General features: G+C 37.3%; 1 protein-coding gene and 1 long non-coding RNA gene across 10 annotated transcripts; one reads left to right on the forward strand and one right to left on the reverse strand.

Moving 5' to 3' along the window:
• Positions 1-23368: 23368 nt before the first annotated feature.
• On the reverse strand, positions 23369-40241 carry FAM204A (family with sequence similarity 204 member A). 3 transcript variants are annotated; one of them, XM_026067061.1, is made up of 8 exons: positions 40154-40240; positions 39238-39587; positions 38280-38370; positions 37736-37772; positions 37153-37252; positions 35297-35386; positions 24107-24213; positions 23369-23741 (listed from the first exon to the last, which is right to left on the reverse strand). In XM_026067061.1, exons 2-8 carry the CDS (start codon positions 39493-39495, stop codon positions 23690-23692), a joined length of 735 nt encoding a protein of 244 aa, XP_025922846.1. In that variant the 5' UTR covers positions 39496-39587; positions 40154-40240; the 3' UTR covers positions 23369-23689. The 3 variants fall into 3 exon arrangements, with proteins under 3 accessions (XP_025922846.1, XP_025922847.1, XP_025922848.1); XM_026067062.1 differs by lacking the exon at positions 40154-40240 and adding an exon at positions 39753-40098; XM_026067063.1 differs by lacking the exons at positions 23369-23741; positions 24107-24213 and adding an exon at positions 33014-35113 and having other exon boundaries at positions 40154-40241.
• Positions 40242-40361: 120 nt separating this feature from the next.
• Positions 40362-56003, forward strand: LOC112966700. 7 transcript variants are annotated; one of them, XR_003253707.1, is made up of 8 exons: positions 40362-41762; positions 47370-47453; positions 48312-48535; positions 50798-50924; positions 52736-52875; positions 54524-54753; positions 55395-55520; positions 55698-56003. It is a non-coding gene; the product is annotated as an uncharacterized LOC112966700 (long non-coding RNA). The 7 variants fall into 7 exon arrangements; XR_003253710.1 differs by having other exon boundaries at positions 54637-54753; XR_003253708.1 differs by lacking the exon at positions 52736-52875 and having other exon boundaries at positions 40362-41070; positions 41199-41762.
• The last annotated feature ends 16086 nt before the right edge of the window (positions 56004-72089 follow it).

Raw genomic sequence — 72089 nt, forward strand, 5'->3', positions numbered from 1 at the left:
TATTGCAGGTACTCAGGAGTCAGCCTGTTTGTAGAGGAGTCAGGCAATTACATGTGGAAAGTATTGCACTCACTTTCATGCCCAAATTCCAGGCATAGTAGGACTATAATTTGCAGCACAACAGTTTCATACATTAAGGATTTGTTTGCATAAAAGTCCTGCTAGATGCCAGAGTTATGCCTTGTGTACAAAACCACTGTAATTGTACCTGCAAGTCAGACCTACAGATGTACAAGCTTGACTTTCAAAAAACAGCTCTTAAACTATGAAAATCCGCTTTTAGAGGAAAATATGTTCTCACAAAATGTCTCTGAAGCTGATCATGAAAATGATTTACATCACATAAAACAACCCCCCACAAATTCCTCCTCTAAACCATGTATCATGAATAAAAAATGAGGTGCATTATCATTTTGCAGCACAATCTGTAAAGAAACGATACTTCAACATTCACCTGATCAATCATATTTAATCTTCATTAAGTCACAGGTTTTAGGGCACAGTTAAATTTGGACTACTGAGGCCTGGATCATCATAACTTATTTGCAAAGAAGCCATGCTGATAAAACACTCATAATCTAGAATAATCCCTTTTACCCATAATACACTGACTTTTTGGTATATAGATAAAACCTACAGGTTATTCCAGTTTCTATTTCATTCTTCAATAAAACAGCTAGTCAGCCTTTGACAACTTGGATCATCAGTTGTCTCCATATCAGAAGTTACTTTCAAATGCAAAAAGTCAACCTGATTTCCCTTTTACTAAGCTAGCCAAGTCCAAGGTGGACTTGGGGAAGGATGGGTGATTTTGAAGCAGAGATTCTGACAGAGCGCATCAGCAAGACAGTTTCAGTTTTATCTGAAGTGAGTCTTCCAAGTGGGAAGAAACACTGCAGTAGAAGCAGCAAATGTGAATACTATTCTTGTCTGAAAATCTTATTGCATCTCAAAATGTTTTGCTTTCACAGTTTAGTCCAAGCAATTAGCAGTAGTTCTGTGTCTGTCATAAAATAAACATAGGCAGGCCATCATGAAGCCACTTCTATGTATTTCTCTCCAACAAAGGAATGGTTTGAAATAAATTTAGCTCTGGTTTAATTCTAAGCAAAGGAAATGGAATAAATTGCACACTGCTCCAAACTCATCTTTATATATTTCCCCATACCATTCTCCTCAGTAGTTCAGTCCCCCATGCCTCAGTATATTTTTAATATCAGCAATGGCTTAGATTCTTCTGAGCAACACCTTCAAGAAAAAAGTGTTCAAGCAAAACAAAAGGGGCAAATTCTCCTCATTTCTCAAGGAAAGCTTCTTGCAGGTCTTAGGTCTATGCACTCACTAAAAGCAGTGGCCCATCAGATTTCAATGACTGGGGAATAAAGACTTAAGCTTAGGGCCCTAAGAAACATTTCAGGTAGCTGGAGAACACAGGGAGAAGTCTCAAGCTCTAACCAAAATAACAATCAAGCAAACAGCTGATGGATCAGATCTTTAATTAATATGTTTTATCTTGTTAGATAGAAAGAAATGACATTAATGAAAATAATTAAGTTGAGAGAAAATTTCTGTTAGCAATCTTACTTGCATTCATTTAATTTTCAGTCATACTAATATATTTTCTTCAAAGAATAAGTAATATATTTTCTTCAAAGAATAAGTTTGCCTCAAAAATATCAACAGGTTTGTCTAACAGCATTAAGCCAGATATTCTGTATTTTGTAAATTCATCAGGATATTTCTGTGGTGCCATTCAGAACACATAGCAGCTGTGCATTATATATGCAAGACTACTAGCACCAGGCAGTTCTTCTTCTAATTAATACAAGTCAGACTGAATTGTTAGGAGGAGGGAAACAGACCAAAAAGGAGAGAAAAGGAGATTTCCGCACAATTGCCTATTGCAACATGAATACTCAGCTCATCTGCATAATATTAATGATACCAAATATGCAAACAGATGTTTCTCTCATTAAATGCTGTATGCAAATAACACTAGGAGGAGTGGTAATGTTGTTTCAGGGTTGAGAGATCACTGGGGGTAATTAAAGGTTAATCCAGTTTTCAGTTCACAGACTGTAAGACATGAGTGGTTGTAAAGGAAAACTGTCACTTAACCTTCAATTCATTACCCACAGCACATGGATTTTTCTTCTAGAATAACAAAAACATATATCTATTTATCCACACTCCAGTGTTGAAGTACTGTGCATATCACTAGAGAAGAACAGAAATTATTTGTTGCTATGAATGCTATTAAGTAGGTGCTGGAATGCATTAATTAGGGAAACTGGAATTTGATCAGAAATTCCTAGACCACAATTTAAACACTGTAATCTTATTTTAAATGCTGAGATGTTGTCAAATGTTAACAGAAAATCATCTAAAGTACTTGTGGAACAAACCCCCTAAAATAATTAAAAGTCTAATGTTTTAGATACTGTGCGAGTTTTGCTGTAAACCTCCATGAGTTGGACTGTACCACCAGCAGCAGGCTGCCAACCATCACTTTTGCTCAGAGTATCCTGCTGGGCAGATTGAAAGCAGTAAACATTTTAGCACTTAGATCCAAGTTCGACACACCAGATGAGACATTCCCACTCCTTGCTCGTAGGATAAAATAAAGTGATAAGTGTCTGCACTGCACTCTAGCCAAATTCTTCAGCAGCAAGATTTTGTGTTGAGGGAAAGGCAAGACCAGTGTGAACTACAAGAGCCACAGGTGGGAAGAAGTAGAAGGAAAGAAATATCTTGATCTGTGCAACCCTCTCTATATAACATCTAGGTGAAAATTGATGGGGGCCTGGGATAGCAGGATTTCAGAAATCGAACAGGAGATGATGGTTGTTGGCCTTGTTTGACCTAAGATCCAGGAACCAGTGTTGTCAGCTTCTGTGACTGTATGGCAAGTTTGGATATTTTGGTGTTTCACTTAAAGCTCTGCTTCCAAGTCTTGCAATTTATTTCCTTTAGCATAGTTTCCTAAGAAGAATAGGGGCTTATGCAGTTATGCTATCTCCCATGTGTCTCTCACTATCTGGCTGTCTCCACCTTCTCTCTCACTCCTCCCTCAGTAATACACACTGCCAGACTTTCCAACTGTGCCTCATCCGTTCCTTGGTTTTGAAAATCAGTTTCCCTCCTCTGTGGCCTCTCAAGTTCTTGTTTGTGTAGTATATAGCTTTTGGGCCTCTCACTCAAAGAACCATGGCCACACCAACCTACCCTCAAAACTTAGGTTGGTTTCCAGGTCAAAATAGCTAAGATTTGGCCCAATAGCTTTCAAAGAACTCCAAACAGCATTGGAGTATGATATAATCTTAGCTTAGGCTATCATAGAACTGCTTGTTCTATGCTTTGCAAATCTTGTTGCTAGAAACACAGTCCTAACACTCCACGGCACTAACTATTCATTTCTTTTAAAATTTCATCTTCTGTGACACATTTTCCTTCTAGCCTGAACTGCTCTTTTCCTCTTTGTTCTTTCTGCTAGCTTTAAAACTGCATTGTGTAATTCAGTTGAAAAACTTCTTGTTAATTAAGGGTACTAAAAAACACATTTCAAGTGGTGTTTTGTGACACATAAAAAGCATCAAACATATATTCCTTTGTCTGAATTCATGTCGCATCCTGTGACGAACTCTGCTTCACAGAAATTCCCCTTCTCAATGATTTTCACAGCTATTTACAGCCTGGTTCTATTTGAAAAAGGTCTGATATCCAAGAAAAAAGCCTGTGAATATACCACTTTTTCCAAACTTGAACACTGCAGAGGGGTTTTACTGTACTTTATTTTGTCTTGAATGACTGCAGCAAAATTGAAGCATTATCTTCCCTACCTCGAGTGTGCAAGAGCCTAACTTTCCCTTGGAAAGTACATTTTGTAAAATTACTATATTTAGTTAGCCACAAATTTTAGAACACCACAGGGGTCATTTACAGCACCATGGAAAAGACTTTCAAACGCTGAAGACTTCAGTTACTTCATATATCTTGTCCAGAAACAGGAGCTTTGTGTAAGGCCCACAGCAGAGAGAGTGCACAGGGGGAAAATCCCCTTCCAACCCCACTCAGCTTGGGCCTGGCTGCCTACTGCTGTACATCCTTTTCCATGGCCACTACCCCACCTCCACAGCAGAGCAGCAGCTGCTGCCCCTCCTGAGCTAACTGAATAAACAGCTGAGGATTACCCTGCTGTGAGAGAATAGCCTGGGGCGCAGTTGGTTGTGTCACCCCAGGGTAAGGGGAGTATACGTCCAGGATGCGGCACAAGCATAAAGCAGTGACAGCCAGCAGGTGCAGGAGTCCTGTGGGGGCCTGTTACGGGCTGATATAATTTAGAGCAGCCTTAAGTCCCCTGCTTTGATCACTTTAGCACAAAGGTGGTTTCCACGCCTTTCCCAGTGTCCTCATTCCTAGGCCTGTACCAGAACCTGGAGAGCAATTCAGATTGGAAATCATCCAGTCACTTATCTCAAGATCCCATCAGAAAAGGAGCCTATAAAAAAATCTCATCTCCAGTTTATCACCCCAAGTATTGTCAAAGCTTTCCGACTAAAGCAAGCAGGTGAAGATTTAAAGTTGTACCTATGAAGTCTGAATGCATTCTAGTGAATGCCACCTGATCCCTATTAAGGCAGAATACAAGCATCCCCTTGAAACGTCATGATGCATTTGCAGGGAAAATTATATGAAAAAAATCGGCCATAAAATTTTCCCTTATCATGCTCAAAACGTACTTCCAAGACAAGCTAATATAGGTAACCATGCAAGCAAATCAGGCCATTGAGGATTGGGCCCAAAGCCCACAACAGTATAGAAAAAAAAAATCCAATGTATTTAGCGGGTAAATGAATGTATACAACCCTGAATGTATACTTCTCATGGATGTACTTATACACATACTTGTGTGTACACTCAGGTCCAGATGACTGAAAATACATCTCTAAATCTTTGCAATTGTCTGCAAGAAAGTTTGGCTGAGAAAGTAAGCTACCGGATTCTGGCATACACAAAGAAAATAAATATTTATTAAAATCTATTTATCACAAACAAGAGTTTTGAACGCCTAATTGCTGCAGTTCGTTAGAAGAACAAAAAGATCTTCCCTGGCTTCAGCCATATCCAAGGGGATTAATTTGTCACTCTTCAAAAACAACTCATTGGAGGAATACCCTCTTTGATTCTTTGTTCTCACATTAATTAGGAGTAATAAGTACACTAGCTACACTTGGTATTTAAAAATTAGTAGAAATAAATCTGCCACACACCTCAAGAGTGCAACGAAGATCCAGCTGTGCAGAGCAGGGAGCCTCGACGGGGCCTCTTGCCGGCACCGCAGGCTGCAGCTCTTGCCAGCTCCGCCTGCCAGGCGGGAGCACGGGGCGCGAGGCTGGGCGGATGCCGCCGGCCTGGGCTCCAGCCCTGCACGGAGCCTCGCCTGACCGCGCCGCCACCACCCTCTCGGCGGTCGAGAGGAGCGCGCCCCCTCCTGGGCCGCGGGGGAACCCCAACGGTCGGCCGCAACGGCGGGCTCCAAGGGCGGGCCCCAACGGCCGCGCTGCAATGGTGGGTCCCCACAGCCAGGCTCCAGCAGGCCCCAGGAAGCAGGCAGCTCACCAGGGACACGAGTACCTGCTTCGCGCCTTCCAACACAGTCCACATAAAACACCAGAAATGGCTTCCCAGAACAGTTTGTGGTGGTGTTGCTGCAGCAGGCATACACGGATATGAGTGGGGCTCGGTTGGTTTGCCGCACTTTAAGAAACGGTTTCAACATGTCCTGCCATAAGCCTGTGAGCACCACATCCTCCATTTCATACAGCACAGCGGGCTTCTCATTCCTAGGTCCCTGTGAGCTGCTGTGGCCTTGCTATTGCCAGCAAAGTTTCTCTGATTTACTGGGGCAGAGGAGCTGGCTCTAGGTGCACAGGCAAAAAAAGAGCGTTTTGTGCTGAAATATCAAGTAAAAGTCAAGCATTTATTTGAGCTTTGCCCTTACTCAAAAAGAAAAAAAGAAAAAAAAAAGGACAGAGGTGACTGTAAGTTTCTTCTCCTGAGACTAATTCTGCCAGGACTGAACCAAAACCCCATTTTGTCTGCCCTTGGGTTTCAAATGTGAAACCCCTTCGATGCTTTGGATATCCCTAAATCCCTCTTGTAAGCAATTTTCCTCACTTGAGGACCCCTTTTCCCTCAGTGGGACCGTTCCCTTGAACAAAGCCATCCTCTGGCTCCAGGGGTCCAGCTCTGCTCCCCAGCAGCTAAGCCCTGTAGCCAATACCGGTGTCCACCAGAGAAAGCCATAGCAGCGTGGGGATGCAGTATTTCAAGTTAGTTGTTATGGGCTATGAGTGCTGACACCTCCACCTTTCATCATGTCCTTAAACCGCATGGCTTGAGAGGCAGCCTTTATTGCCTGCTTGTTTAAGGTAATTACTACATGTATTTCCTCCCTGCTGGTTCTGCTGAAGCAGAAAAGGCTTTGGCCTTCCCTTCACTATACATAATAAAGAAAAAAATCTGGTATATAAACACCACTTTTTCTATACTTTCAAAGGCAGGTTGTAGGGTGAGAGTTAGGAGAATGTTCCCTACTTGGCAATCAAGCTAATAACTGCAAAGTTGCTGGAGGGAAATCTCTTGTGGAGTCTCCCTGAGCTGGAAAGGCGTTGAGCACTCTTTGTTCCCTTGTTAGTAAACAACAGTCCTTTAGAGACACACTGCTGTCCCCACCACTCACTGGCCTATAGGGTATTTTAAAAAAAAAAGAAAACAAACAAAACAGCCCGACTGAGTGGAGGGTGGAGACTTTGTGAATTTTTAAAGACATTTAGTGCTAATTAAAATCTATGCTACCCAAAGAAATACGTTAAAATCTATAGCACTGTTTTCCAAAGAAGGATAAAGTCAGTCTGGTTAGCAAATGATTTCGCATGTTGAAATACGCTTTTTCATTCTCAAAATTCAGTGTTTGGTATTGATGATAGAAAAAATTGTGCTCCTTATAACGATGAAAGTTCAAGGGACTTTAAGCTACAAAAGACATGATATACTCAAAAATACACATTTATAAGTTTTATAAAGAAACCTTAAAAATAAGACTTTTAAAAGGTACATTGTAGAGGAAAACATATAAGCAATATGGAAATTCTCCATTTAAAATCTACCTAGCAGTCAGCAGTGTGTTGATTTGAAATGCTTTGCCTTTCTCACTGTTCCCCTCCTCCTAATAAGCACTGCATCCAATTTTTATGTTATTCTGATGAAATGGTTTAAGCGAGAGAAAATGAGTAGTTTGAAAAATAAAGGAAAGTTCTACACAAGAAATGAAGTGCTATCATTGAAATCTTTATTTATGTGAAAAGAAAGGGCTAAAACATTACCTCAGAATTCAAGATTACAACATCAGTAGGATATAAAGTAAATCCATTCTAGTAGTGAAACATCAGAAACCATAATCCTTTTTCAAAGACCTTTTGTTATTTTAATGTCTGACAAATTATGCTTTTTCAAAAGAAGAAAAACACTTAGATTTAAGAGGTTTCTTTTACTTCAGTAAAAGTAGTTTCACTATTTAAAAGTTTTAATTTTCTGTAACCAATAGTATTTACTATGCTGGCGAAGTATTAACACAAGAGTAAGGTTATTTTAGCCTCAATAGGACTGAGTACAAAATTGCCACCGAAGACTTTTGCATCAAGTTGTTATGGCAACTTAATGTTCTAAAAAGTATTATGTTTTAGCAATGGTTTTTGTTTTGTTAATTTAATTACTTTTCCTACAAGTTTTTAAGTTGCTAAGTGTTATAAAAAATGTTAGGTCAGTATCAGGCTAACATTCAAATGATAGGGGGTCTCAGAATAAGCTTGTATACATCACAAGAAATTCCAGGGTGATGTCCAAGGACTCCCATTTCTGCCTGTGGGGGCAACCCGCTGACCTCAATATGAGCATAGGAGTCATTCCACACGATGTTCCTAGCAGTAAGAAACCAAGGACAAAAAGAAACAAACTACACAATTACCTCCAATGAATTAAAGAAGTGATAGGATGGATCAAGGGATGGAAGAAGGGACCTTTTTCTTCTACATCCACCATCTCTATTTCAGATTGTGTTGGTATTGAAAAGCAACAAGAATAAGATCATTATTGGTATTATGAACTCTTGATACCATGCAAAGAACGGGAAGAGTGAAACAAGATCCTGAGAGCTCTGTAACCAAAGGACTGGTTTCCTCTGATGCAGACATGGCAGGAAATTATTCTAAGAACCCCTTTCTAGATCCTGTGCTACAGGTAGGAAGGAGACAGGATTATGGGTTTAAAACAGCTGGAGAAGAGTTTAGGATCACAGATTGTCAAAAGCCATCTACAATATTCCTCCTGAGATGTCCCCAATGCTGCAAGTTCCCTCCCTGAAAGCCTTCAGTTTCCTAACCCAAACCCTGACATAACCCTGCTCTGTAACAAAGCTTCTCCTATTTCCAAATGGAGCTACAACTTTGTCCTGACTCCAGTACTTCTCCCAGCTTGCCAGTTTGGGCAGGAGAGCGCTGGATCTCAGCCCAAAATGACAATGAATAGTCATGCGAATGAGCAGAGTGTCCTGGACCGACTTCCATGTGCATTCTCACAGGTGTACGACCAGATATCTCTGCTGGCTTCAACGCAGTCATGAGTTTTAGTTCTTGAATATGATGTGGTAGGAGAATGGAAAATAAGGGAGTAAATTAATCATGCCTCTCATGAAAAGAAGCCTTTTTTCCCTACATTCACAATTTTTCAGAGTTTTTTAGTGAAACTGGAAGCTACAGGGGGATTGTGTTGTTTTCTATCAAAATCTTGGTTTATTGTTTTTCCTCACCAGGTCTTTTCTCAACTGTTTCCTCTCCTAGTTTTCCTACTGACCCCTTTTGCAGGAGAAAGATAGATGGAAATAAACTGGAGAAATTGAAAAGAGATATCTGGACACAGATATTTTTGAAAACAAATTTCAAAAATAAAAAATAATGACATGCATTTACCTGTAATAGATTTAGAAGAGAACAGAAATCATTCCTTTTTAAAACCTGTAATTAATTTTGACACTAAAACAATCTTTTCTTTCCTTTTTAGGATCAATTCCATACCTAAATTTTAGTAATTTTGCTAGAAGGCAAACAAAAGAAGGAGAACCTTTATCTTCCAAATTCTGCCACAGACTTTGCATGAACTTAGGCAAATCATTTAATTTGCCTGTTTCTCAGTGTTCTGTTTGTAAAATGAGAACAATAATACTTCCTTTTTCTCATCCTTTGTCTTGTTTATTGAGATAGTCACCACTCCAGGGAGTACACAATCTCTAATTATGAACAACTAGCATAATAGCACCCTGATCTCTAGGACCTACCGCAACACAAAGAAATAATAATCATCACGAGTCTTCTGTTCTGATGCATGATCTGTAAGAGCTATGAATACTAACATATGCTGGAAAGTTCTGTTTAATTTAAAGTCTTTGAAAGAAAATAAAAGCCCCTTTGTTGCCCTTTAGACGGGCTTATACTTTCCAGGAAGCTCCTGCCTTTATACTTCTTCCTCTCCCTCTTCGAAACAGAAATAAAAGTCTCACTAAATAAAATAAAAGATTATGAATGGCCAATCTTTTCCTTCCTACCAGTTATTGTCACCCAGGAACATGCAGCAAAAGATGTCTACATTATCATACAGTTTCATAGAGATCTGCAGAGATCTGCCAGCTGCTGGCCATATGCTTAATCCTAAAAGGAATTATCTATGTTCTGTGTTGCCTGTACATGTCTGATTCCCTATTTATGTATTTTTACTTGATGATTATGGCGTATTATAAATCCAGCTGGCTTAACTTTTATTATTAGAATCCAAATCCTCCGGTTTGGGGTATTTTTTAATACAATGGAATTCCACTGCCATTGTGGAAAATTCATGCAGCAACAAATGCGATAAAACAGTAAGATTTCATACAAATGTATCCAACAGAAAACAGTAAGTCTATGGAATTTAACTTATAATTAAATCCCATATTTAGATTTTGTTCTTTGATGATCTGATAGTATAGCAGACAGAATTTCTGATAATTTCTATGGCCCTGTCCAGAATCACTCACCACCAAGTTACTTGTATAGTTTCCACAACTGAAATCTCTGGCCACCACAGAGATCGCAAGGGTGGGAATGTATTCCTTCACTCCCCTCCCACCCATATGAGAGGGAGCTGTGAAGCAGAGAGTGATGAAGTGAATTGTCTACAGGCAGAGAAAATAGCTGACCTGGGAATTGAGTTCCTGTTGCCCAACTCTCTATAAGGAGCCAAACCACACACTATTGTTTGCTGTTGAAGCCTGTGAACATCTCCAGATATCTGAAGTCAGATTTTATGAGCAAACTCACTATGCACGTCCCCATGCTAAAATGATACAACACTGTAAGACACCAAGGCAGGCTTTTCTACTTTTAGGCCATGGTAAATCTCTACCACAAAGGCATTTTAAAGTGCCTTCTACACAGTAGGCTTATTTTTCAGAATGTCAGAACATATCTCTTGGGACTGCAGATTGTTTCCTTAGGACTCAGCTTAAACATTCCCATGTGGTACAATGAAGAAGGAGGATCCAGTGAAAGGCGCTCTCACTTCTCATTTAATTTACTACCTAATACTCAGCAGCCCAAGATTTATAAGACACTACAGAACTGTCTACGTGTTTCCCCTTGTGACAGATAGCAGATAATTGTTAAAAGACTTGCTTAGAAAGTTTATTTAAAGGAAGAACTTAGCTGTATTATTTTTTTATGGAGGTGTGAACATTGCTTAAGGAGCTTAAGTCGCCTTGTATAAATATTATCAGATAGGTTCCTGAGGATGCTAATATGTATTAATATGAAACTCAGAAACCAGCTTTCATTGGTATACATAGATAGGGCCATTTTGTAAATAATGCCCTTTCAGATATTGCAGAGTTCTGGGATTGCTGAATATATTATTATTTCCAAGTATACACCTTGTCTGTCCTCTTTCTGCAATTTCTGTAAAATCAACATCAAAACCACTGTACAAAATCCAGTCTTCTCTACAGCTGTATCTGGCACCTGCCACAGTCAGATTTTGTCAGCCATCCTAGTTGGGACCATGCAGACATTGTGGAAAGGTGAAGATGCTGGAGGAGCTCCAAAAAAAGTAGCTCCAAAACAATTCTCATTTTTCACTTGTCAGAATGTACCTAGACAAATTCAAACACTGATGTGGCCCTAATTTAAAACTTTACTGCTCCCTGTAAGGACAACAGCAAGGAACTCACTGAGTGGCACTGGGATCCTACATTTCTGCATACCACAGCTTATCTGCCTTACCTGTTTCCATGCTATAGAGTAACCTTAGCATCTTCTGCCTTCAGTAAGAGGAGAAGGTATTAAGGCCCACACAACACTGCTGAGCACTTTCCAGGATTTAACCCACATTGCACATGCTGTGTGGTGATAAAAACATGATTAAAAGAGCATATATTACATTATGTCCAGCTTTAGAGAAATGTTTTAATGGAATAAAGAAACAGCCATACATTTTCTCTTTTGGTTTAGATGTAAGCATTACATCCTGGTATTTACAACCTAAAGCCCTACAATATCAGATTATTTAATAGGATTCAGACAATGGCGCTGACTACAGGGAAAAGCAAGAGACTGTTTTAGTTTCACCAGCCAAAGAGAATAAAAGACCTGGCTTGATAAATGGTGAGAAGTATATTAGATGTTAAAAAATATTTCATTTTTAATAATCCTAGGTGTTACTGACAACCCAGGTAAAAAGCAAAGTTCATTTTTTCAAAATATATTTAATCTGATGGTATCCCTTTAATTAAGTAACAGTTTAGATTTTCCTCTCCTCCATATACAAAGCTTAAATGAATCATGAAAGCCACAAAAGAAATTTGTGTGTTTCATGGCAAGGCATGAGGCATGATTTTTTGTTTAAATTCACAGACAGTAGCTATCCAAATAACATTTAATATTTGTTGGAAGTATTATCTGCCTTTTTCCCTCACAGCATTACATTACTAAGGTAATAAGTACATGAGAATACATGATTTTCTGGCTACTGTATTGAATATGCACCTTTAAACAAAGTTAGACTTGGGAATTTACCCATATCTTAAAATGCTAATCTAACATTAATTAAAAGGCCGCTGAATAAGCTTTGATGAATTCTAGTTTGTAGATTATGACAAATGAATTCAGATGGCATGCATGACTGTAGCAGAATTACAATATCTGAGGCTCAGCGAGTTGGGGGAAGCCAGGCAACTCATCCTCTGCACTGGTACTGCTGAAGGCAGCAAGGAGGGAGGGCTGGAGTTCACCATGGCTTCTGTGGGTGCTGCCATCCTCTCAAGGTGTGGTCAGCCACAGCCTTTGTTTCTAATTTTGGAGCTGCTTTCAAGGCTATGCTGAAGCAAAAAATTGGCTTCATCCCTGTCCCACCCACCCTCGCTCTGAAATCTACAGCCTTCTTGCTATTCCCTGTACAATGTTTAGTTCTTCAATATGGACAACACCCACCTTGGGGCAGAAAAGCCAAACTGTAGCAATTTGCCTTTCTCCCACAAAGACAGGTCATTTCACAGGCTTCTTCAGCACCTTCAACCCCCCACATATCTTTTGTTACAGAAGCGTAAGGGATCAGATACTTGTTTCTGAATGAGATTTTATGTCACAGAATCACAGAATCACAGAATCTCTGAGGTTGGAAGGAAGCTATGTCCAATAGCTCCTGTAAATAACTCTGTCTTGTTGGTCTTTCTGTCTTAAAACCAGGACAAAATTGAAACTCAACCTTTAATACAATTTGGAAGTATGCCCTATGAGCTTTCATATGCATGCCTCTCTTAAACTGACTGCAGACCTTTTCAGAGGTACTTCTTGCATGATTATATGTTAACTGAATTAACAAGAGCAACCAACCTTTCACGAGGCACTAGATTTATCATTAAAATAGTAATCAGAGTAATGGAAGATTTACATTTGATTATTTCTCCATGACCTGGTTTGGGGTAGAGTCTAGAGTACACCTATCACACTGCTGAGGAAGCATCCCAGCCACTGAGCTACTGGGTATCCTGGGGTTGACTGATCCTCTATAATTATGTCATTTCACTTTGTATAAGTAATTAAATTTCCACTGGATCAAAAAGAGAGTGCCTGTAGTTAGGGGTTGACATACAAGTACATTCACAGCCTCCCTGTGAAGCAGTGTCAAAGTTTGAGTGTCTTTATAAATACCCCCTGGCAAAAAACAGAGATTGCAACTGAGCAGTGTCTTTTAAAAGATCAGTAACATTTTAACAGTGGGCTCTCAGATGGCTCTGCATGTTTAAAAAATCTACCTTGAAGCACATCTTTCAGGGTCTCACAGAGAAATGTTGCCAGTGCTGGATATTGAACCATGATCTTCTGAGAAACATCTACACAGATTTTTTGCAAACATGGTTTAGGGACTCTCAGAAGATTTAATAAAGTGGACATAGCACTGCACTAATAGAGCTGCACAGATTCTTGGATTGGAGCTGGCTGATTGCTAGCCAGCTTGGACTGTGGGCAGGATGATCTTAGACTGGCCTGCAAAAGACCATGGCAAAATATCTTGAGTCCCAATCCATACCTCAAAAACAAGATCAGAATGTCTTTTCAAGATGGGGGAGAAAAAGATTTTTTTTCCAGATTGTTCTTTTTCCTCTGTGAAGGTGGATCTTATTAGGAGCATAGCTGAATTTCTAGATGAAGAAAATTTTTCTTCTCACAGGTTTTGCTTGATCTTACTATCACAAACTATGTCTATACCTTTAATATGTTCCTTGACTGCCACTTCTATGTTCCCCTGCTCTTCAGTCAGAGATAAATTAACCAAATACAGCATGATGCCTGTTATCTAAAAAGATTCAGGTAGAACAAGTATCATATCACAATCAGGGTACTTGAAAATTGTATTTTCCTGGAAAGGACTTTTACTAGCATTCTTGGATCATACACAGAGGAAGTCCAAGGTCTAGGGGGAGAAAAAAACTCTCAGTAACAGAATGTTTGAACATTCATACAGGATTAATTACTTTGTTTTATTTTTTCTTTAATTTTAAATGATTGTACTGCTAGCAAAAGGGAAGAAATAAAGTCTCTGATCTATGCCAGGCACTTAGTGCATGCAAACACTCTGTAAGTTTTCCCTATCTTGAAGAATTCCAGTATAGACTACAAAGGCAAAGTGGGCTGAACTCACCCCTGGAGAAAACGTGTGCAACTCCACTTATATTAAAAGTCCATTTGCTTCAATAGAGCTGTACCCACTTTCCTCAGGATAAATGCACACATTTATTCTATTATTAGATGAACAACCTATTTCTAATGGTGTCTACGTGATCTAAGCACTTACACTCCTTATTTTTTCTAGAAGTGGAGTTCTATGTTTAATTGCACTGCTGAGCAGTGCTGTAAATATCAATTGAGTTACATCAACGTTTGCAATACAGTTGTGCTACATCTGAAATAGCAGGCCATATATAAAATTGCTTCTGTTCAAACTTGGTACACTGAAAATCTTTAGTCTAGGATATATCACAGTAGCAAATCAGCACTCTAAAAATAATACAGGTCTTGAAATGTCATTAGAACAGGTGACTTTCACAATCAATAAATAATACAGGAAGAATGGTGAATTTCTAACATTTATCCCCCAAAACCTGTTTGAACAAAAATTTGCATCCTAGATTTGATTATGGCACATAGATAAACTTCTAATTAATTTTTATTTACCACAGTGATTAAGTTGGATGAAATATTCCACCTGGGACAAAGGTAAAATATGTAAGAAAGTCAGACCTAAGGGTTGTGAGCAGTAGAAAAGAAGGACTTATAACAGATTATTTGCAAATCACAAAGATTGCTGCCAAGCGTTCACTGTATGAAAGTCAAATGTCAGACTGCCTGTGCTTCGTTACGACTAATATGAGATGGGCCTTTTTGTGGCCAGTGAGTCATTTTCTCCATGGTCTAGGCCAACTCTCCTTAATTGTCTGTCCTCTTATGGAAAAAAAAAAAAAATTCAGGTATTTACCCTAATACTTGGGGCTTTGTGAGTCAGCATTCCTAAGTATAGGCTGTGCACATCAGTCAGTGCAGTAGGGATGAACAGCATTTGACTAAGGGACAGGGAGAGTGAAATTGCCACTCAAGTCATATTTTCTTTCACATCTGTGCAAGCAGTACATGTTCTGTCTACACCAGAGGGAGCTCAGACACGACAAGTAGAGGTTATGCTATAGCTTTATTTTCCATATTGCATGACCACTGTAAGATATTTTCAAGACTTTTAGGATTACAGGAACACTCTCACTAGGTTATATGAATTGATGAGATGATCAGTTTGTATAATCCAAGAACTTCCTCCTTCTAAACCAAACAAATTAACTCTGTTGATGAAGGTGTATGTGCTTTCAAGTGGCACTGTAAATTTGTCTTGCATAGCCTATTTGTTTTTTATTCCAGCTCTTACCAGTCTATCTGCCGTGTTAGTGATAGTGATGTGGATACCATTGCCAAAGATTGATTCATCTCTGGTAGAAGTCATCTAGTATATCTTATGTGAGGGTAATTAAAAGGACATGCCAACTTTGATATGTTCTCACTGAATAAGACAAAAACATTTCCAGGAAGGTCTTATTTGTTGTTACAACAGTACTTGTGTTGAATTTTACAGAGCTCACATGCTGAAGTACAAACAACATCCAGGCAGCCTTGAGTGAGTTGTTTAGCACCTCTCTGTACCTAAATAACAACCAGTGATACACTCTCAAATCGTGTAAAGCAAGCAGCTGTTTTTTATTATACAGAAACTACCTCAACACCGCAGTGGAGCTGGAAGAGTTCCCACCAACCGAGCATTTGCTTTCCTCATCTCCATTCTTCCAGGTTTTTCTGCTGTCAGTTCCTTTTCTAAGTCCCCCCGTTTCATTATTCACTTTTCCTTACATCAAAGAAATCAGGTTCAAAGTCTGGAGACCCCTCAACATTCTCTTGTGGCTATTAGTTAAAAACTCCTCTACAACCAGTTCCACTTCTCCTTACTTAAAAGATTATGAGAAAGCCAAGTCCAGAAACTCTCTGAACTAAGGCCCAGATCTTTTGATGGAGCCCATTAAAACCAATGGGAATTACATGTTGAGGATCTGTAAATATCTGCCAAGATTCTGGCAGGTGCAAGGCCAATGAATATTAATGCTGAAGAATGGAGGTCAGGCAACTGCAAGACAACTAACATGTGGGAGAGCTGTTTCTATACAGACTGTGCCAGTGTTTAAGTGCTAAATTAGGTTCAGCAGCACCRAACATGGCAGTATCCACTTCATTTTCTTCACCTAAGTTTCCTTCAGAGCTTAAAGATTCATACATCCTGCTCCACTCAGCATTGAAATAGAAGCTAACAGCTATTCCCCTTAACAAACACAGTCCTCATCTCCAGTCTTGTTTGTTTTCATACAAATTTCGTCATTCCTGTTTGTTCCAACGCACCCAGTTTTGGAGTAAAGGCACTGCTCGTCTTGACTGAAGGCAGCAAAAAATGCTCCCTGGTGATTTTCCAGAGATTACTCTGTGGCTAAACTGTGACACTTTAATGATGAAAGATTCTTGCAACTTATTCCTAGACCATATGCTCTTTGAATGACTAAGAAAAAATATTTTTATATAGTAATTCTATTTTTCAGATCCATAATTATATGTAATAGTAATAATGCCAGCAGATTTTTAGATTTGTCTAGCATTACCTTCACCTATCAAAACCAGTGAGTTGATTCCAATGGAAGCAGACTAACACTGAGCATGTGGCTCTTGAGTACAGTATTTCCTGGGGTAATGTCTGTATAAGAGGTTTGTTCATGATTCATCCTATTTATGAACATAATCAACCTCCCTCTTTCCTCTTCTAGGAACCTTATCCTTCCCTTTGCTCCCACCACCCTGCCATGTTCTGCCACTCCCCCAGTTAGGCCCATATAACTACTTGTGGAATCATATTCTAAAATGGGTCAGTGAAATGAACTGCATTAAAGATAAGAGACTTTTTTTAAAGAGGGTAGGAAGAAAAGATTGGATAGCAAGCAGAACAGTTTAAACCCACCAGAGATGGATAACCCAAAGGCCTGACTCAAATGGTACGTAGTCCACTCCAGGGTGTGAGATGCGATGTAGAAGCAGGTGTGCCAACCCACAGGATGTGGCATTAAGAGGGGGAGGTGAGAACTTCTAAAAAGCCTGCTAAATATATGACATGAAACAGCAGCCCCGTGAAGCTTTGGAAAACATGACATTGTTTGACGAAGCACACCCAAATCCCTTCTACGAACTGTTCTATAAAAATTAAACAGTAACTTAAAGCAAAGCTTATTTTAAAATGACATTTGTTAGAAAAAACAAAAAGCATAGCAAGAAAAGAAAAGGAAATAATCCTTAACAAAAAGCATTCTGTGATGGCTACATTTCTACAGGAAAGGCTGTTAGCATTGCTATGGTAAGAGTACAGGATGTTTTATAAACATATTTCTATGAAGTGAGAAAAGTATTCAAGTTGAGAATGCCTGTTTGGCTGACTCTCCCGCTCTTCAGCTTCTGTACTCCTTCAGCAGATAACAGAGAGGACAGCACTTGCTAGCAGACTGCTCTCAACATTACCTTCATTAACTCAAGGAAAAATAAAAGCTCCATTCTAAATTCTTTGATGGTAATTAAAGCTGAATCATGCAATACACCAATACTCCAGTGTTCTTTGGATGTTTACAGTTTATACTGGGATGTTTTACGTACATTTATTTAGGGCTTGCTTGGAAACCTATACTATTACAGAGATAGCAGTTTGTGGAGCTACTAACATATTTAGAATATAATTGTAGAAAAGGTAATTTAATAAGTTCTCCAGAGAGGAATAAATATATAAAAAATTGAATTGCCCTGGTTATACTAGGAACACAGAGTTCACAGAATAATGCTAACACTGTAATTGATTGGTTCACTACAACTCTCTAAGGTTTATACCAGTAATCCAGTGTATTTAAAGTCAAACTCTCAAAATAAGCTTTTGTTTGCAATGACACAAAATAAAGCAAGAGGATCCATGCCAGCAGGTGACTTTTCCTTGTCTCACTGAGCATTTCTGGTAAATTCAGAGGGGACTAGTAGTTGGGAATCAATAGTCTCCACTGGTAGAGACTAATTAGCATTTCAGTATCAAGCAAACTCCCACAAGGTCAGCAACCAATTCTCTAGATAGAAAACCTAAAAAAAAGAAAAGAAAGAAAGAAAGAAAGAAAAAAAAAGAATAGCTTCCAGCTAAGAGATTCCACAGGCAGCATTTCTTTTTATTCAAAATATCCCAAACAGCAAATGTAGGTATGAATATGTTGGTTGTCTCATATAGGTTCCCAAAAAGGATGAATGAAAAACCTATTTTGCTGTCAAATAGAGGACAGTTGGTTCTCATTTGAGTAAGAATCCTTATTTCAACTTCTATCTTTTCTCTTACATCATGTGAATCTCACACAGCTACAGTAAAAGTTGTGAAAGAGTAGTTCGCATCCTATGAGGATTGTTGAAACTGGAACAGGTTGTCCAGAGAGTTGGAGTCTCCATCTGTGGAGATATTCAAAACCTGACTGGACATGGTCCTGGGCAAACTGCCATAGCTGACTCTGCTCGGGGTGGGGGGAGACCAGAGTTGGACCAGACGATCTCCAGAGGCCCCTTCTGACCTCAGTGATTCATATCACATGGGAGTGCAACTGGCCCTTTCAATTTACAGTTGCTTTATGTTGACCTGAAGTGACTTCAGCCCTATGAGCCAAGCAGTCAGTCTATCTGGAAAACCTCCAAGAAAAATGCATCTGGTGTTTAAGTTAGGATGACTCAATAACTGACATGCTTCTCCACAATTTGGGACTCAACCAACATCTTGGCATGATGCTGTATTTTCACTGTAAATAGCTTTTTCCTTACTCAGATAGTGCCCATCGTATTTATGAACATAACCAAGAAAATGAGCATGAAAAAAGCCCTCACATGCAAAATCTGCAGCTTTTTTTTTTTTTTTTTTTTAAGCTGGCTGCTTGCACTTGCTAAAAAAATATTTGAATTAAAAAAATATTATGTAGAAAATGTTATAATCATGGCCTGATTTTAAGCAAAGAACAAGAAAAAATTCTCAACCTAGTTCTCCATAGTTCCAAGGAAACTGGAAAGACAAGATTCAACAGTAAAATACACAGGACTAGAAATGGATACAAAGTAACATAGGCTTCTTTAGACAAGAAAAAATGACAACTTTTCTTGAATGAAATTCCACAAACTCCTCTGATGCTTGGAACATCAGTGCTCAATATCTCAATCTCTAATCATCTCAGTAGGACAGATGGCAATGAGGTGCCTAATTCCCAATGGCTTTCAATGAGATTTGGGCACCTGCCTCCCATTTGTTCTTTTGAGACTTCTTTCTTCGTTCTATTTACAGCTATGAAGAACAGCACACACAGAAACAGATTCTATTTGCCGCTTCGCTATCAGATTGCAGTTTATCCTTGCATAAGTTGCTCAACCTTTGTATTCTTTTTTTTTAGCCATCTCAGTTGTGAAGTAAAAAACCTTCACTATATTTAATGCCTTTTTAAATGTTTTGAACTTGCAGCAGGGTGCATTATAAATACACGAATATCTGAATTAACAATGTTCAGAAGCACCACTAAAAATATTTGCTGGCAAATTAGCTATATATGACCAATGCCAAATAAAAATCTATTCTGGTCTTGCTGAAGTAATTCAGTACTGTACAGTTCTCATGAAGTAAATATTTTTGAAGGTGGGGAAAGCTCTGAGATTAAGCAATACATTAAATTTTTTTGATCAAATGCCAAAACCCATAGGTGAATAGGAAACAGACATCAGTAATTACAGTTCGTACTTTAGCTATTTCAAAACCTCTTGCTTCAATGAACAAGTATTAACTGGACAGACACTCCTTCACAAATTAGAGGTTGCAAAGGCTTATTACACACCATATTTATCTTTGAAACTTGTCCAACAGAATTAAACTAAAAAATAATGATACAGATTATGGTTGCAGGCAAAAAACTATTAAAACTCTAACAACTATATATATGTTTTTATCTGTCAAACTGTCCCTGCAGCCACTCTTTGGTTTAGGAGCTCAGGAATGTGGTATTTTGAAATACTGGTAATTGTATTAGTATGCTGTTGTCAAACTTTAAACCGGGTGTATTTTATCATGGGAGTTTATAAACAATTTTTTTCTTAGATTTTTAGGCCCGAGAACACAATAGATTTGCAAGAACAGTCTGGACTATCTCCAGATGGGGTAGAAATGAAAGAGTATGACATCTATGTGGGTGAGAAGCTTATACCAAAGTAAAAGAACATCTATACTGCTCAGTGAAACAGCGTGGAGAGCTGTAAGTTGTCATCCACCAAGTCTACTGTAAAACCAAAAGCAATTTAACCATCTCACTAGGTTAAAGTGCCTAAGCTAATAAACTTAGCCAAGAGGCCTTGCTGGCAAAGTTACGCACGTAACTCAGCTATGATCAAGCCAGGTAGCTTAAGACACAACCCTAGTTCAAAGAACAATGGATAATTTGTGAGAGGACATTTCCATTTTCAAAATTAGATTTGTTCTTTACTCTGGACAACTGCACTTAGGAAGCTACCAACACTTTTTCAAACAGCTATTCAGGGTAGCTAAGAGAATATCATGACTGTAGTTTGAAGAAATATGAAACTGTGGTGGAGAAAAAAAAAATTGGGGCAAAACTAATGCACAGATTTAAGTTTCTCAAGGTTTCTGAGTGCAGGAAGGAACTTAGGCAAGGAAGAGCTGCCTTTGTAACTATTGGCCCAATCCAAGATACCAAATATATACCAATAAATATTTACCTTGTGTACACAAAAGAGTTGCACTGAAATTAATAACTATACTCCTCTAAATTCTTAACTTCAGCCAGACCAAGAGACAGGGTTGAAACTTCTCATTTACTAGAACAATTGCTTTTTACAATTCAAATTTAGTCAGGCTGATTAGAAAGAGGTTGTGCTCATTCAAAACAAGCATTTGGACAAGCATCAGCTAAAATAAATAAAATTAAAATAAAAAAAAATCTAAGTTTAACAGCTTACAAGGTAGTTCTGCTTGTTTGGCCAAAATTCAGAGCACAACTATGCTATAAAAATGGCAGCAATGTAAAACATGTACAAATCAAATCAGTAATTTAGGAGGATGTTTATAAATGCCAGCTGTGTGTAAGCTGTCTCTATATATTCAGATCACTATGTGGCTGTATTAAGCTTTTTGTATTTTCCCTGTTAATTAGATTTTAATAGTTTTTTGAACATGGTATAACTCTGGGAATTAACAGACATTTTAAGTGAAGACTTCAGGTACACCAAAATACTTAAAATGTGATAATTTTTAATTCATCACACAAGTAACCCAAAGCAAATGTTTTATGTATTTCCTAAATAATTACATTATTAATGGCCTAACATAAAACTAAGTAGTTATTTTAAGTGAAAGTGAGAAGTATTACATGTGGGTACGCACTGTTGAAGTGAATATAAAAAAGCAAGTTCTCAGACAGTGGCAGGTTTTTGAGGGTTTGGGTTACTTTTGTAACACACATTCTATATCAAACAGCACTGATCCTTATTAGATGAAAATTTTCATTTGACTAGTAACTGTTAAGAGAAAATCTGTAATACTTTTGTCAAATACAAGCTACCTGTAAGTAATGGAATATTGCTGACGTTTTCAGCACAAAATTATCAGCATCATTTTGCTTTTTTTGCTGTATATTACAAGCAGAAAGGTCAACTGCATCTAACATATACCATGTGCTTAAAAAAAAACAACCCCCCCCCCCAAAAAAAAACAACACACCCACCCAAAAAAACACATGGTACTGAGTGTCTGAGTTCCTGTAAAGTTTTGGACAAGAACATTTTGCACAAATCTACTGCCTTTGGAACTGTTTTATTGGTATCTTAAAGGAATTGCTTTCGCTAACCAATTAAACTAAAATGAGGCGCTACTGCACATAAGAAGGATCTAGATGAAGTTGCATAGTGCAATCCACTTTTTGTTTACAAGAAGTAAAAACGCAACCTACCTCTATAAACACATTTCAAAGAGATGCCATTTGCTTCCCTACACAAAGTTTCTAAAGCCAATCTATTTAAAAAAAAGATTTATGATGTTCTACTGCAGAAACCTGTTTAGCCACCGATTTACAGTCCTGGCAATTGTATTTAACTGTCATCCTGACTAATTACAGCTAACTGCAGATTACCATACTGCAAACTCTCATCTTTGTGAAAGAAATACGATGTTTTGCTAAAAAAGAAAAAGAATAAAACTTCCTGAGGGCTAATGAACAAAAATGCACTATTCCATGTTAGACTGCAAACCTAAACTCTCTGAATTGGTGCTGTAAAACTTCAAATTGCTATTTGTTGGCAAGTTGTTTTAGCCTCAAGTACTTAAATAGTAAATCACCATTACACTAATACCATACCTTTGGCCCGAAACATATTAATCTTGGTTAACAACAACTGACATTTACATTACCAATTCATTTCAGGCATTGTGGTGACTAAACATACATGCAAGACCTTCAGGGAAAAGAATTATTAGTTTTGAATGTGTCCTTACTTTTCACTGAAAAATTTTGAGGAAACATTGTAAGTAACAAGAATTGATGATAACAAACATTCAAATCATAATTGATCTGTAAAATATTTGACTTGGAATAGAAATATGCATTCTTTTTCTTGGGTGCAGTAAGTTAACTGCACAATATAACAGATTTTAGATATTGAGACATGCATTTCTACACTTTATCTGCTCAAAGACACTGGAACTTCAAAATTGGAGTTCTTGCAAAGAAAAGCAAAACAGAAGTTTAAAGCATTTTGAAGACCAAGGCACCAGGACATGATGAATAGTACCAGATCCTACCAAGAGAGGGAAGATGGACTTTTTCAACCTTTTTTTTTACCCTGTTTACTAAGCAATAAAGCCATACACAGAAATAATTGTAGTTTTAAACAGACAGGGTGGGTTTGCTGCCCCCTCCACTCCCTTAAAAAAAAAAGAAAAAAGAAAAAAAGAAACCCTGAGCACTGTTTTCAATGCAGAAAAAAAGTAATTACTGCAGTAAGTCTGTACAACTTAATACAAAACACATAAAGGGACAACTTATCCCTCTCCCTATACCCACATACCACAATTATAATTACACCCCGACACAGAAGAACACATTTGGATCAAATATTTTATTACAGCTTTACAGAATTCTCTATCAGACTCCAAACTGGTATTACCTACAATGCTTTATCCTAGATTTTCATATTTTGGAGAACAAGGCTATCTAAATGTCAAGACTGTTATATATATTATTTTTGCTACTTTGCAATAGAGACTTGAAACAAAATAGTCTAACAGCATTAAAAGAAACAATGAATTTCATGCTTTTTTAATAGTAGCATTGTTTTTTGGTTTGGATTTAAGAAAAAGTCACCCACAAAGATTCTTCAGATAAAAACAGGCATATGACTCCTGAGGAAAACAACATGAGTTACATGTATCCCATGTTGCTTTTTGTTTCCCACCTTTTCTTAGCTTCAAATCTGAAATGGAGAACAAAAACAGATTAGGAATCATGAACATATATGCTTCAAGTATTCAAGCATACCATACTTAGCAGTAATGACAATAAATAAATAAATAAATAAATAAATCAAAGCTTCTTTTTAACAGAGATTGTCTTTTTAAAAGACAAGGCAGATGTAAACATGACCAACACATTAATTCTGGTAAAGCCTTCCTATTTAGTCTCAACAAAACAAATCACAACAAGAAATCCATGGTTAAACTAGCAAATAAGATTAGTACAAGCCTATTTCAACTAAGGAAACAGCAACTGAAATTGCATCGTATACATTTAGTGCCAATGAAACCACAAATGTTTAATTCCATACTCAAAATGACTTACCCCCAAGCAAGCCTCTTTTTCTTTCGAGCTTCTTGGGCAGCCTCTGCTTCTTGCTTAGCTTTTACAAAGTTGCGGCAAGCAGCAGCTCTGGCAATTTTCACTCCAAGCTAAGAGGTAAAAAGAAGGAAAAAAAAATCAAATTGAAGTAAACTGCTCATATGAAACATAAGCCCCACAAATGAATTGGTCTAATATTGATTCTCAAAAGCCATCAGATATTTTAGCATCTTTCAACTATTAGGTTGATGCTATACTATAAGACTGGATGGGCAAGAATGTCTCAAGAGATATACCAAGGAGTGGGATTCTGAGCAGGCAATCTTTTTCACACCAATTCTTTCCATTTAAAAGAACAGCTAAAAGCAAATGACAATAGCTGTGCCTCTCCACTTCCTTCCTTTACATCTATTATTAGAAACAGTCTGCAACCTCAGTTGTTTTAAAATGATAGTGTCAGGCTACTACCACAAATTTTCCAATAGTTCCTGTAGTCATGTTTTAACGAAGCAGTGTCCTTAGAGTCCATTTGGTGTTTAGTCTTCACATTACCAGATTTTAGATTATTAGTTTGAAAAGCACGCATATTATCACACAAGACCTTAATAGACTTTAGGTGAATACCACTTTACTTTCATAAACTTATTCACACCATGAGAATTAAATTCACATTAGTGTATGTCAAGAGGAAGAAAAGCAAGAGGGAAGATGGTACTGTGAACTATGACCAAATTATTTTCTTCAGTTAACATTTGTAACTTATTGTTCATTTTAGTTACACACTATGATTGCTGTCATTACTTAACATTATTTGCAACTAAATTATGAATTATTGAAGAATTTGATCTCAAAAGTTACTGCCTTCCTCCAAGACCAAAAAAAAGCAATTCATTTCAGCAAAACTGCTATGAGCTGTTATGCTGGCAAAAAAGGTTTTCTTTCCACCTAGTTCAAAGCCTACTGAAGTCAGCTACCATATTTCTAAGTTTCCTAAACAGTCTTTAGAGAATCAACAGAGGCATGGAAGACCAAATGATAGAAGACTCTTCAAAATTTTGGTAAAAATTCTATGCTTCATAGTAATCCATTTCAATCTGCTGCATCTATACATCTATATTTACTCTGAAAGATGTTTCATCCAAATAAGATGAGACTCAACTCAAGAATGCATTTTGAGGTATAGATGTACTGGCATACATTCAACAACTATACTTAGAACTCTCCTCCTAGAGAAGCTGTAGGTTGAAACCCTGATTACTAGTTTAAGATGAAGGACAGGGGAAGCAGCTGTCTTGCTGATCACTCCAAGCTCTTCTCCCTTCGATGCTTTCATTCACTTACGATTCAAGGAAGTAACCATTTTGCAGAAGGCTTTGTGAGTCTGCTTGCATGTAGAGCATTAAGCACAATATCAGTTTGTGCTTTGAGGCCCTAAGCACTGTGGCAACAAACAGTTAAAAAGTACACATAATATTTTTAAAGGAATTGTGTAAAATGACTAAAGCTAAACAATTATTTCATCTAGCTTTTGCATGTATTTGGGGGTCATAAATATGTATCTATGGAATTATCTTGATGTACAAACTAGATCATGTGATCAGACATTTCAAAACTTTGATATCATTAGTTATATATTTTTCCTGAATGGGAACAACATTTTATGTAATTAGTAATTCACAACTGATGTCTGAACTGCCAAATCCTAAATATTAAGTGACAATGTAAATAAGAGAATGCTATACTCTGGTACTCTTTGACTAACTTAAGTGCAGCTACTAGTTGTGATATGCTTGCACTATAAAAATGCTTCAGAAAGCTCAACTAAAATATTAAAAAATAATTACTTATTAAGAGTGGATTACTTATTAGTCAAAAATAGAGCAATTTGATGACTGGACAGTGTACTCAATCAGCAGAGCTATGCCTTTAAACATTATTTCCGAATTGCATTTTATCTCCTAATATACTCAAAAATTTACTCTTACCATGTGAGGAATAACTTTATCTCCTTAAAATATATTCTAGTGGTCCTATTAAACATTTATACACATACAATTACATACAACTGAGGTCTATACAAGCACTGAGGAAAAAAAACCTTTTGATTTGTATTTCTTGGAAGGCAGAATGAATTCTTCCATCTTTGAAAGGTATGGAAAAAATGGGATAATAAGATCCTCTGTAGTAAATGTGGAAGGAAAAGGAGACACATTCTGCAGCACTAATGTTATCATTTCTAGGTTACATAGAGACACATTTGCAAGACATGAAAACAAATATGTCACATATAAACACACAAAAAAATTTTAGTCAGATTAAACATCTTCCACTCCCACACCAAGACATACATCTTCACTTCCCCTCCCAAAAGAAATCCCTAAAAGCTTGGTCAATGGGTTTTTCATTAAAAAAAAAAATTTCAGGTCATCAGATAACTCAATAAAATACAATGTTAAAAGAAGTAAGAGCACATGAATAAAAATATATACAACAATTTCTTGTGTAGTCAAAGTATCAGCATTTTCCACATAGAACAGCCAATATTTTGCTGCATTTTAATTAAGGTGTCTAAACATTATCACAAAGAACTGCAAATTGGTCAGAGCACGCAGTAAGGAAAATTAAGCTCTAAAGGCTTTTTATCACCATATTTCAGGAACCAAGGGTGTAAAATGTTCTAATTTGGGATATATTAAAAGCCATAAAAGGTCTTTCAAAAAGATTAATGGTACTTTGCTTGGATTTAAGATAAGGGCTTTAGCTGGTTGGAAAAGCAGGGCCCTGGCTAGACCCTTGAGGCATTCATCTTTACAGCCACTTGGAAGATTTGTAAAAGCGTCTGCATAACCTCAAGCAAACGCACTGCGACATTTTTTTTTTTTAATTCCTTTCAATTTTACAGGTTTAAGGTGTGTAAACCATATTGGGCAGTAAAACTGATATAATGGTTCATCCTTGTAACACAGCACATATATTTTTTAAGACAAACTTAAAAAAAAAGTTTCTACAGGGCAAAAACCTTTCTATTTTGAAATTCACCAATAATCATGTCAAATATCCTACTATAGATGTTAATGTAACATAAATGAAAATTTCTTATCCATTATTTTTCATAAAATTTCTCATCTGAAATTGTTACCATGTAACAAATTTCCAAATGCTTTTTTTCTTTATGAACAGTCAAGGCATTTAATTTAAAAATACCAATTATCATACTTTAACTTTTTATGGAATAACAGGTCTCTATGAAAAATACTTATGCCACTCTTTTGTTCTTTAATTAAATGAAAACAGATGTTTTCTGAAGTAAAGCGGAACCATTACTGGAATACTTAAAGTGTTAAGGTCTTTAATTTTTATATCAGTTTGGTCTACAATTCCTGATTGTCTTTACTCAAGCTCAACATTAATGTCAAGCAAGTTACCTAGGAGACGAAAGAGATCAAAGAGACAAAAAACCCTCAAATGTCTGATTAATCAAGCCTGCAAACAGCTTATTTCTTTTAGCCTGCATGCAAGTATGAAAATGAGATTCTGGGAGCCGTACATTGTGCAGATTTGTTCATTCTTATCAGAACAAAGCCAGCGGCAGCTTATTTCATGGATCATTGGCACTGTCATCAGCGCTACACAGAACGGGTGACAGCTCCTCATTTTGAGGCTTGAACAAAATTAGCAAAAAGTCGGCACAAATTAGCCTCTCATCTTTTTAGTAATATGACATTATTCATTTACTTTTTATCCAATTTTTAATTTTTTTCCTTGTCAGCTATCCCTTTCTAGCGTTTCTTGCACAGCATCATAAAACACTTTCAAAACAAGTGAAGAAATGGCTGAAGTTGAAATAGTATGTAAAGTTTAAGCAGAAGAGTGAACATTTTATTAAGTTGCAACAGAATCTATTGCAACTCTGAGAAAACCTGAAAATCTTGGCATATTTAACTTCAAAAATTATAAAACAAGAAGACTTTTCATTAAATTGAAATCACATTGTATAATACAAACATCGATGATACGAATAATGGGACAACAGATTCAAGACTTGCTCCAGAAATATTTAGGTGTGACATACAAAATGCTAAACCCACAGAAGCTCAAAAAAAAAAAAAATCTATATTCAAACAGGTCCTGAAATATCCTATGGTCACACCAGAGAAGCCAAGCAGCCTTATAATACAGTGTTACAGTTTCTCATCAAGTATGAATCTAGTTATTTCAGGCTTGCCTTTAGCAATGATTTTCTCCTTTTATGTTATGGAATGTTATCCATTGCTGACGTATATAAAATATATAAAGCAAACAAGAATACTGAGTGGATTTTGCAGTGAAAATTGTCCCCTTTCAATGATGTGCTCAACTTCCACTGTAAAATAGTTTGTAATACCTTTGTTGTATTTTTATGCTGTGTATTACAACATCAAATTATATTTAGATGACACAGTAATGGAGCAAGGACAGAAGAATGTTCTAATAATTAAGCTTTTCTCTAGATTTAAACATTTAAATGCAAGCAACTCCTTCCATTCATGAGAAAACACAGCATTAAAAAAATTAACTATAAGCTGTTAGATGCTTTACACAGCTGCCTTTTAAGAAAGGCAGTTTAAAAAAAAACTGTAGTACTGTTTTCAGCAATTTCTTTATCTCTGTTCTTCTAAGTAAGAAAGCTTATTAACAAGCTTTGAACTTAAAATCACATTTACAATAATGTGCCATCAACAGTTTTATAAGCTAATTAGAAAAAAAGATTAATTAATGACTGGCTGCTAATAAAATGGCAATCATGAAGAAAGAAACCAAGGGTGCTAAGCTTCAACTACCACCAATTAAGAGCTAATTACAAACAAATTATATATGTGTTTTGCTGTGGGCTTTAATTTACTAAAATGGTTTTAATTAAAAGAGAAAACATGCTGATTAATTGAACTGCAGAAAAAATCTACAGTATAAACTGTGCTTTGTCTGTCTCTTTAATTAGATTTGTAACATCTGAAATCTTTTTTTAAGGTTTGTTAAGGAAAAAATGTACATAATTAAGGGAGCATAAGAATGTAATTCTAGGTGATAACCCTGCCATGTTCCAAAGGTTAAAAGAAAACAACCTCAATGAGGAGAGATATTTGGAAGCACCTCTACTAACTATTAGAAAGAAAATCCATCATAGATTTTTTTTTCCTTTAAAAAAGCCCAACCCCCCAAAAAAACAGAACAGGTCCTTCAATTGGCAGGAGAGTTCCAAGTTAATTGGTGCTTGGTTATATTCTGTATAAAACTACATCAATCTCTTCAGGTACCTAAAAGCATTATGATGAATTCTGAATGTTGCACAGAATTTGTAAGTGAAACTTATTATGCAGCTAGAAGGGCAGCCAATTCACCAAACATCATAACCTGCATATTTTTAACAGCAATGCATGTATGACCTGGTGATCAATCATATCCTACCTAGATTTTTAAAAGGAAAACAACAGCTTATGGAATGGTTCTCAATGGTTATGACAGAGAGCTCTGCTCATGTACTTCCCATTCTAAGTTATCTGACTAGAATTTACTTACAAAGAGTGATTGCTAATTTGATCATCGGGAAGTGGTCAAAACTGATGCAACACAAATTTTGAAGACAACAGCAAGACTGATTGCTGTAGCATGGGAATGATACCTCAGGGAAGAGCTAATTAATTTGGTTGATTATAATACAGGTCTTTAATTTAAACTTGATTACAATACCATAGTTCCTTGTAAGTTACAGCTTTTTAAGTCTTTCACCAAAATGCCAGAAGCCACTAAAAGCTAAGCACTTTAGAATATTGCTGTCAGAAAGCCCAGCTATTTAAAGACTGATAACTAGTTCAGTAATTTAGCATACTAAATTACAAAATATTTTAAAAGTTTCTTTTGACAGGTAAATCTAAAATGGTCAAGATTTTATTGTGTTCAAGTTACAGTCCTCAGGCTAATACACTCTTAGACAATGTGGCACCTAACTACCAAGCAGTAACAAAAATCATGAGCAAAATGCAAAGTTTGCAGTCAAACCAAATCAGTTCTCAGAACAGCAGAGCCACACAGAAATCAGCATTCTGCTTCCAGAGACACAGCAGAGTGATTTGAGTACAAAAGCATTAAGAAAAAAATTTTTTTTTCCTCCAGAAAAAAGCCTGGAAATCATTTTTAGTTTATATATTGGGGGGGGGTGGAGAAAACTACGACTGTTGGCTAGTTAAACTAAATCATTTAAAAAAAGAACTTTATGAAGACTTCTTGCAAATCAAAATTGATTGACTGCAAAACAAAGTTATTGGTACCTCAGGGTATCATCCTTACTCAAAAGGATACACACTTCCTGCTATGCACAGTCAACATAGTGTTCTAACTTTCCAAGATTCAGTGTCCCCTTCCCCACCCCCCAAAAAAACCCACCACCACACAACAACTAGGAAGATTCCCATAAATACAGTAAGACCATGAAACAGCATTTCAAGATACTATTCCAAAAAAGTTTTTGAAAATTTAGAAAAATTGACTGAATTGCAAGTGTCAGTTGCCACCTACATATCCAAGTACACACTATCCCTAAAAGCTTGATTAGCCTACCTTAGAATATCACCAAGAAAACCATTTTTAAGTGTCTACATTTTAAGTGCCAGTTAAATGTCTACATAAAAATCATTCTCTCAACAACATTCATTCTAAAAGGTTCAGGACTGCTTGGATATGTATGTTAACACTTGGCTTGACATCTCTCAAGTTAAACAAGTTATCGTTAGATATACAGTATTGACACTATAGCTTTAGGTATTCCTTTCTATACTTCACAATAGCCACTATGTTGTGGTTATTTATTACAGAAATGATCTTCAGTTCACTATGGGTTTTTAAGCACATTGTTGGCTGGAAGTTAATGAGTACAACCCATCTGAATTATGCTGATGCTCAACAAAAATTTTAATCACATGTAACCATGTTGATTGTATACGCAAACTGCGCCACAGCACAGAAATCATCAAGCTAGACAGAGTTCTAGAAGCAGTCTGGCTGAAAAAGCAGAGTTATTCATGGAGTAAATTATTCTGTACAATATAATGCAGACATGCCCATAATCTCTCAGGAAGAATTTCACTCATATATAAATAATACAATCAAGAATTTCAGGACCATTAGAACTCCTTAGTGAAGTAAAGCACCCCACAAGAGGACATGTTGTGGGTATGGCCAAGGATTCTACAGAGAGATCTGCCAGCCTGACAATTCCCAAACTAACTGCAATAACTTTTCTAGTCCCCAAGCTAGGATGGCAACAGGAGACAAGGCGTAGTAGTGAGATTTGCAAAAAGATTAGACTGAATATCATCGCACACAGGCAAATCATTTTTAATAGCAATTTAACTGCCAAGAATGGGACAATACGTTTATAACCACAATCTCAAGAGCCACCTATAAATCCACACATGCAGTCACTGGCAAATACAGAGCCTCACACAAAGTATCCAAGGATCATCAGAAGTCTAGTCAACCCAGGGGAATGAGCAGATCTGTGAAGTCCCGTAATCTTTGCAAACCCAATTTCAAAATTCAGCATTAGCTTCTCCAACTAATGCCCAACTGTCTTTCAAACTAGGAAAGACACACATATTTCTATTCCTTCATGCTTTGTTGTTCTCAGTGTGACCTCTGATGCTCCTAACTTGAAGACAGAAAATATATCATCTTCTGAACATGTCTCAATGTACATCTGTTACAATATACCTGCTAGCCTGGATCAAGAGAAACATTTACACTGTACAATTAGAAGTTCACATTAGACAAAAGTTTAGACTATGTCACATTTATTTTAGAAATGTCTAAATGGCCTTTAATTTAGACGCAGTACTAAAACGTCTCCATAGAGAACTTTATTTTGCTTGTTATAACTTCTAACTTTCAATCTAAAACCAAGAATGCTATGAGAATAAAAAAAAGATTTAAGCTGTATTAGTACATATTCCTGAAAGAATTTAACAAATAGTATATACCCCAAACCCTCATTTACAGTAATACAATAACAACATATTCCTTAAAAGAATCTGCAACAAGTGCCACATGGAAACCAAAACACACAAAATCTTGAAGTAGTATCACTTAAGTTTTAAGGATGTAAATGTCAGTAATCCACTCACAGCTGCTAGATTACGCATATTGCCTAAATCATCACCGATTTTAAGGGAATCTGATTTAAAAGAAACACCCTCTCACTGTATCATAATGATAGCACATTGACAGCATCATTTTGGCATTCCTTTGCTTTTTAGGACACGTTTTACTGCCTATTCTCAGTCATCTGTTTATTTTTGGCTTCATTTTTCTAAATACTGAAGCTGCCCTATCAGTTTCACAGGCTTATAAGTGTTATACATCAAAAATTAGTTTCACTTATTAAAGCAGGAAACGGCTTTAAGAACTCTGGGATCTGTGCCTCAAAGCAAAAGCTTTATCAGCAGGTTCCAGTCACTGCTTCTTGCAAAAGAAAATGGTGCCGATTAAAAACCCATACACCTGATTTTAAAAAAAGAACACCTACCCACTGAACATGTTTCACATGGCAGCAATGGGGCTGTACCCCAAACAGAAGGCAGCTTATTTCTCATAGCCTCCATAACCCTGCAACATTGCTCAAGAAAAATGAAAATATACATAGAAAGATGAGGTCCAGATAAAAAAATAACAATTCAGGACTTCATAAGCATTATATTTCAATGCAGTCATAGTGCAGTTCCATGTCTGATGTTGGGGCACTCGGAGGTGAAAGGGACACAACGAAATCACATGCTCCAGAAAGTAATTAATTTATTTCCAAGTATTATATAAAATGAAAAGTCACATTTCTTTACATTGCAGAAAGAGAAGAAAGGTCATGTTTTAATCAATACTATACAATGTGAAGACAGCATTTTATTAATTGTACTTATGTACAAACAATGCTGTTTTGAAACAGCCTCTCCCACAATTGCATCCTTTTCTACAGCTCTTCACTGAATCAGAATTAGTCACTGTAAGGTTTTCCTTAGAATAGAAGGACTTTAAAAGATCCATTTAAAAATACAGACTCTTTAAGACGACAAAGAAAAACCAATTTTGCAGTGGGTTATGTTGCACATCTTCACAATAGTGGAGCCCCAGTGAATTCACCGAGATTCTGCGCTCACAGAACTCCTCATGAGATCAAGCCAGAGTCATTTGAGTTTTTCTTCTCTCAACATACTATTTATTCAGATAAACCCACTTAACCAAAACCAAGTCAAGGCTGTGAATACTAATAACGTTCCAAGCATTTTGTTTTCAGAATTACAACATGTTAATATTTGAAAGTCAACAATTTGGAGCTAATGTTTCACAAATAATAATATATTGCTGTAGCACCTGCGATATGCTAGATATTGTACAATTCCATGGCTACTGAAATCAGATAGTAGTTTATCATAAATATTACAAAACCTTAGAACTTCTTACATTAATTTGTTTTATTGTCAAACAATTTGCACCGGAACCTCAGTATGTTTTATTGATTATGATACTCTAACCACTTCAGAATAGATGGTGTGATCCATTTGTGAAGGAGAATACAGTAGTAAGAATCTTTTAATAGTCTATACACAAAAGGTAATATAACAGTATCACTGTGAGAAGCGAGTCAGACTTAAAGGGCACATCACCCTTTATTTCTATTACTTTCGGTCATGAACTGTCATTTATGTGGAATGAGGTTTTGTAATTACCAATGAAAAGGCAGATAGAGTCCAGTAATTAGAAACTACCCTGAGTGATTAGATGTGTGCGTTTCTAATGAATGTGTAAGAACACCCCTGAGGAACAGCTAGCTTTACATAAAATATTTACAGAACCTTAAGAACTGTATTTCCTGTTTCAAAAGCCATTTGTTTTTAAAGCAATCATAATAGTATATTATAGTGCATTAAACCAGATTTAAATCTGTAATTTTACATTAAATCAATTACAGCTTTGCTTGAAATACTGTACCTAAACATTTTTTATATTTGCATCAAAGTGAGAAGTACTCAGACTTTTTATTTCCCTTTTTAATGCTTTTTTAATACCTTTCAATTTTATTGGTATACACAGCAGATATAAAAAATCCCAATTATCTCTGTGAAAATGCAAAAACACGGAAGATAGATGACAAAGCAAAAACCATGTAGAAATTAAGTAATTAAGATAACTTAAGAGGACAGCTTCTCCACTCACCTAGCCTTCTAGCATAATACACCCATGCTTTTTTTTTTTTTTTTTAAACTTATCTGGATTCAAAACTGTTCTAGCCATTCTTTTCATCTTGGTTTTGTTTATTTACATTTTCCCTGTCTGCACAAACAGAAGGGGGCTCAACAGCCCACATGGATTTCAATGACATACTACTGCTGCCACTACCTACCATATACGCACCAAACAAACTGTATTTCTCATAACAAATCTCAACTCACAGAAGCATCTGATAGATTCCTTACCAGTTTAAGTGTTTGCTCAGCACTACATAAAGTTTAAACGATCCAACTTTTGCAGCAAAAGCCACATAACCTTCACAAAATTACTCAGATGTACCAGCTAACAAGACAGCCTCATGAAAACGTCGAGTTTTCCACCTGGACTTATTTGGAGTTTTGTATTTAACCTAAAAATGTCAAATTTTTCCAGAGCAAAAGAAATATCCATTCATTCTATAAATATCACTCTAAGGCTATATCAAGATGTCTTGACATGAACTTGCTAGATCCCTGCCTTCCTACAGGCTTCTCAAGCCACAGACTTTTCAGAGAGGGAACGCAGAGAACAGTCTGAGGCACAGGGCACTGACAGGAAAGGAACATCCTGCCCACCCATTTTTTGGTTCATGATGTGCAGAAAAATCCAAAAGCTCAATACAGATGGCTAGTTACGGTCCAAGTGGTGGAGTCAAAAGCTTTAAAGTAAGGCTACTCGGGGTTGTTCACAGTTGTATTCTTCAATTTTTATATATAGCTGTAATTGTCAAAGCAATACTAGATCAGTAGTAAAGTCCTTCAATTACTGACAGAAGACTGACTTAGGAAATAGAAATGAAGCCCCAAGCAGTCTTCAGTGCTATTTTAGTTATGATTTTTTTTTTGCACCGATGTACAGAACTAAATGTTTTTTAAGAGCTTTTGTTAACAGGATACTTACCTCACGAATGGCTAATCTATCACTCAGCTCCTCAGCTTTATCAATATCACCTTCAGCCACAGACTTCTCTATGCTAAGTTCAAGGCCAGACTAGAAAGAAAAAAAAGCAAAAGTTTTTAGGACATATGAACAAGAAATAATACTTCTAAAGTGAATATCTTATTTTTAAATAATATTTCTTTCATAAAATTCTTCATTTTAGGATATTCCATAAACCTGTCATTCCTATGTAAAACAAATCATTTCGTCTATGTATTGCAATGGGCAGTATAATTAAGAATTCACTCAAAGACTGACTGAGCACAAATCATTGCATTAGTTCCACCTTATGTGTGCAATAATACTGTAGGTTAAAAAAATTACACGGACTAGTTTATGCCTGTCACAATAAAATTTCATCTGAAGATCTGGCTTCTCTCTTCCATCCCTGGAGCTTTCTAAACAAAATGTGAAATGGGTGTCAGGTAACATGAAGAATGGCAATTACCACTGTATCATCACAGTTCTAAGATCTTATCTTCATCCAAAAACTGAAATCCGGCATGGTGCCACTCCATTGTACTAAAAAATTCAAGATTTTAGCAGTCCTATGTAAAACAATGAAAATGCTTCAGATTTTTTTAACCTCTGAAAACAAGGAACTAACCTTTATGATCAACATAACTTCTAACTTGTTTAGAGATAAAACTTACAAGTAATGCAACAATAAATGGCAAATTAATATTTAATGGATTTAATATATTAAACATTAATATTAATATTTAATTAAACTTTCATAATTGGAAGTTTCTGAAGGAATATAGAAGGCTAGCAGTAGTATTGTAAGTGACACTGACTTTAGAATTTCACAAAAAAAACCTTATTCTCTCATTAAAAAGAAGAGAGACTTTACAGCTTCACTGGATTTAAATATTAGTGATACCAAAGAAAAGTATATCTGACAGTTCCGTAGCATATATTTCTGTTAAAAATAGAAAAGCAAGAAACAGGCAAAATAATCAAAAGAAAAAGTGCAGTATTTGAAGGATAATTACTCAGGTGGAAGTCTTTCTTAAAAAAAAAGAAGAAGAATTTGAAGCTGCAGTGATAGCCAATTCTGTTAGATGTCTTTTCCTGAAATGAGATCACACACACAAACACACACACAGCCAGCAACACAATCTCTTATCTTAGGTGGAAAGCATCCGCATTCTAATACTCTGGGCCTTATTCCAGACCTATCCTGAGTAGTTTAATGAAAACTGAATTTCCACCAAAAGGAAGAACTCAGAAGTGGTCAGTGTTCATGATTTGCATATAGAAATTTACTTCAGGCAAAAAAACCCCCAAAAAACAAACAAAAAAAAACACACAGAAAATTTATAAGGAAAATGATGCTAACTAAACATTTGATAAACATTTGACATCACAAAACTTACACAGGCCTCCACCGGAAAAGTTACAGAACAAACAATGTTATGAAGAACTCCCTGAATAACAAGTTTAACTTGTCCATCTTGTGGGGCTGCAGTTTTCTTAGACTATGACTAGCTGTACAATAATAGCATTTATGAACAGATTGTGTCCAATAAAGCCATATGGTAGATTTGGCCAAGGAATTAGTTGATGCATTTTAAACTTAAAACAACTTAAAAAAAAAGTCACTGTAGTTAAACATGCAAAGAAGTATTTTGTTTCTCACGATGATACAATAAAAAATAGAAAGGAAATAATCACACATATCATGCATATTAATCCTCAGGGTGATGTAATCACTTACACACTTTCAAACGGTCTCAGATTTATTCCTATTTCAGTTAAGGCTGACTTCTTTTATTACGAGTACAAGCTGACATTGGTTTTATATCAACAATCACCTTTTGTGGAGCCCTTCTATTCACAAGTGATTCAAATCTGTCATTGATTCCAAAGTATTGTGTAAGCTCTTTCCATTGGTCTTCATTTGCCAACTGTTGACTACCAAAAAAACAAAAACAAGATTATTATAACCAGTTTGCTTTCCACTGCTTGTAATATTCTCTTCAACACTAAAAGAAAGATTTTTCCATTTGGCAGACACACCTTTTCCACCCTTTTTTTTTTTTTAATGGAAATGAAATTAATTATTTCTTTTCCTCTATGTATGTTATGCCACAATCTTGAAATCAAGCTTGTATGTAATGACATGCACCAAATCACCAAAAGTAACATTAAGTCCATATTAAATATAAATTAACAATACATGTGTTCTGTTTAAAAAAAAGAAAAAAAAAATCAAGCAATAAACTTCATCAAGCAATCACTGGAATCAAATTCAGCTTGCCTGCTACTGAACAACTTCAGCAGAAATTTCACATGATGTTCATAGCTATGACTGGGTAAAAATGTTGGCCACGTGCATGGCTAATTTTGCCTAATATTAAAAATAGACCTCAGATAATCACATTGACCTGTTTATACCTCTCAGTCACTTCTTTATTGTTCTTTTTCAGTTTTTCTGGAAAACAACAAAAACAAAAACCCATGTTACACAGCAATACCCTACAGCATCCAATGAAGTTAACAGAATTCTAATTGGTCACATTTCCTTTGCAAGATTGACATACTAGGATTTATTTGCCAGTGATTATGTGGATCTAAACCACTCAGCTGTAAGGCTTTTCACATGAAGAACCTCCTACACAATATCCATGAAGAAGAAATTCTAATTAGAAGATACAAAAGTCTGTTTTCTAGAATTATTGAAATATGATTAGCCATTATAAATAAGGATTAATTGAATAACATTTAAGAAGCACTATCTCCTTTTCAAAAATAACATAAAAGTATTACTTGGTTGGTAAAGCAACTAGGAAAAAAAATAAATCAAACGCTAGTTAATAGTGAGACAATATCTACTCAGGCATTTTACTACAAGTCTTGGAAAAAACAGCAAGTCCCATTTGCAACTTATTTGATATTAATACCATTTTAGGAAAATAAATTCTGTAATTAAATGAAACACCTTTTCTGTGGCGCTTTCTTTTTTGGCCTCTGTTTCCCTGATTTGCTTGGGTTTTCATTTCATGTTTTTTCTTCTGAAGCTCCACAAATTTCTACAAGATGAAAGAAAAAGCAAACTTTTTTTTTCCAATCACAATGTGCTGAGAAATGCTGTCCCAATATCTCATTCATCCATGGTACTTTCCTATATCTATTACAGTAAAATTATGCATTGAGTACATCCCACTCTGATGGCATTAGACTGTAACTGACTCTAATCCTTATGTCACCTGACCTCTCTAACTTTCAGCCCTTCCTAAATCCCAGAACTACTCAAAGCTGTCTCTACTTTCTAACGGGGCATGATACCAAATACAGTCATGTTAGCTGTATACTCCTGAAGTATTTAGCATCTTGTTACTGCATCGATAGCAGTTTAGCATTCAAGGATGACTGACAGTATATTCCTTGCACAGCAGGCTACACATATGGACAGAGAAGAGCGACAAGTTTTTGCCAAGTTCTTATTTGGATTCAAAAGCCTAAAAGATAGGCTGCTTTGTTTTTCAGCAGATCCAATCTTTTCAGTCTCTACATGCAACAAGAGCATAAGCAACTATGAGTCTGAATCCCTGCAACTAATCCTTAGAGAAAGCAGAACAGCACACCTCTACTTAGCAGACCATAATCATCAGTACAGTGGCTACTGCGCTTAACTATAAATCTTTGCAACTGTCTTCCACGCTTCTAAAGAAGCTCAGAGTCCATATTCCACAATAAACAGAAATCTTTGTGCAACTGAGTAATCTACACACTTCCGTGTTGTGCTTTTAATATCACCCGTGCGCAACAACAACAAACAGAAACAAAAAAACCCCGTACTACCCAATATAACTTATTTTAATTTAAATATCAGACATGCAACTTCCAGTATGCTGCATTTACGCTTTGGACATTTGCAGACATGTAATGTTACCCACATTCCACATATTTAAAGAAACTCCAGAAGGGCATGCTTGACAATTATTTTCTCCATCTGTCACTGATATCAAAGTGGGTTTACTGATGGTGATACTTTCAGATTCACTCTCCTGGAATTCAGAAAGCTGAACTGTTTTAATATCTTCTTTTGTATCTTCCTTTGAGAAGGATATTGCACTATCCAATGCATCTCCATCATCAGAACTTAAGTCAACATCACTTTCATTCAGTCCTCGAGGTAACAGTCCGCTCCACATCTTCCAGTCAAAATAAGACCAGGACACTCCAGGTCATTGCAAAGACACTAGATTAATGTGCTTACCCATCTTGAGATAAAAACATAGTTAGCCTGTAGAAGAGAGAATTAAAAAATAATAAAACACATCATCAGAAACATTTTAATTTTTCCTGAGAAAATTGCTACCATGCTTTAGACAAGCTCATTAAAAAGTTTCTAATACTTAGTATTTAAGAGGGAGGCAGAGGAGCTAAGTAAACAGACTAAGGTTATTACAATGTAAAAGCTTTTGCTTGTTTTTCCCTTGTTCTTTAAAGTTTTCTCACTCCGGAACTGTTCATAGCTGCTTTCGGTTTTAGCTACGGTACGGCAGCAACGCCTTCCGTCTCTCTCCAGGGGCAGCACACTCAACCCTTCCACGCCATCGCTTCCCAGGACAGCGCAACTGCCTCCCCTCGCCCGGGCACCGCCGGGCACGGGCGGGCGAGTCCGCCAGCCCCACTGCCCCCGGCCAGCTGCAGGAAAGGACGGAGGGAAGAGTCCGCTCCGGGGAAGGGGGAAACCAGCAAGACGAGGGCAGCCCGACCGGAGCCGGCCGCTGCCTGAGGCCCCCGCGACGCCCTCCTAACGACCACGGACAACCCCCAACGCCTGGCTCCGCCACCAGCCATGTTTACCTGACCGCCATCTTGATACACCGTAACATGCCGCCCGCCGATTGGGCTCCGCCCCTCAGCCAATCAACGGGAGCTTTGCTGCCTTGGGCCCGGCCTGGCTGGTCACCATGGCAACCAGCCGGGGCCTGCCGTCGGCCGGGCTGCGAGGCGGGGCGGGGCGAAGGGAGAAGGAAGCGGCCTTCCGTGGGGCGGTGGGACGAGGCAGGCCCTGCCCCGCGGCCGGGGCGGAGGCGGACGCGTTCTTCGCGGGGGCCGTGTCCCGGCCGTTGTGGGAGCGCCTCTTCGCGGGGCCGTGCCGAGGCCGGGCGGCGCTTCTCGCAGTGAGGCCGCTGTGGGGGAGCGGCCGCGGGCTGAAGAGGCAGGTTCTGAGTGACTCCCTGCCGATAAAGCAGACCCAGACGGGGCCTCTGCCGAGCTGCGTGCTTGCTCCCAGGGACATGTGCTGCCGAAGGAGCTCATGAGTGGTCGCGGGCCTGTGTTGCAAGAGTGGTAACTTATCGCACCTAGGAGAGCTCCAGAGTGGTTTAATGCCCCAAAATGTGAAGTCAGGTGTCTTAGCCAGAAGTAACAGCAGGCCCCTGAGAGAAAGACATGACGTGTTTTCCAGCAATCCTAGTTGCTATACAGGAGCATCGCAGTGGCATTCATTCCAAAAAATAAATCTGTAAAAACACAATACAGAATGTTTAAGCTGGGACAGACTGACGAGGGTCTGCAGCTTTACTATTCAGGGATAGAAAAATCCTTTAAAAATTCCCCCAAATGCCTTGGGTCAATGTGGTAAAGGGAAAGCCTTGATGAACTTAGTCCCAGAACTTGCAGGTTGCAGGATCAGAGCTTGAATTTTCATTAGACTGTTCCAAGAATGCTGAAAAGACAACACTCCTCTTTGAAACCAGTCTGGGATTCTGATCCAGGTAATACCTGGTAGAACAGCGGGTAGCATCGAGGTGTTTAAAAGGTGAACAGTACAAAAGGTCTCTGGAGGGCATTCAGTAAAGTACTTGTTTGGAAGATTCTGTTACACCTTCTTTTGTCCTTTCAGCTTACATAGCTGAGACAGAAGAAACAAGGATTTAGGAACAGCCTGACTATGGTTCAGGAAGAATATCTCACATGTAAGGAGCAACGTGAAAGGTGGCACAGAGAAATTGCAGGAAAAAGATGAAGGGATAACACTGACATCATTGGCATTGAAATGTGTCTGAAAGATGGGAGAGTAACATGTTTGAAATAATCTGTAAAAAGATGCATTTTTGGAGTGACATTTTTGACAGATTCGAAAGTAAATCTTAGTATCAGAAAAGACTTCTGAGAAAGAAATCGTCGACATCAAATCAGGACATAACCAAGTTGTGGACAATCAGTTCAGCTGTGAGGAAAAAGAGAAAGGGGCAAGAGTTTAAGCATTATGAAAGATAAAGATGGCTAACAGAGACTATACCTTCGAGTAGGATTTCTTGTGTAGATCACAGTTTCTGACACTGGCTGTACATGGAAGGAAAAATAACCACCTTTCTCATGGACATAAAACAGGATCTTTGGAATTGCTTACTTTTTATGCCATAATTTTGCACCCTCAGATTCATTTCTAAAATCAATTAATTCCGTAAGTAATCACTTTTTCATGAACCACATGTAAATTTCACACTCAGCTTGCTAACCACTTTTTCCTCTCATCTGGGAAATCAATTTTTAAGAGATTTATTTTATTTACATTTAATAATTGAATCTATTTGGTATACAGACAGATAAGTGGTAATTGATAAACGTATTGATATTAGATACTCATTGCCACTTATTCTAGATAGTTGTTACACTGTTAATCTGAATGAGGTTTCTTAATGTGAGCTAATTTGAGAACGATCCAAAAATGCGACATCTTTATGATCTGTAAATTCATGTTCGGTAGGGATAAATTTTCAGAAGGCAAGTTTCATTTCATGACACAGTTTGTATCTTCAAAAGTTGTGCTCCTAATTTAACATCCACAATCCAGTTTTTGGCACAAATTGGCACTGGTGGGGCACATAAATGAAGTACTCAAATGTTCGCTTGCTGTTCATTTTATGATTACAGATTTATTGCATTTGCAATTTCGGGAAGCCAAAATTCAGGATAATCCTCAGTTCTGCTGCAGCAAATTCTGACTTATCAAAGATCCTTGTAAGAGAAAAGACATCAAAAGAGCTCCTCCCTGGCTTTCACCATCCAAAAGCATTTATATTCAAAAGGTCAACGTTTGCTAAAGCTACAAAAGTGGATGTTGGCTACTGACCAGAATTTGCAACTTACTCTGCCTTTGTACAGAGTCTTTTTATGTGGGGTAAAAAGCAGAAGGGAGCAGTCTTATGACCAACACTCAGGTCCCTACATCAGATGTTGCGAGGGCTGATATTTTGTTCAAAACTTGCTCAGTTTCAAATTCTTCATATGCCTGCTTTCTGTTCCCAGTCTAACAAATATTCAAATCATCTGATCTATTGCATTTTGGTCAACTGATCTAACTGCCTTTCTCACTTAAATTCCTGTCCTGGAGACCTGCCAAATGATGACGCTTGTGAATAAAACAAGTCATGCCTCTGACATTCCCGTGGAACATCGGACTAGTACAATGCAGTAGTTACAGGCTAAATATTTTTTATGCTATTACTGAAAATTAAGCTAATGAACTTTAGAAGGAAGGCCTACTGCAATTAGCCGTAATATTAAGTACAATTTGAATCTTTCAGGATCACTACGAATTTTCAGGTTCTAGCCAATTTTCTCTTTATCTTTGTTCCCTATGTTTATGCATTGGTGTTGGATATTTACAGATATTACTTTTAGTCTCAGCTGTGTTAGTTTAGTTTTTCCAATAAGACATTATTCTCAACTTGGTCAATGTATTGTCTTGTGGCAATGGTAATATGAGGTTCCTGCTACAGGAATCTCCGTACAGCAAAACATGTGGTCTGCTCAGGAATTGGTCACAGAAGCTGTGTGGGTTGGTCTTTCTACTCCACAGTAACAAAATATTAGTGCAAAACACTGGTACTTTTAGTTCAGCCTGCCCTCAGCTAATCTTGTGATGACCTGGTTTGCTTGAGGATAGGATATCCTGGATTCATTTAGATACCCAGTCTGTGCTTCAGGTGCTATTTGTTTTGCTTTAGATACTGTTTGGATGGGCCGTCATACCACCACCACGCTTGGCTGGGTGCATTGTGTCAAGTACTTGTGCGTGGAGGATAGAATATCACGATTTCATCCTATATTCCATAGAAAACTGAAAAGAACATTTTTCAACACCTTTTTTTTGTTTTCATGGGCACCAGTTTTCCTGTTAAATTAATTTGATCCATGTGTTTATTTGAGCCTTTCTTTCACGAAAAAGACTAATATTGTTCATCAGAGACATCAAAAAGAGCTAACAGAGGTTCTTATTTAGAGCAATTAAGAGAGCACTACTATTGAAATTAAAATTGACAGTTTCTAAGTCATGAAATACCTGCATATTTAATAATTTATATCTTTAATTTATATTTGTTAAATGATATTCTGTCTACAAAATATGTCTATTCATTGCTGCCAGAAATGGAGGCAGATTTGATTGATTGGTGTGACCTGTTTGTACTGCAGAATAGAGAGAGTGTGAGAGTGTTATTTACTTGTCAAAGTAGGTACTAAGAGCCAGGAAACTAAGGTCTGTTCTGGATCTGCCATTGACTTCTTATATTTCCCCTTCAGTTTAGCTATGTAAAACCATATAATACCTGTCTACTTGTAATAGATATAATGAGAGTTAACACATATTCATGCTGACGTATAGTAAACACTTATTTTTAGGAGAAAAGCAATGTAGAGGTTCTAAGTATTATTTGAATTTTAACCATTTTACTGTCAGGCAAATCTGACTTTTTTGATTCAGTTTGATTTTATTGCCTGGATAAAGAAACAGATTTTTCTTAATTTACTGATTTTTTTTGTTGAGAGGCAGTACTGAAATTTATACCATTCTTATGCATTCCTAATTAGAAGTCCCTAACTGGTAAAGCATAGCAGTTTAGAGTGGTCCAAGTAGTCAGATACTAAAAGAACCTAACTGTTGATATTAGCACAGGCTCTTATTTGGTTGTTCATAATGTTCTGTCTTCTTAGACATTCCAGGTCAGTGAACATTTTGAGAAACTAGAAATAAAATTATGGCAGTGGAGACCACAGTATACATGGTACTTATGTGCTTGGCCATATAAAATACTATCAATAGACTCAAATGATGTGGTACATTTCTTTCTCTCTGAAAAAAGAAACTTTTAGTGATTGAAGCTTATTGAGATCAGACAGGAGTGATGCATCTGGTTGAAGGAAAAACTTTGAAAATTTGGAGTAATTCTGAAAGGATTTTTTCTCTATCTCAACATGGGTTTCACAATATCAGTACTCTAGAATCCTGGTTTGCTCCTGGCGCTACCAGTAGTGAGATCTAAGTGTTTTGGTTTTTTTTCTTCAGGCCTGGATATCACTAGTGAATGATACCATGGTAACTTTTGAAGATGCTGCATTACCACATACTCTATAAGTAACAGCACAGAAAGACTGTGTGTTTCTGGGTAAAAAGTGATGATTATGATCTACAAAACTCTGAATTGCTTGGGTACTTCTTGAAACTCTATCTCTTAATGAATAGCTGTAACAGTGGTGGTCACATCTGGCAAATCTCAGAAGACCTAATGCTTATGAAACCTGCGTATTCTCCTCGGCAGGTTCTGACATTAGAATTTTTTCCCTCAGACTGATTAGAGCTTAGATTGTTGGACTTCTGTGTCCCGAAGTTCAGAATACAGAAATGTTGCTACAGTATAAATGATGTATTATTAGGTGTTTCTTGTTTTTTAGCAGTAAATGAGAACATCAGAAACTTTCCCTAAATGTGAAAATATGCTGTATTTTATCTTTTTGAGACAGTATTTTGGAAATATGTTGAAATGATTAAGAACTGAATTCTTGTTTAAACATAATACAAAGACCTTATTGTATTAGCAGATTACAGTCATTGTGTTAGTATACTATCTACCTTATATTCATTTTTACTAACATAATGAGAATTTTTTTCTAGCATGATTATATTTTAATACAATAAAACAGTGTAGGAAAGGAAAATTAATATGATTTTAAAGAGATGCAAAGACAATAAAATAACTTCTGTTTTTTTCTAAACTTTTAATTCATTGCTAACTTAAAAAATACTTTTTATTAATCCTTTACAATAATTGTATTCAAATGAGCATTTAAAGTCAGTTAAAAGGGATTAGAGGTTTTTTCACATACTGCACCATATAAGAACCAAATTAATTCTTGCTAAACAAACATTACAAGAACCATCATAAAGACAATTAATGGAAATCTCCAAAGAACATTATCTAAGACAGTACATTAAAGTATATTAGTAAATATTCTATAGTATATATTATAAGTAGTAATGATGTTTTGTAATATGAGCTCTACACCTCATTCATAGTAAGACTTCAATCCAGGCAGGCCATTGCCTGAACCTTGATCGAAAGCCCATTAAAGTCAGTGGAAAGATTTCCATTGACTTCATTTAGTTTTGGATTAGGCCCACAGTGTGCAGCAGTGAGCACGAGGCAGTTACACTATAACACAAATTGGCCACGTGGGTACAATTGATTTATATACTAGACATTGTCTTTTGTTCATCGATCTAAGTCCCAATTCCCGTGCATTCTTTTCCCATGTTCTCAAGAACTCTAAGCAAAAAAAGGAAAGGGATATAACAAAGAATAGTATTCTGAAGAAAAATGGGCTTAACTATAGTCCCCTGTGTACAGTTGAGAAGCTTTGCCATGTGCTCCTTTCTTAGTCCTTATTCCTGCTACTAGCCAAGAAGAACTCTATGGTCAGTCAACAGGACTCTTTGTTAAGCAGTATCAGAGCAGGTGTGCTCAACGTTTTCTAAATTTGCTTGTTTGAGAGCACTCTGTAACGGAACAATGTAGGATCAAGCCTTAAGCTTTTACTGAGAAGATTGTCAGACCTTCGTTTATTGTGTCCTTGTTCCTCTGAGGTTTGCATTTTGATGAGTATTCTTTCCATAGGTGCAGAAAGGAATGTCTGCATTTTTAAGCAGCAGCACATGAGCAAGTTGCTTTGTCTACTTTTTGACAAAAAGGGATCTCTAAAGTATCAGGACACAGTATTCAGGGAGGAAGGAACGCCCTGTGTTTAAAATGCTGCATTGAGACTTGGAAGATCCAAGTTCAATTACCATTCTTGCCATAGGCTTCCTGTGAGACTTTAGCAAGGTACTTGTCAGCTTTAGTTTCTCAAAGGTGCACTGCGTTTAAAACAGTTCTCCAGTCAACCTTTTCCACTGCAGGTATAAACTCTGTGGATTTGATCCTATTTGGACTCTTCAGGGCATTGATTAGCAGCAGACTAATTTGAAAGGCTAAAATGTTAGGCCTGCCTTAGAAAGGGTCAGCCTTTGTGGCAGATGTGACCATCCCCTCAGTTAGGGCTATCTGATCAAATTATTAAGTCACTACAGTTTTCAGTCCTGTATACCGGATAGATTAATTTCTACACTTACATATTACAGCTGTTCAGGAACTGATTCAATAACATAAGATTTTGCTTTGTGAGTGGTGATAGTGAGGGTGTGCATGGGGAAAAGGGCAGTAAAAATGAACAGGTGGAGCAGTTTCAGCAAACTAATTTTAATCTGCCTTTGAAGAGCTGTGAGAGATTTCAGATGCTATTTCAAACCAAAGATTATATAACAATTAGACTAATTAATCTTGTAGAGCATATTTGCAAAAAGTGTTTAAGCATTTAAAGATGCAGATCTGGATTCTACACATAAGTTTTTTTAGAAGGCCAAAGTGTAACTGAGTTGTTGTAGATGTGTCCAGACTAATCTTAAACTAACTCATTCAGACACTAGCAACAGTAGGACAGCGAGGGTATGAAGTTCAGTTTTTGTTAACTGCCATAGTATTTATTCAGCTGCTTGGGACCTGAAAACTCTGGTGCTTGCTGACCCCTGTGTTGCTGCAACTACATTTCCTACTTTGAATATATGATATGTTTTTATGTCACCTGCAGTCAGATACTTCACTGCAAGGTAGACATCACCCCTATCTGAGGGTCTTCACCTATTATAGGACAGATTTCAGGGATCCAAATATATCAGTTACAATTTTGGTTCTAACAGGCACAAACTCCATATACTGCATTGGGATCTTGGGCAAATTTTTCTGCTTTGGCAGTAGAAGAGAAACAGCCTTCTGCCATATCTGTAAGTGAAATACTCATAATCTGATTTTTTTACACAAGAGGAGTCAGAAAGCAGTTTTCTTAACCTTTCTGGCAGAATTTTTCTTTGTGTATTGACTGGCGTTGTTTAGAAGCATAATAATGGGCCTAACAGCTAAGAGTTCCCTTGTGTGATGTTCGAATCTGGAGTTAGGACAAGTCACTCAACCTGTCCTTGTTTTATTTTGTAAAACAAACAACACTATTTTAACTACTTTCCAAGGATATTAGAAAAAATTAATTAGTTTAGTATTTGTACTGCAGTAAAGGCCTATATAATTGGAAAGCATCTTGATCTTTTTAGTTATTTTGTATTGATTTAACCTCGAAGGGCTAGTTTTGATACTCTGCATGGTATTTTAAATGTGCTATTGTTTCATTTATATAAGTAACAACTGATTTTTCAAGCTACTGTAATGAACCTATTTAGTCTCCATGTATAGCGATGCCCTCTACTGGTTTGAAACACAATTGCTTAGCAAAGGGTGTTGCTGTTCTCCTTTATTGGGAAAACAGTAATATTAAATTCCTTTCCTTTGGGAGTAACAGGATTTTGGTTATGTATCCAGACTCTCTGAAGTTCAAGTAGCTATACCATGGGCAAACTGATATCACAGTGACTACAGTTGTGCTACGAATGTAATATTAAGCCAGCTTTTTTTGCTGCTTTCTGCTTTTTTTTGGTTTACTGGATTTCTTTTTCTTGGCATGAATGATAGGCTTCTAGGTAGCTGTCTTGAGAGGAAAGATATTCACCTGAAATTCGTTCAATACAAAGCTGCTGTATAAATGTTCTGTCAACATAGCAGGCACCTCTCTAAGGAGCCTCTTTGCTCTTCAGCCTGGTTTAGGGCCTACCTTGGAAGGGAATGGACAGTTATGTTGACAGGATGTGGTATAAATAACCCTTGAGACACAGGAGCGGCAGAGGTAATGAAGTGCCTCAAGGGAAAAGCCTTAACTATCAAAGGATAAATCCACTCCCTTGTGCCACAAGCCAGAGGTCACGTGACTTAGGAATGTGTATCCAAAGATAATACTACCTTCAGAGAACTCTACTTACAGGTAAGTAACTCTTCTTTAAAGGAGGTATCTTTGTGTGGCAGACTGTTTATGGGAGCAATTTGAATTGAACTTTAAATGAAAAAGGCATATCTCTGTAAGTGGTAATAATTTTAGTCATCTCGCTGTGGCTAGGGGTTGTGGAATTCATTAGCACAGATTAACATATAAAGTGGGTGAGATATCTAATAGCAAACGTAGAGGTTTAGGGACCTTAATTCATCACTGAATGAACAGCGTGTACAGTATTAGGGACTATGAAATTTTTAATTTACACAAAGTGTCCAAGAATATAGGGAATAAATTTAAACCCAAAACAGATAATGGAGCTGTGCCCTGCCTAGCTGGCAAGTTGAATTGTTTTTACACTGAGTGAAGAAAGCTAATTATCCCAAGCACAAGGAGACTGCTAAAAATAATAAGATTATAAAGAATAATTTGCTGATATAATTACAACAAAATTGGGTACACACAATCGTCAGATACATGTATTGCTTGACCTGGGCGAGAAAGTGAAATAAATCCTTCCTCTATAGCCTTCGTAAATTTGTTTTTATCATCTCCAAGTGGTGTTTGCACAGGCAGCACAATTTGCATGTGTAATGTGGCTGTACAAATTGACAACAAGTAAATTATTCAAGGAAATAGGCTGGTCGTGGGTCTGAACTATCTCGCAAAGCCTATTCATTTTGAAGAATCACTGAGACGTGAAGCTCATACATCAACCATTTTCTGACAATCCTCAGACTTATTGTCTCCTAAAATGTCATTATGGCTATTATTTATGAAGCTAATTCATTTATTAATATATATTTAACTCTGACTTGTCATGCACCTTAGCAGGCATTCTGTGCACTGCATGTTTTTGAATAGATGAAAGAGTTTTGCATGCTTTAATGATTACTGTAAGCTGCTATAGATTTATAGAATGCAGCTTTATTATCTACTTGCATTAATACCTTTTTGTAACTTTTTTTCCTTAAGGTCATCAAATATAAATGGCAAATGACATATCCAAAAGATTGTATAAAAAGAGATTTTCTTAGAGTTTGTTGAATTTTGGAACAATATGAGTTAGCCAAGGCCTATATATATATGAGTTATCTATTAAGGTCTAATTCATTTTTAAGAGTATATAAAAATTATGTTGGATTTTTGTGTATTTTACTAAAAATATAGAATGAAATGTACAAATGCAGACATTTATTATACTTTTCTGATGCAGACAAGTGGCCATCCTTCGATTATACCAACAGGGGGAGTACAGTTTAGAAAGGGGAAAATGCAGAAGATGTGTTATAGATCTGTGTTGCTACAATAAACATAGGATATAGATAATCTTCCTCACATAGAACAGTCCTTAGGAAATGAACAGCACAGAGAGTATGGATAATGAGGTTGCCTATGGTTCATGGATTATTTCATCTTGATTCACTTATCTTTAGGGCGTATTAAAAGACATAGGGATCACAGTAACCCTTCTCTGACATCTGCAGAGTATCAGGAAATTAAAAATTGCAATCTGCTATGAGAAACATTTGGGGTAGTTCTAAATTTTATTGCACACACTGAATTCTGATTAGACTTGCAATTATAAAAACAAATTGGCTAATTTAAATGCACAGTTATTATGACTGTATGGTCAGTTTGACTATTTCTAAGTGCCCATAATCATGATTTGAGACTAGTGGTCAGTAGCCTAAGAACTGTTTTGGAAGTTATGAGCTCCTGAATAATAATCCTCCTTTTGATAGTGATACCACCCAGAGATTTGATAGATCATTTAATCTTGCTTCCTTGGTGTTCATATCTATGAGAAGGGGATAAAAATTTTGACCTGTCTCCCAGTGGCATAAAGTAATATGCCAGTGAGATAAAGGAACTCTCAGGTCAGAATTGTTCTTATTTTCATCTACTTCCAGGACATGCTAGGTAGTAAAAGCCGTGTTTTTGGTTTTGGTTTTTTTTTTTACACCGTGGAAGGGACAGTCTAGGGCAGTCTAGGAATAAGGAGGTATTTCAGTATTGTGTCTTCACCCAAAATTCTCATGAAGCTGTGCTCTTCATGTTTCTCTAGAAAGTTATTTCACTTTAGGCAGAAGGAGGACACCAGCCAGTCTATGATGACTGAAAGAGTTTTACAAAAATAAGAAATGCCAACTGCTTAGGTAGCATGAAGGTCATTTGGTGCTAGCAGTACGATGGTAAATACTACAGATAGTTATATTGGAAAACTTTTTTTTTTTAATTCTATGACTTTTTTAGAATGTTAATAAGAATGCAGAAAGATGCATAGGAGCAAACTCAAGTGACAGAAATAAAGACACCTTGAGAAATCAACTCAATCCAAACAAGAGCAACAAAATTGAACATCTGGTTCTGAGTATGTGTGGTGAGTAATTAAGGCTCTTTCATCTTCTGAAAGTCAGTAAGAATAATAAAATTCTGTGCTTTGGAAATAGAAATTTATGTTTTCAAAAGTATGCTCTCACTTTTGGTACTTGCAATTTCAGGTGCCTGTCTTGGGACATATTAGAAGGTATACCTAGACTTCCAGAATTTCTTGTTTTAACTGAGCCTAGTAATGTGATGTAAATTTGCTCTATGGTAACCCAGGATGTTTTAAAATTGTGAAAATACTATATAGAGCTTGTGCAGTTTAAATATATTTTGCCACTTGAAAAATTTTACTGTATAAATATTGGTTAGTCTTTTATATTAATTTCCTAAGAAAAATGTCGTTTGTAGTCAGACTATCAGTCATGCTTTTCAATTCCTTCAGTAATTTTTAAACTCGCTGGTCAGTTAAAATGATAGAGATTGAAATTAATGCTCCCACTGAATTAATGGTGGAAGACTGATTTCTAACATATTTCATGTTTGTTTACAATTAATGAGACTATTCAGGTCATCACAAAATTACACATTAAAGAAGAAAATTCACTGAGTTTTTCACCATTATATCTGAACATGTTAAGACTTCCCAGCCACAATTTTCACAATTAAAAGATGATTTAAAAAAGAGAGTGAATAAATTGTTTAAAGAGAGCTTTTATTTTCCTTATCTGACAAGGAATTACAGACTTTTGCAAAGATACTGAATGACACACAAACTGTAGTTTATGCCATCACTGCATACAGCATTGGAACTACTTTTTTATTTTACAGAAATCAAAATTACACCTGCTATGAAAGATATTAATTCATCATTATTCAGTAACACATAAAATTCAGAGCATAGAGAGGGTGCAAATCTGATAGTTCCAGACAAAATTTTTCAGCTCTGGTTTTCTGAGTGGCTCTGCTGTACAGCCTCAGAATGATGTGTGGGTAAAGTGCCCCATCAGAGGCTGCCTGTGCAGCTCTTTCTGCTGCTCCTGATGACACTAATCCATATTCCACTTCTAAGTTGGCTGCTTCTCAGGGAAATGCTGCTGCTTCAACATCTTTTACTGCTGATCCTGCTTTACATTTTTGGAACAACCCAGGAATTCTCACTTGCTCTTTTATAACCTGGCAAAATAAACACAGTTTCTTGTTTCATAAAACAGAACTTCTGAAGCATAACAACGTTATGAATTCTAGATGTAGTGCCTTGTGCTATGTTTAAGAGACTTAGTCCTGTATCCTGTGATAGCGCCCTTGTCAGGCTACCATGCTGTCAGGGCACACGGATAGTTTAAATCACCAGCTAGAGATTCTTCCAATGTGATGAGTCTCCTTAGCTGCAATAGCCAGCCCTACTGCAAGCCATTTTTAGCGTACACAGTATGTTAGGAATGCGTCAGGTGATGATCAGAGGACTGCCTATAGCTGCCTGATACTCCCTTGAGAGCTAAAATCAGTAAGGATGTAGTGCAGCTTCTAGACGCTATAATTGCTGCAACCAGTTGTGATATGCCAACAGAGGGGCATCCATGATTCTTTCAAGTTCTGGGGTTAGTCGCACTGAACTTGAAAGATCAGCATTTGTCAAGTATAAGAATTTATTAGAGCTAAGCAGTTCTACACATGACAGACGCTGGACGACACTAAACAATTAACACCAGACAATCTGCAAGTATAACAAAGCTAAAAGGTATAGTAAAGCTAGAAATGTAACAGAAATAAAATATATATATACACATATCAGAGCTCTATGGTTAAGCCATGGATGCATAGTACAATGTCCATTCTCACCTTTTCCTTGTCCTTATGGAACAGCCCTCCAGGTTGTTCTCACCATGTTCGAGCTGCACTGGGATGATTCAGGTTCTCCTTGGCAGTCTCCATCAGGGATGTCCCAGCTGATGGGTGGGTTGTCGAGTCTGCAGGCCAGCTGACAGAAACGAGTCCACACAGAGGTGTGTGCCTTACTTTCTTTTATCCTTCCTGGGCTTAGTTCATTATCCATTCAAACAGTGCCAGACCACGGTTACACAACAGAACCAATGACCTCAGCCAATAACAGTATGGTCAACAGCATGGTCAACAGATACCAGTACACATATTCAACAGATAACCCAGTGCAAAGTTCCACACTACCTAGATGTTTACAGTGTGAGTCTGCGGTGTCACTTCTCCTTTGCTGACTAGGTTTGCTCAGCCCTCGTGGGGTCTTTGAAGGGCTACAGCAACCCCACAGTGTGGTGGCTCCAGCTGTGGTACACCTGGGATTCCTTAATTCTTGGGGAGCACCCCAAAGCAAACCTCTCTTCTATGGGCTGCACCACCCTGAGTCCCATGCTTGCCTGTGTGGTGCCTATCACCAGTCTACCTACCTCTGCCCCAAAACTTCGGAGTGGCAGCTAGCCTGTATGTAGCTTTCATTTTAACTATACCAAATGAGGAATTTGGGGAAGAAGATGATTGAGCTCTTAAAAACACCTGATTTTTCATTTTGTAGCACCCTCATTCTGATGGAGTCACCCAGTTGAGCATTATCACACATTATGTACCGAACGGATGCTAGCTGTTCAAGATTCCATGGGAACTGCAACAATAAGAGTTGGGTTGTAAACCCCAGTGCTTAATCCTGATCAGATTCCAAGTCAAGTGATTATAATTGCCCCCTAGGCAGATAACTGATTCTTCACTTTTGTTTTAAACATTTACACAGTATTGCCACATGCTGACTTTTTCAGAAGTAAAGGTTGCATATCAGTAGTGCAAGTTGACATGCCATGTTGTTAATTATATTTGCAAAACATGTTGGGATTCTTTGGGATAATGTAGTCTGTGCGAAAGGTAAGGTAATTCCTGAGTATATTTTTTGGAATGAAGGAGACTGCTGAACACACATTGTTAAGGAGGTGCTATTTAATTTTTTGTTTAATGTCTTAAGTGGTCTTTTATTGGAAATAAACACTTCAGGAGAAAATATTTGTTCAAATAAAAGAAGAATTAATGGTGGCAAATTAAGAAGCTTTTTGGAAATTGTTTTCTCTTATTCTACATATAAAGTGAGTGTCATGCAGATCATCATAATTTAACATATTTTAACCACAGTTTAATTGTAACTCATTATTTTTCAACAATAATTTCCCCAAAACTTTGGTTTTGGAATGTGGTTAAAAAATTAGATACGATGCTTACAATGCGCAGAACACTATTCTTTTCTCATTAAGAGTTGTCTTGCCTATTTTGCAATTTGCAAAGAGCTGATTTCCAAGAGAAGAAAATAATTTGAGAGATGGGGACATCATCTATATCATTCCTTATCTCTTAATAGCCAATCATTTGTATTGTAAGTACCCAGTATATTCTATTTTTGTCATCCTTTCTTTCTTCAAAAGTGCACATCTTTGGTCTGTGGAGGAAAACAATATCCTAGAAGGGGCCTAGTTAAAGCAGTACTGAGCACTCTTGAAATCCCCCTTTAAATTCTTGGTATATCTAGTTACATATATTTTACAGTGTCAAGAAGCCCCAATTACAATTTTCTGTGTATTTATCAGTGTGTGTGCAGAAGAACTATATCTGATGTGCATTTTGGATTGTTTTCTTTTTTAGGTTTGTACCTTCCTTACTGCCCACTGTTTCACTGTGGATAGATATCACTGGGGGTGCTTCTTCCAGCCTGTCTGTTTTGGGGTCTGATTCAAAACCAGCTTGGTTTGTATCAGGCCCCTGATGAATCTCAGGAATATTGAAGCTGGCTGGCTTGACCATTTAAGTCCCAAACTGAGTCCAGTGCTGTCAATCAAGAAGGCCAAAGAATGGATGCTTCTTATGAATTTCAGGTAGTGCTTGGCAAATTAAATATTGTTTCCTAAGAATGCTATGGATTTCTTTGTTAACTGGCTGCTGCATTCTGCAGATGGTTGGATCAGCAGCAAGATCTATGCAGCTGTGCATAGTTGGCAGACAGGTGTGTAATTTTTGTATTTGTGAGTTAACCATCAGCAGCCAATAGATTTTAGTAATAGTGAGGAAGAGAGATCTTGAGTACAAGGTTAACATTGCTGTTCATGCTTCTCTTTCTGCATATCCAATATCAAATTCTATTTCATATTAGAAAGCTTGATTGCCTCTACTATGCTTATTTCATGCACTCAACTTGCCAACTTCTTAATAGTAAAGAATGATTAAAATATTTTGTGTTTATGGAGATGTTGGGTAATACAGTGTGTGTTTTGGAAGCAGCTGAAACATGCAGTGAATGAGTCATGAAATGAAAAGAGCATGGTGAAAGTGGTGTTGAGACAATAAACTCCTATATAACCTGTTTGCATTATGTTGGCTCCTGTCAGGTTTAATACTATATAGTCCCTTTAAGTAGAGAGATGGAATATCTATTTCTGTTAAGATTGGAGGCAATCTGACTTTCTCCAAAAATCAAATGAAGTTTTTTGAGGTCATACAAAGAATTTTACTTTTCCAGTTCTAGAGTCTGATGAGGACATTGAGTCAAAAGAACAAATTGCCAGGACTCAGAACCTTCTCTTTCTTATATAGCAACATGGTGTGTGACAAGGAAATAAGATGTATGTCTACAGCAACCCTCTCAGTAAGTATAAACATAAAACTGTTTATCTGAGGTGCTCTGCAAAACCTGTAGACTCTCCCTTTAAGGTAGTATCATGGTACCCTTGACTTTGTGTCTTAAAGGCTGAATTCAAGAGAAAAAATCATTTTGAAAAGGGATTTGGATGCCTGAAGATTAATTACAAAATTTGCTTTCCAGGTTCATTTCCCAAGAATGGCCTGTAGAATAAAAATGAGACCCCGTAAGGCTTGCAGAATATTAACAGAGATTTAGCCCGTGAGGAGCCAAGAAGATTGATACAGTTGTAGAACCTCAACTTATGATAGAAAAGTGTTTCACCTTCTACAGCAGTCGTATTCATCCTGAAGCTTATTTGTCAGAATATGGATTTTGGTATTTAAAATGGAAAAAAAATTGAAAGAATGGTAGAGAAAAAAACAAATTAATTACCTGTGCAAAAACCCATGCACTGGAATAAAAAAATTATTCATGTCTTTCTCAAAACAGCTGTTTCTCTTGGAAGTCATATACACTATATTTTAGCTTCCTGAAAGTTACAAATATGTTTTCTTATGAGACTGAAATAAAAAAAAATGCTAAGAGAGAGATGGATTAGGAAAAAATGACATATTTCATGGTTGTCTCTACTGAATAATCCACTCTCCTTTACCATACACTTGGTTTCCAGTAATTCACATAGGAAATGTTTAGAGGTGCTTGCTAAACTCAGTTCTGCCCCATGTTTTGTTATTGCAGGACTGTACTATTTGGTATACTAATCTCAATAATATGTATGTATATATTTTCTTAAACTTCCAGAGTCATGTTTCTAGGCATTTGAAACGTAGATCCCATAGGATTATCTAAATCTGACATTTATCTGGGTAAAAGCTAACACACAAAGTGTCATAGATAATCACATTTTTTTATACTTTCGCTTAGAAGAGTAGTGGAAATGACACACAAATAATACATAATCTGTACATGTGAAGTAATCACAAAATCACAGAATGACTGAGGTTGGAAGGGACCTCTGGAGATCATCTAGTCCAACCCCCCTGCTCAAGCAGGGTCACCTAGAGCACGTTGCACAGGATCGCGTCCAGGTGGGTTTTGAAAATCTCCAGAGAAGGAGACTCCACAACCCCTCTGGTTAACCTGTTTCAGTGCTCTGTCACCCTCACAGTGAAGAAGTTTTTTCTCATGTTCAGATGGAATTGTCTGTGTTTCAGTTTGTGCCCGTTGCCTCGCGTCCTGTCGCTGGGCACCACTGAAAAGAGTCTGGCTCCATCCTCTCGACACCCTCCCTTCAGATACTTGTACACATTGATAAGATCTCCTCTCAGCCTTCTCTTCTCCAGGCTAGACAGGCCCAGCTCTCTCAGTCTTTCCTCATAAGAGAGATGTTCCAGTCCCCCAAACATCTTTGTAGCCATCCACTGGACTCTCTCCAGTAGTGCCACATCTCTCTTGTACTGGGGAGCCCAGAATTGGACACAGTACTGCAGACGTGGCCTCACCAGGGCTGAGTAGAGGGGGAGGATCACCTCCCTCGACCTGCTGGCAACACTCTTCCTCATGCACCCCAGGATACCATTGGCCTTCTTGGCCACAAGGGCACATTGCTGGCTCACGCTTAACTTGGTGTCCACCAGCACTCCTAGGTCCTTCTCCGCAGAGCTGCTTTCCAGCAGGTCAGCCCCCAACCCATACTGGTGCATGGGGTTATTCCTCCCTAGGTGCAGGACTCTGCACTTGCCTTTGTTGAACTTGGTGAGGTTCCTCTCCGCCCACCTCTCCAGCCTGTCCAGGTCTCTCTGAATGGCAGCACAGCCYTCTGGTGTATCNGCCACTCCTCCCAGTTTTGTATCATCAGCAAACTTGCTGAGGGTGCACTCTGTCCCTTCATCCAGGTCATTGATGAAGAAGTTGAACAAGACTGGACCCAGGACTGACCCCTGGGGGACACCGCTAGCTACCGGCCTCCAACTAGACTCTGTGCCACTGATCACAACTCTCTGAGCTCTGCCATTCAGCCAGTTCTCAATCCACCTCACTGTCCACTCATCTAACCCACGCTTCCTGAGCTTGTCTATGAGGATGCTATGGGAGACAGTGTCAAAAGCCTTGCTGAAGTCAAGGGAGACAACATCCACTGCTCTCCCCTCATCTACCAAGGCAGTCATTCCATCATAGAAGGCTATCAGATTGGTTAAGCATGATTTCCCCTTGGTGAAGTCATGCTGACTACTCCTGGTCACCTTCTTTTCCTCCACATGCTTGGAGATGGCCTCCAGGATGAGCTGCTCCACCTTTCCAGGGATGGAGGTGAGGCTGACTGGCCTGTAGTTCCCTGGGTCCTCCTTCTTGCCCTTTTTGAAGACTGGGGTGACATTGGCTTTCTTCCCGTCCTCAGGCACCTCTCCTGTCCTCCATGACCTTTCAAAGATGATGGAGAGTGGCTTAGCAATAATGTCCGCCAGCTCCCTCAGCACTCGTGGGTGCATCCCATCGGGGCCCATGGATTTGTGGGTGTCAAGTTTGCTTAAATGATCTCTAACCCGATCCTCCTCTTTACTGCTTTGTTACTTTTTGGATATGCAACATGTACCCTTCACAAATATAGCTTATTATCTTTGTAGTTTAGAATGATGATATTTATTGTAAGTAGCACAATAACTAAATGATCATCTACTTATTGCTGAAAATTTGACTTCAGAGAGATTACCTGTTTAAGATTCCAAGGCATGCTGTTATGTTTTTAGTCATGTGATTTTAAGATATAGATCTGTGGCAAAACTGTGTCCATAGTCACAGAACGTGGAGAGTCAGCTGAGTTATTCTAATATGCTAAATATGCTAAAATGATAATTTTGTTTCCTTTTCTTTTATTTTGTTGCATTTTTTAAAAATTGTAATCATGAGATTTAGAAGTCAAAACACTGAACCTCTTTTTTTACACACCTTCATAAAATCTTAGGTCTAGAGGGAACTTCAAGAGTTTATCTAGTCCATCTTCCCTGGCCCAAAGGAAGCTTCATCTGTGTTATATTTACCTTATTCTTTTCTAGCCTGCTCTTAAAGACCTCCAAAGTTGGAGACTTCACAGCCAACTCATACAACCTATTTCACTGCTTCATTGTCCTTAATGTTCAAGAGTTTTCCCTGAAACTTAACTAATAATTTGGGTTGACAGTTGAACCCATTCTCCCCTCTACCCAAATTTGAACCTTAAAAAAAATCTTTAGTTTTCCTTTTGCCAAGACAATCCAAACACAAGTTGTGACTGTGTGCTCCTTTCCCCCCCCGATATACTCTCTCCCCCTCAACTTGACCTCCCTGTAAACCACACGTATGCAGGAGCTAACTGAGCATGCACCAACTGAGGCCCGTCTAGCATGCAAATATGACTATGAGTCAATCATTTCCCCCCCCATAAATAGGGGGCAGCCCAGAGCCCATTGAGCTCTCCTGCACAGCAGTGGGCTGCACTGCGGAACCTCCTCTTGAGCAGGGACACCTCTCAAGGTTACTCCTCGAGGCTGAGAGTTCCTTACCTGCAACAGATCCTCAGTAAGTGATTAATAGCGTGCTGAACTTTTGCGAACTTCGTGAAACTTTGCTGAGTTATATCTCTGATTAATTGTGCACATAATCCCTTAGACATAAACTGTTGACCAAGTCTGAGACTAGGATCGGATCCAGCTGCAGGCTCCTCTCAGGAGTTTAGAAAGCAAGGGGGTCCTTTATAAACCTCGTGACTCAACGGGAGGGTCTCCTTCGCACACACTCCTTTAGGCATAAACCGTTGACCAAGTCTGGGACTAAGATTGGATCCAGCCGCACCTAGGCTCCTTTCTGAAGGAGTTTAGAAAGCAAGGGGGTCCTTTCTGAACCTCGTGACTCAACGGGAGGATCTCCGTTGCACATGCATCTGACCCTCTCCTTCATGYAGTAAATAAACGAGTGAACCTTGCCAATCGAACCTCGTTAAATCATTCTTATTTACGATTGAACTTTGTTAAGTCGCTATCTTACCGCAATAAATATGGTGCTGCTTCCCTCTTACGAGTGAAGTGCATCACTCCTCCGTGACACCAGTGTATTAGGAACTATGTTTGCTTCTTTCACTTCCTATAAAAATCAGGTTCTGACATGGAACACTCCATGCAAATTTTGACTAAAAAAAAGCCCCAAACCATAATCAGAGATGACAAATATCAAGGTCTGTCTATTTCTTCTCACATTTCTGTGCTGGGTACATAAGACCATAGAATAATAAAATGAAATACAGTGTCAGGCACAGTTCAGCAGGTACAGTCCAGTCAGATATTCTCCATGTGTTGCAAGATCATCTAGCTTCCTAAATGGAAGTTAAACTAACCCTTAACTTTCTTGTGCCCACAGAAGCCCAATTGCACATGCTATTACTGTATTGCTATCATAAAAAGAAATTAGCCAGTCTGCATTTTCAGGTTAATCTTCAGTTTCATAATCACATCAGTAATTACTGTAAGTTAATATAATTAGGTGCTAACAGTTATTCCAGAAATATTTATTCAAGAATCTTAACTATTGTAACATTTTTATAGTTCCAAATCATTCTGAGTAATATACTGCATCGAATAAGCTTAAACAGAAATTGAACAGATATTACTTGCAATCCTGCAGTTTAGGAATTTTTAGACTAATTTTTATCACTAAGGTTCTTGCTGAAACAAGAGAAGAAAGAGCATTTTTTGCAGTCTTTGTAATTCTGCCCTTGGTCAAAGTGCCACCTGAACATTGTCAAAGGCCTGAGACAAATTATACTGGAAAGACTCCTACTGTCTCCAGTGGCTGTTGATGAAGTTCTCAAGAGAAGGCTTTACCTCCAAATCTCTCTCAGAACTAATGACTAAAAGCAGTCCCTGGTTAGGAATCTTTAATCAGTATCTGATGGCTGCATGTGTGCTTCTACCTTCAGCTTCATATCCAAACATGAATTCATTATTTTGTTGTTTCATAAAAACTCTTAGACCCCCAAATTACTTTATATCAATATTTTCCTATAGTACATAGGTGCTATGGCTAATATTTCTGAAAACACAATGATGAAATTTAAAGATTTTTGTCTCTAAAATCAGTGAGGTTTTCATCTCTCTTATTTGGATTAAATTAATTGCGGCAGTAAGTTACAGAAGATGGACCAATTGTTCTCTCTGTCTTTGGTCTTTCTTTGCTATGTCTGAGTATAGGCTCACTTTTTCTGTGCCATATGGTTTGAACAAGTTGCATTTCTTCTGCCTACGGGGGAAGGTCTTGAGTCTGAGCTGGTCCTTCTCTTTGTTAGCCAAAGCGTAAGTCAACATATAGACTGTGAGGTCAGTTAGGGAGTTTTGATTTGAATGTAAGCACCAGTCTAAAGCTAACATGACATTATATGAAGACAATAAGTCTAACCATTTTAACTAATACTAATACTCAATATGCAAAAATAAAGTAAATCCTGAATAATCAAATTTTGACTTCAGTTCTGCTATAAATCAGATCAGTTGAATAGAAGAAAGGGTGATATAGAACTCAGAAGGCATCTTGTGTTCTACCTCCAAATTTTGCAGTGCTGATTCAGTGTATTCCAGACCGAAGTGTGTCTTGGTGGGTGGCTCACAGTGAATTTGTTTGTTGGTTCTGCAGAGAAAAGTGCATTTTTCAAAGTGGTGTGAGGGTGTTAGGCTGTCTGACTCCCAGGAAAGTCAACATTAGTTGTGCTGTTAGATCTCTGTTTGCTGCTTTATAAAGTAACAATGAAGTGCAGTAGGTTCAACAGAACTTCAGAATTACTTTGATAAATCTGTCAGAGGAAAAAAATATTAAAATCTGTGTGCTGCCTGTTTGCCTTTTTTCTTGAAATATAAATTAATTATGACTATATAAAAACCTTTTACCATAGCTAATTAAACAGAATCTCCTCATAAACTATGTGTCGACAGCACTGTATGTCTAATTATCTTTTTCACTTCAGAATTGTGCTGTTGAATAATGAAGAAAACATTACCTGATGAATTCTTTTATTTTATGATGATATCTCTAGAGACAGAAAAGACAGAGCGGCTTAAATGCCATCTTAAATTACATCTTGGCCTTGGCAAGCTTTCAGCTGTTTTTGATTTGCATGGAAACCATTTTTGTAAGACTCTCATTCTTTGAAAAACAGAACTTAAAGCTATAGCTAGAATAAATTAGCTACTTAGGATGCCATTAAATCTAGATGCTAGGCACCCTTTTCACGTGCAGAAAGCAATGGAACAGCTTTTAATACCCTGTCAACTTGTTCTGTGAAAAGTTGATAGGGCAGTGAAGGTTTGATTTGGCTGGTTTTATTAAAATATCTTTCTCCTCCTTACACCATTATGAACCACTCAGCCTAATTTAAACCAGGCAAATTCACCAGTCTGTCTTGCATGTCTATAGAAGCAGCTTTTATTTTTTAAAGTGATGACATATACCCATAACTGTTGGCATGCAAGCTCAAGACAGAGTTATTCATACACTACTGATAGTGAATTGATTGTTCTTTATTTGGTATCCCAATATAGGGAGCGCATTTATAGATTAGATGCACCCATGCCTCTCTGGATTGCATCATCCTCACTCGTAAACTAGTTAAGCTTTTTGCCTAAGACACAGGGGGAGGACCAAATCAAATAGCTCTAGACTGTACATCTCATCAGTTAGGCTTTTAAGTTTGTTATCTTTTATAATTTATAGTATGTCCACCTACAGCACCACTGTGGAATGTAAATATCATCACACCACACAAGGGTTAGATAAGAATAAAAAATAGAATAAAGAATAAGAATGCCTGTTAGTACAGTAAAATTATGATCTGATCTAACCTTATTAATTATTCAGATTAGATCTTATTTTGATCTAATGCCTGAATTCAATGATCATTTGCTGTGCTGCAGATCAGCTAAAGCCAAGGGAGCTTCTTTGCTCATGTACTGGTGAGAAAAAGGAAAACACAATTGTAAATATTCTAAAAGCAAATACTCATAATATTTAAATGAAAGACTTAAAAAGACAGTTCCTCTCTGTTTCACCTGCTGTCCTTCCTGGAAATCTTGATCTAGATCATGTTGTCAAACGTGCTTTAAAAATAGGAATGTCATGTCTAAGCGTTACATTGCCATCTGCCAAGTGTCTTTTCTGTGGATCTTTGCAATGTCATTGGGTAAAATAGCAATAATACAGAGTGGTTTTTTTTTTTCTTGCAGTGCATAGGGAGAAAATAATCCAGAGACAAGACTAAATCTAATTCTGAAATACTGAGGCTTGCATGTGTGTACATATGTGAAAAGACTATAGAAACCTAATAGATAGAATCATATAACTTTTATACATCTTAATAAGCAATCTGAAAATGTATGCCTTAAGTTTAGATTTAGAGCATGTTAGAGAGTCAGCTAGTCTGACCTCCATGGTTAATGAATTCCATAAGGAGGGAGCAAACACTAAAAATGCCCTGTAGCTCAATGTCTTCAGCCAAAAAGAACTAATCCAATTGACTGAGACCAAAGGAAACAACTGGGGATGTATGGTTCCAGAATGTCTCTAAGGTATTCAAAACCAAGTCAATTTAAGGACTTGTAAGTTAATAACTAGGACTTTACACATAATCCCGTACTTTACAGGTAGCCAGAGAAGGTTTTTTACAACCAGGGTAATGTGATTTTCATGCATGGTGTCAGTCAAAATTTCAGCAGCCGAGTTCCAAACTAACTGAAGTTTCTTCATCAATGCAATAGTAAGACCTACAAAATGCTGATATGGAATTGCAGTAGCTAGTTCTAGAGAGGACACAGGCATGCAAACTTGTATTAGCAAGACCAGGTACCAAGTCATGGTTTTGCTCTATGTTTTAAAATGGAAAGAAATATAATACTTTGTGACTGACTGAATATGAATACCAGAGATATGACAGCCTCAATGATTATATGCAATTTTATCATAAAATCTCACCATTCAAATATGGTAAAACAGCATATTTTTGGACATGAAGCTATAAAAGTTGGGATCCTTTATTAGAATAAACCCATTACATTTATCAGTATGTATGTATTAGCTGTAGTATACAAGTATTGATGCATAGGTTGGAAAATGGTTTTTGGACAGAAAAATATCTGTGATAAAACCTTGTTTTCTGTTGTTTATGTTCCACAAAGTCAAGCTCGTATTTCCAGATACTGGATTCCTCCTTCAAAACTGACTGAGTGAAGGATATTGTTTTCGTCTTCCCTGGTTGTTGTTGTAATGATGAGCTGTTTGTACCTTAGCAGATGATAAATAGATACATAGACATTTAAGCATAGAGCCACCTGAGATCATCTTTCTGCTTGCCTTGGCAGATGAAACTTGCTTTTCAATAGCTACCTCAGATATATTACTGAAAGTTAAGATATGAGAATCAATCATTAGGGATGAAAGCACTGAGTATTTACAGGAGAAAGGGGTATTAAAAGAAGATCAGCAATGGTTTTACCAAGAATAAATCCTGTCAGACAGAATATGACTGAGTTCTTTGAAGGAATGACAAAAGAAATAAATGATGGGAATGTGGTGGACATAATTTATATAGACTTCAGTCAGGGGTGTAGTCAGCAATTTGAAGTTTGTACACATCCTGGTTGATCCCTTGCCCCCTGCCTGCAGTATCCCCATAATCTCCCACAGCAGACAGTCCATTGCATATGATCACTAATGCAGCAGGCACACATAGATGTAGATTTGTATCAGAGCAATCCTTTCAGAGCCCAGAAAAAATTCTGGCCCTAGGAAAAAGCAGATTTTATATTGCATGTGCCTGCTTACACTGACAGTTTTTGAAAACGTCTTTGATAAGACAAAAACAGAAATACAGGTATCAGCATTATAATGACAGAATGCTCTCAGTCAATTAGAAATCTATTTCTACTGGACATTTAGTAATATTTCTTCTGACATCTTTCCTCTGTTACTTGCAGATGGAAAATCAATGCTTAGCCCTGGGAATTTATGTTTTTTTAAGAGTTTAGGAACTAGTTCCTGTGTCCAGCACTGAGTCTGTAGTGTGATTCCCTCTTAACCTAAGGTCTCCTCCGCTACCATGACATCATCTTATGCCAAATGCAGATGTTCTCATTATGTGTTGCAGCTACTGCTAATCCAGTGATTCAGAGAATCTTCTGTCAGCCTTTGTTCTGCCTCCTCTGAAAAACCAAGTGGTAATTATACAGGATTTCAACTACCCTGTATATCCCTGTATAAGCTGCTTTCTATTTCCTCAGGTAAGGCTACTTTTTGTATTGCATCCATAAATGGTAGACTATACAAATGGTTACTACTTGTAACCTTTTCTGATTGTACCTGTAAAGAGTCTACTCTTTCTTCAACTTATTTCATTTAATCTATGATATATTTCTGGGTTTTATTGCTTTCTATAATGTCATGCCCTGACCCTTATTATTTCCATTCTCCTGCATTTAATTAACTAGACATCATCCTTCTACATTTAGCTACATCTTAAAATTTTATTCTTCACAATTCCTCTGGCTAACTTAGTCTTTTAATTATTCTTTCTTCTTTATAATATTACAGCTGAGCCTGAATTAAATCTCTGGATTCGAAGAGCCACACATTTACAATCTGAGTTTAGTTTCAGACTGAACTTTATGGGTGGGAAACCTTCCTACACTTGGACGAAAGAAACCCTTTAACCTCAGCCCTGGAACTTTGCATCTGGATTTGTATTTTATAGCTCACCTTCTTTTCTGAATGCTGTTGTATTATGCACATACTGTTTCTTTACAAAGTTACCAGTAACTGAAGCAAAGGAGGATGGATTTGTTTTGAAGCTGGATATAGATTTTTTAAATCTGAGCTATGTACTTTTCCTAGATCTTTACCATTCATCTCATGCTACTAAGATTCTGCCACATGGAGTGTGATTGAATATAAATATAGAATACATTGGGTTGTTTTGGTAACACATAGTACACAGAAGATTTAGTAGTTCTGACCTCAGGTGCCCAAGCACATGTGCTTTTGACCAAAAAGGAATTGTATCTTTGGTTTTTGGAACAGAATTTGAACCTAATGTGAGAAATACTTTACTTGCAAGACCTTGTGCTGTCCTCTAGCACTGCTTCACTTTTAGGTTTTATCTAGAATTTAAGTTTTACAAACATTTGAACAACTTACATTTTTTTCCAAAGCATTCTGAGACACAGAAGATGGAACAACATGAGGAAAATCTGTTGTAAAAGTCACTGCTTTTTCTTTTTGTAGTATCATATCTGTTTCTCCCTTACCATTTCCACTAATGCGCGCCACTAGATAGCCAGGCAGATTTGTTCAAGTAAGCATGTAATCATGTCCTCTAAGAAGTGGTGAACAAGATTAGCACAAGGCATGCAAATGTTTAACAGATTATTACTAGCTGTATAGTACTTGCTTGTATACAAGAGTCAGACCAATCTTTTGTGCTGTGCAGGTTCAGATACCTGCTGAATTGCTCTTTGTGACTTATTCTGTAGGCTTCTTTGAATGGCAGAGTAATGATATATGGTGGTCTTTCCACTTACATTCAAGCATTGACATGTACTGAATGTTCACACTGAATAACAGCAGCTGGGATTTTCTTGAATGTTCATCTCGCTACCAGTGGTATCCTTCAGGGTGTCATTATCAAAGTAGAGCATACTTCTCAACCTCAAACAGTGTAAGTCTTGTGGAAAAAAAATCAAGCAGAGAGATAAGTGAAATTCTCATTGAATTAATGGGCCTCTTTGATTTTTGCCCAGGAGAATACAAAAATCGAAAACGTTTTAAGCCAAAAAAATCTGGTGTCTCCTGGGTAAAATGTGAGACTTGAGTAGTGTGACATAAGCATTAGTAGCCTTTATGCCTCTTGATAGCTCTGCTGAATCTCCCAAGACTCTAAAAGTTGATTTGTCAGCTTAACATTAGCTTCAGCCTTAGCTGCAGAAGTAGTTGTTGTTTCACCTTTATCAGCAGAAATGGTGCAGTTACTGGAGGGACTGATGTGGTAAATCTTTTTGTGACACCATTTTGTTTTTGCTACTATCTCTAATTGGCTTGCTTGTACACTCTGCATCCCAAGCTAGATAGGCTGAAAGCTTCATCACACTTTAATTAGAAAAGAGCTATTTTTAAGTTATGGAGCTGTCTAATTTTATTTACCAAGTCTCCAAGGGCCAAATTTTCAAACTTGACCATTTAAAAATGTCATTGATGGTATTTTGCACAGGCAGAATTCACAATACTGCATTATAAGCATCATAATTTGACACAAACACAAAAATGAATGTAAGTCTGCAACTACAAGCAAAACACAAAGTTTTTTTTGTGTGGAAGAAGTTAAGAGTGACTGGTTAAGATTTAGTCCTATCTTTTGTTGTGTCATACCTGCTTATAACTTCCATAACTTTAATCAAGTCTGGAAGTCCAATGTTGAGTGGTTGAATATAAAGTTATTCTTTGGCATGATTCCTTCTTTCTTTCTTTCTTTCTTTTTTTGTCTTTCCTAATCACATTGACTGAAATAAAAGTAGTAGTTCATGAGTTGAGGAGAAACATACATCTTAACATCCTGTAGAGGTAAAGGTGCCACATGAGGCTCATAAAAATTTCTATGGCATGCCAGAGTTGTATCACTACCAACAGTAAAGCTAACAGTGCTGAATGTCCTAGACATCCAAATCCTCATCTGTGAGCCAGTGGCAGGCGGCAAAGAACAGGGAGATCACCTGAAACAAGCTGCATACTTTGCTCAGTGTAATCTTGCAAGGTCCTTGCAGCGTCTTTGTGAGACTGCAGGACTGTCTGTCACTGTCATCTCTCACCTGCAAATCACTTCCAGAGACCTCCTTCTAAATGTCTTCTGACTCTCAGCCATATGAAGGCTTTCATGTTTTTGTTGTAGTGGCAGAAAGGTTGACTGCTTGTAGTATATGGCATGTATTCCCACTCCCAACTGGAATATGTTGTTTTCCATGCATGATTAAACTACTGTTCCAGGTAGTCTATCATCATATTTGCTTGATGGGAAACATTTGGGACCAAAGGCTCAGTTGCTGTACATGGCCATTTTCCACTGATTTCCAGTAAGGATTTGTCCCTCAGTTCTTTAGAGGAGAATCAAAATTTTACATAATGCACTTTGCTACTTATTCAGTACAATATATTTGTAAATCTGACAATTAGCACAAAGCTTCAGGTTCTAAGCCTCACTTGGTACTTTCCTAAAAAGCATATATCTTTGATGAAAGGAGACATGCAAAAGATGGCTGCAGACAAGGAGACAGGAAGTGTCAGAGAAGCATGTTGGTCAGCATGATAGGTTATGTTATCCAGCATCTATCAGCAACCTTAGTCTAGTTTTTCATAGGCATTGTGACAGAGGAGAGTAGTAAGGAGATATCTGAGAAAGCTCTATAGGCCTGGATAATCCACTTTCTAAGGCCCCACTTTTGGCAGAAAGTTGGACCGGATGATCTTCAGAGGTCTCTTCCAACCAAGACTTCTCTATGATTCTGTGATTTGTTGTAAAACGTAATAAATGGGTGATGAAAGCCAGCATTTATTGGCTGATCAAAGGTGAAAGCAGAAAAGGAATGGTGAGGAAAGTGGTGTGTCTGAAATACAGCCCCTCTCTTGGCTTAGGAGCCTCAGTCTGGAGTGCAGGGTGACATTTCTATCCACCTAGAATTCATAGTTTGGCACCATCACTGATGCAGGTGTCTATAAGCCTTTCTTTCAAAGAAATAAGAAGAAATTGACTTTTTTTTTTTCCTAAAGTGTAGCTAAAGGAGGAGGTAGTAGTGGTGATGACAGGAAGTTCTAGGTTGCTCTTTCTGAAGTTAGCATGTAGTAAGAAACGTTTCTTACTACAATGCAGTCCAGTTCTTCACTGACTTTCTAGAGCCTGCAAAATATAGTTCAAGACATTCCCCAGAGCAGCTTCTATGCTTCTGTGTGAGAAGTGATTTTGAATTCAGTCAAGTATATTGGGATTCTTATTGTTCTTGGCCCTAAGAGGTCTCTGTCATAGACTGTTCATTACTTTCTCTGCCAAATAAAATCTGTTTCCATTATAGAGTCTGGTACCATTCTAGTCTGAGAAGGAACTCCGACCTACTATTGTAGGTAGGTTGTGGGGCCCAAAGTGCCACATCATATATAATCATATTCATGTGTGTTGAATACTTCCTTTCCAGAAGCATAGCCTTCTTGCATTTTTCTCCCCTCAGGTATGTTAATAAAGCATAGACTGCCTCTAATCCAATTTTGAAGATAAAGCTAGCCAGTTGTGTATTCCCGGTGCTAGTATAAGGTAGTTGTAGTAGGGAGCCACTGTTGACATGCTGGAAACAGTGAGAGTTCTGTGATCTACCTGCAGCAAGAGGAGGCAGCTCTTTAGTTCTTTTGTGTTCATGTAGAAATGCAAATGTAAATTGCCCTTTGATATTTAAAGCCTTCAGTTTGTTTGTTTCTCTGGTACAAAGAAACTTCTTAAGCAACAGTTAGCGTAATCTCTTTTTCTTATTGTGGTTTTAGATGTCATCACCACAGCATCTTTCTTCTTGTATAAGGATAGAGTGGAGCAGGAAATTTATCCTCATTTGATAATCAGCAGAGAGGGATTCACCTTGATTAAGTGCAGAGTTATAGCACATCATATTTTTCATCTCTCTTTGTAAGGCTTAGTGTTAACACAATCTGGGGCATCATGATGTATGCCAAGCAATTTAGATGACATTTGAGGCTTTTTGTTTAAGGCTGTCTGTACTTTCTTTATAAACTTGTAATTTTTGTCTGTAATTTTTCCTCCATTATTTTCTTGCCCTCTCTATTCCCAAAGACTATCTGAAAATATGCAGCTCAGGAGAAAATATTTGCAAAGTACACTTGCAGCTGCATCCTTACAATGTCCTGTTACGTTAAAACATTTGTTATATGCACACAAAAAAAATTTCTATTTAAAATAAGACACATTTTTGGTACACTAGGAGTATTGCATTGCCAACAGGAATTCCATATTGTGCATGCTGCAACGTGAAGAGACGGTGAAGTTTTATGATGATATTTTAATTATGGTATTTCACCTTTTATTCTCAAATTCATTTCAAGTGCACAGTGCGGGTGGACCTGTATGGTTGATTCACCATATTTATGAGTCTTTATTTATGGTGGACAGCAAAATGCAAAATTGGATATTCATCACAAGATTGTTGGGAACATTGCCATGCTGACCTCAGTTTTTACCTTCTCACCATACACCAACTGAAAAGCAATTTTAAAAGTAGATCTGAGAATGGAAGAGTTGGTTGAAAACAGAAATATCTACTATGCAAAACTTCCAATGTTTCTAAATCCATTATATCAGACTATGATTTTTCAGTGGAATGGGTAGTTAGATAAGCAATTCAAAAATGTCAAAATGTTTTGTTTCAGTTTGTTAAAGCAATTGTTTTCTTTTAGTTTAGTTTAACATTGAACAGTGTTTTCTTTCTTAATATGCTGCAGTGATTCATGGGAATGGTACTTTAGGTTTTAAATGAATGAGTTTCACTTTTTGATTTCTTAAAACAAAGCAAATCCAAGACTTCTTCTAATTATTTCAAAGGGAATTTCCACTTCATAGAAATACTTCATTCTGTTTTTATAAGAAAATGTTAATGTTTTGATTTTGATGAAAGCAGCCCTTTTTCTGGAACTAACATTTTGTCAAAAATTCTCAGCTAATTGCAATGAGATACTTTCAGGATTACAGTCCTGGACAGAGAGTGAGACATGAATGTTGCTCTTCCTAGATTCCATTCCAATGTCAAGTACAGTTATATCCTGCTGTGTATATAAAATTCTGATTTTCTTCTGAGCACAGGTCTCTTCCTTTGTGTCCTTGCCCTTTCTTCATCTCCAGGAAGCTGCGTGTAACATGGAAGAATGGGCTACCAGGAAAGTTAGGCTGAAAAGTACTAATACTGCATGTAGATAGCCACATTAATAAGCGTGAGGTTCTTTCACATCCAAAAAGAGGGGAAAGTGGTTCAATCAGAAGAACTTTCATTTACCTACATAGACCTGTGTGGGTCCTGTTTGACTCAGACAAACTAGTCTGAGAAAAGACACCTCCATTTGCCAAAAAAACCAATTGTACTGAAGGCTTTGATGAAGCCCAAAGGAGAATCAAAACCAAAAGAAGATTATACAGACCTTCCCAGCCTCTGAAATTGGTTTGATCTGTACTTCACAAAATGCAGGCTTCTCTGTTTATTCTGTGGATCAGTGGAGACTTCTAGGTGACAACTTCATTAGTGGTTTTGAACTGTAAGTGATGTTTTGTCACAGCAAAATACTACTTAAAAATGTTTATCACTTGTATACTGAATTTACCTCCGCAAAAAAAAAAAAAAAAAAAAGCATTTTGTAATCAGAGTTGAACAGTAAATAGAGGCACTCAGATTAACTTCTAGTTATTTCTTCTAGTATTTATTGCTTTTATTTCACTCTCTAAGATCTAGTTATAGCAGGGAATTAAGGTATCTTAAGAGGCTAAAAAAAGATATGGCCATTGTATTTGAGTTAAGCACAAATTATTTAGCTTGTTTTGTACAATAATGAAAGATTACAGATTATCTTACTTTATTTTATCAGCCTTTTAGGACTGAGAGATTCATGTAAGGGACTAGAAGACAGCCACCCAAATTTCCATTTAGACTTAATAGCAAAGGATATTATTCAATAGTCAAGCATATACTTTGCGTGTTGGATGTCTTGGGTTCTACCGACAGCATGTCCCAATGTCTTCAACAGATAAGCCTAAATAATTCAAGGGAAGAGAATAAAGCAGCTTAGAAGCCTATAAATCTTTGAAAATCTGGGCTCTAGAGTCTTAGATGAATATGTTTTTAAATGTAAATGCTGAATGTTACGTTAAACATAAAGAACAATTTGTATTCTCAGATACATGTGCTTCCAGGAACATACAGGCATACCTGGTTTTATTGCACTTCGCTTTATTGCGCTTCACAGATATTGCATTTTTTACAAATTGAAGGTTTGTGGCAACTCTGCATCGAGCAAGTCTATCGGCGCCATTTTTCCAACAGCATGTGCTCGCTTCATGTCTCTGTGTCACATTTTGTACATTGTTTTTCTAGACATAATGCTATTGCACACTTAATAGACTACAGTATAGTGTAAACATAACTTTTATATGCACTGGGTAACCAAAAAATTCATGTGACTCGCTTTATTGTGATATTCACTTTATTGCGGTGGTCTGGAACCAAACCCACAGTATCTCGAAGGTATGCCTGTATGTCACCCTGGTCAGCAGGCCAACAGTAGCTGACTTGGAATTACTTTCTTGTTTTACTTCTAAAATAAGAGTGTTTCAGGACTCATGAAACTTCATTAGATGAGTAATGACAGGCATAATTGCAGACTTGCAATATATAGTACACTTCTGAGAAGCTCTTTTCAAGGTATATTTACAGTTTTTGCATTGAGAAGGGGATGGGAACCCTCCAATACCAGTGCTGT

Source organism: Apteryx rowi, unplaced genomic scaffold (genome assembly GCF_003343035.1).
Source record: "Apteryx rowi isolate R43461 unplaced genomic scaffold, aptRow1 scaffold_253, whole genome shotgun sequence".
NCBI lineage: Eukaryota > Metazoa > Chordata > Aves > Apterygiformes > Apterygidae > Apteryx > Apteryx rowi.

Bases quoted from the DNA above. Each gene is read 5' to 3' on its own strand.
- FAM204A (XM_026067061.1), bottom strand. From the start codon at position 39,495: ATGTGGAGCGGACTGTTACCTCGAGGACTGAATGAAAGTGATGTTGAC. The intron at 38,371-39,237 runs GTGGGTAACATT...TTCATCTTGTAG, and splicing joins TTTCTTTAAATATGTGGAAT to AAATTTGTGGAGCTTCAGAA. The intron at 23,742-24,106 runs GTAAGTCATTTT...TCTCCATTTCAG, and splicing joins AAAAAGAGGCTTGCTTGGGG to ATTTGAAGCTAAGAAAAGGT.